This window comes from Apteryx rowi, unplaced genomic scaffold (genome assembly GCF_003343035.1).
Source record: "Apteryx rowi isolate R43461 unplaced genomic scaffold, aptRow1 scaffold_11, whole genome shotgun sequence".
NCBI classification, from domain to species: Eukaryota; Metazoa; Chordata; class Aves; order Apterygiformes; family Apterygidae; genus Apteryx; species Apteryx rowi.
In genome coordinates, this window is record NW_020447308.1 from 4294195 (window position 1) to 4362362 (window position 68168).

Below are 68168 nucleotides of genomic sequence, written 5' to 3' on the forward strand. Positions count from 1 at the left end.
GGACCCCTGGTCTTTGATGATCCAGGCTTCTAAGAGGAATTAAAAAAAATAGAAAATGTCTCTGAAAAGGCAACAAGAATGATTCAAGGTCAGGAAAATCTGCCTCACAAAGACGGACCCAAAGAAATTCAACATTGTTCACTGAAGGCATGACTGGGTCAGAAGGTATCTATCCCCTCATAGAAAGAATCCTGATAGTACCAGAGCTGTAGTTCAGCATTAAACAGAAGAGAAAAATCCATCACTGAAGACTAAAACAAAATGAATTCAGAAAAGAAAATCAGGTGCACTTGTAAACGTGATGAAACTTTAGAACAGCTTGCCCAAGAACGTGGCAGATTTCCCACTGCCCTACATCTGAAAATCAAAACTGTCAAATCAAAATTATCTTTCTAAAAAATGAGTTGTTTCAACCAAAACCAATGATTTTTGATACAGGAACCATGCATGAAACTGTCTGGCTTAAATTATGTAAAATATCATGACAGATGAGCATAATGAAATTTCTAGTCTTAAAATCCATACATTTCCTTTTTCTGAGAGCGATTCAAATAAAGTATTTAGTCGGCACATACACCTCCGGATCACTGCTAACACTACTGATGTCTAACATCTTACTTGTAGCCAGATTTAAGTAACTATAGCTCATAAGAACGATAGGTACAAATTTCATTTCAGCAGTTCTGCCATCTCTCTCTCTCTCTCTCTCTCCTCTCTCTCTCTCACACACACACACACACACACACACACACACTTACCTTCTTGTTTCTTAAGCAGAAATGCCACTGTGTCAAGCCACATGCACCAGAGCGTAGATCCAGAGAGAAATAAAATCAAAGGTTTTGAAAACCTAAGTCCAGAAGTTGGAATGGTCATTCTTTTGCCAACTTTTCCAACATTCTGAAACCATCCTATCCTATCTCCAGAATTTTCACTGTGAGACAAAGATGATGTTTGTGTTGAGTTTTTTTATAATTTACTCTGTTAACACACTAAAGATGTAAGATCTATTCCTGCTTCAGCTTCAGACTTTCCTAGGGTTCATGTGATCTCACTAAGAAGTGTTTCAGAATGCCAGGAGCAATTTGCAGGTCCAAGCATCTAAAGGAATCAGATACCTTAAAGCAATAATACAAAATAAAACCAACCAAAACAAAATCAGTATTCAGACTAATTGTCTAAGTCAAAATTCCTGAAAGAACAGGGAGTGTGTCATCCTGCAGGCTGTAGCACAAGAGTTTAGTACTTCTAAACAGGACTTCAGCACTCCTGGCTCTGGTTCTTTACTGCATAAAGATAATGAGCATGTCTGTCTTCCCTTATTCTACTGTTTCTACTTGATGCATTTCATTTACCAGAACGGGCAGATGAACTGAATGCAGAACATTCCTAATTGTCACAGGCTTTGATTAGAAGGATGACATGACCATCAATTATCTCTTGCTACGGAAAAGGAATGGAGAGCTCCAGATCTGGAGGTCTCTTTGATTAGGAAGTATCCAGCCATCTGCCAATACTATCTCATTGACTGCACCTTTGCGTACTTCTGTGATATGCCCAGTTGCCATGATGACCATTTATGATGGAAATGTTACTTGGAAAATAAAAAGCTGAACAGAATTAAGGGAAAAAAATTCTTACACAGAGGAAAGAAGCAACTTTTCTCTGAGAACAGCCAATAAAATGGCTGTTAAAGTGGCCAGTGGATTCCTAGATACTAGAGACATAAACAGAAATTCCATTGGGGGATATTGAAAAATCGTTGTTTTTTCCTCTGACTCAAAGCGTCCCTAGATACAGCATTAATTTAATTAAATTAGATGTTTGCCCATTCCACACCTAGTACCTTATCCATCTTATTTATTCTAATACAAATTCAAATGGAGTATGCTGGGTCATTCTTTGATAAAGTTTTCTTGAAAGATTCAAATAAGACAAAAATTACTATTAATCCCCACTTGCTGAAACAATTCTGATTTCCTTTACCTTGACAATTATAATACAGCCTGCTACGTGCAAACTAGTTATCAGAGCGGGCTAACACAACTCTAGAATCAACGATCATGAAGAGAGATGTAATCTTCATTTTCTATCATGCTTAGGACCAACTGGCCTTTCAACTCTTAGTATATATTATATTTTAAAAAAATAAAGCTGTATGTATTTAATCATACACAGAGTCAGAATGTAGGCCTCTAGGCAAGAGGACACTGTTTCTAGCAGTCTTTATATTATCCACTTTAGGCTTGATGGATCAGCCAATAATCAGATAACCAATAACCTTCATAATCAGTTATCTCCATCACCCAGAGATAACTGATTATGAAGTTAGCCCTAAATGTTTTCTCCTTGAGACAAGAGAACCATAGCAACATGATTAAGGCTGGCACATAATTCAGTGTTTTACTTTTCTTGGCAAAAACTTGTAAGTTCCAATTATAGCTTTTTTTCATTCTCCCCCCCCCCTTTTTTTTTTTTGGAAGAGATGCCTAGAAAGGTCTGATTTTGGTGTGCCTTAAGCATATGGTTTACTGTGCAGCTGAACATAGGAGGAGTTACTTGGGTACATGATTAAAAGTTATGTCGATTCACAGCCTATGGTCCTTAAACAGAACCAGGGCGACAGGACTACATGCGAGGAATTAGGCAACCCAGGGGTGAAAAATATTCATCCTTACAATACATAGCCTGCCTATAGAACAGCCTCCCTGGGAATGCTGGATTCGTTTCCAGAAACAAATAGCTACCTCTCGTTGTTTCAAGACAACCACTTAAGAATTACAGGCTGCTGAATCTATTCAAGTGCATCAAGACCCAACTGCCATGCACCGCTGGGCTCACCTCTTTGCACAGCCTTCTCCTCCAATGGACTAAATATCTGACCCTTAAGAGTTCACCTTAACCGTTAATACAATATTCATTGGTGGCACTAAGGAATATATTTGACGCTGTTACAGAAACTGGCTGTTCTGCGCTACAGAATTAAGTACTGCTTTACATTGATTTATTTGCTAAAAAATAAAGCACTAGAAATTCCTCACTAAAAAAAAATAATAATAATACAGAATCATCCTGTGGTGAAAGAAGAAAATTTCTTTACCAAGCCATAACTTGATTCATCTGGTGAAATATGTTATACTTTAAAGTTTATCAAATGCAAAACATTAGGAAGGAGCCTATATGAAATAAAACATGCAATCTGTAATCCACACAAAGTTCCGTGCTTTAAATTACACACAAAGCATGATCACAATGTCTGAACTTAAAGGCAGTTTATGGTCCATAGCTTACTCACCTTTCCTCTCTGTACCAAACTTTTTGTGCATTAACGTAGACTACAGAGTTTGTATGCCCTCCTGTCCACTACAGGGTTTAAGGCAGATTTTTCTGCTAGAAAAGCTCAAATGAAAGCAATTCAAGATCAATTGTTCTCTTTGAAAGGAAGGTTACAGCTGTCATTCTGATACCAACTTGTGTTGCAGTATCTCTCTTCCATAATGCAGAATGTGGTTTCCATAGAAATATCTTCTTACATCAGTATCTACAAGCCTTCCAATTATTCCCTTTTGGACATCTCATGCAATCCATTAAAATCTTTTCAGAGCAGGGAAATAACTAGGCTCAATTACTATTTAATTACTTGGTGAGAAGAAAAAGAAAAGGACAATTAACAAACAAGAGCTTTATTTAAAACAGCACACAAGATGGAGAACATGTGCCTTGCAAAAAAAATTATATCTTACCTGAAGAAATCTCTCTGGTGTTACAAATTAAGAACAGTCAATTATATTTTTTTAAGACCGCACAGTGATTTTGCTCTTTTTTGAGAGTGGAGTTATGGCATAATTCTGAGTTGTTTGCTGGCCTTATCTCCAACTAAGTCTCCAGGGCCTGCTCTTTTTCTGAACCCTTTGCATTGCTGAGTATCGTCTGCACCTTGTTCCAAGTCCTCTTGTTCAGGATCCTGTGGGTTTAGAATCATTGCTGCTACTGCTGTGTCATCTTTATTTTCTATGGCATCTCCTGCCACTTTCCCAACACCAGAAATGTATTCAGCGCCCTGAAATTAAAACTGAGACACAGGGGACATCAAATTATACACAAACAACATAACCAGTGACTTGATCCTAATATAAAATGCCTTTGTCAACCAAGGCGACCATAAACATGCAAGGCAAGAAACTTAGCCGCATTGTTTGTATAGAACAGTTTTATTCCCACTGCTCTGCCTGAGTTCCCAGAAGCGTCAGCATAAAGAAAACTGGGAGTACATGGAGCCTTGATCTGACTGGGTGGGCTCTGAAGCCATGACCACAGCACTTAATGCAAGAGTGTGCACCACAGGGGCCAGTGCTGTCATAGCTCCCCCAGGAGACCCACGTCTGAAGAAAACAAACTGATTTAATTGTTGTGCAGCAACCCAAATGTGCTGGGGAAACAACCCCTACAGCTCTTTGTTTTGCTTCCACTTCTCTCTCCTTTTTCTTTATTACTTGAAAAAGTTTCATTATTGTGATTTGTTTCTTTGGGTGTACGTTCCCCTGACTAGGTTTAGGGTGAATGGGTTCATTCAAAACTCTCAGCCTGTTTTAGTCTTCCATCACGCAAAAAACTAAGCATAGTCAGATCTGCAGCTCAGTAGTGGGAGAAAACAATTAGGACTGCAAAGAGCTTGGCTACCTCATTCTAGAAGGTGTCACACTCAAGACGCTGTGTAAGCAAAGGAAACAACACAGTTCCGTTCAGAAAGCCATTTCATATGTAATCCTTGGAGTCTGCTGTGTGCCAGCTTGGTTACAGCTCCTTTATCTCAGTAAGAATCAAACCAAAATATTTAATGAGAACTGTCCTGGGTCACTTAGCCTCCCAAACTACTACTGAGTAGCAATACAAATCAGTAGCCCAGGAGTAAAAACACACCCATGGTTGTTTGTGGCAGTCTCTCATACTTAAACCTTGCTACTTTACTAAAAAGGAAAAACACAATGATGAAAAAGCAGGCCATAAAATGATAAATTAGTCACTATACCTTATTCATCTGGTCTGCATCCGATTGTTTGGGTTTACTGCTTTGAGCATACTCCACCTGAGAGCCCTCATCATCCTCTGGAGAAGTAAGGTGAGCAGCTTTTCCCAGAAAGAAATCAAGATGAAAAAATATTAGTATACATCCATGGCAATAGTTCATTTAAAAACACCCCCAAAATACACACTTGGATGCTACCTTTGTAGATCTCCAAGCCCTCTTGTTAACCAAACCAGGGTGCATGGATGACATTGCCACAGAAGACAATGGCACCTGTTTGATCATGCAACAGCTATGTTTTCTAGCAGCTTCCTGAATGGCACTTAAATATTTTAAAGCTTCATCCTTTAAAGTGTTCCCAAAACAACCAACTAACCTTACCATGTAGTGGTATATTTTGTAGATGCAATCTGAATATTTATCTTTCAACTTCCACATAAAAGCATTTCCCATCCATAAACTGTTCAAAAAATGCTTTTGATCGTATTTGCCTTTTCCCAGCTTCCACCATCCTCACAGATGAAAATATCACATGGAATAAATTTAAGAGAGTTTGTAAGCCTTCTTTTCTGATGACTGTTTCAGAAGAATCTTAATGATTAATAATGAGGTACATTGTCTACAACTTGCAATGAACAACTAAGTAGCACTAAGTGGATCTGATTTTGATTACTATTTGAAGAGAAAGAGAGGAAGAAAGACCAGACAATACTGAACTGTAGAGACCTTACTAGCAGAGCCAAGATGGTGCTACTGCCCTATTGCAAGAGAGTATTTAAATCTAAGAAACCTATTTCTTACCCCCTGAGGTGAACAGCTACACTAGAAATAAAAAGTCTCTGGCTCTTTCTTAGCTTGAAAGTTCTGCTAAATAGACAGCCTGCTCATCTCCAACACCCCCAAAAAACATATCCCTTAACTCCCTTTCAGAAAATGCAGATACTCTGACCAATTCACATAAAGGATTATAAGCAATCATTTGAAATTGATTTTAATTCTTGCTCAGTCTGCTTATTTTCCACATTAGCTTCACATTTATATGCTTTATGTATATTACTAAACTACTTTATAACAGCTTAATTCAATGCCAGCAACTAGGGCCCAAACATATAATCACATTAAATGATTTCTGTTCATCCAATCTGCCCCAGGAGATACTTGTCACTATGTTTCTGTTACTGGGACTATTTGCTGTAAATAAATCTATTTTTCAAACAACAGGAATTAATTCAGACTGAATAATTGCAGCTATGTGTGATGACACACTGAAGAGCCTTCTTTTTATAGATATATGTATACATAGAGAGAGAGAGAGATGTAGATAGATGTCTGTGTATCTGTGCACATCCAAAGTTAAGTGTCTGTTGCAATATACAGAGTGCTGCAGTTTATCTGTACTGCCACTAGATGCAGCCACATAACCTTTCAAAATTTAAAATTTTGACCTCAGGGTTGTAGAAACCTCTTTGGAGTAGGTATGTTTGTAAAATTCTTACAACAGTATTAATAGAACTAAATCCTGAGTCCTGGAAACAATGTAGTGTATGTAGAATTTTCAGTATTTTTTCATTAACCTTGTTCCAAAACATAGCATTGCACATGTGGATGGGGATCTAAGAGCAGAACGAGACTTGCTTATGTGCACGGTTGTTGCCATAGATCCAGACTGGAGCTGACAATGCCGAATTACACTGTGTTTTGTTCTCCACATAACACAGAAAGGAAGAATGAAGCTTTATGTTCCCAAGTGCTCCCACAAAGATCCAAATGACTGTGCGCATATGGAACAGGTAAGGGTACAACTCCAGCAGGTTCCATTCTATCCCACAGCATTTTCCTCACTGTGCACCTACATCACAATTTTGGAAACACAAGCTTCTCTCTACATATACAGTGAGCAGCAAGATGGATCCTCCTGGATAGCAAATGATAAAGGACTCCCACCCTCAAAAATGCTTCTGCTTTTTCTAGTATTATCAGATAGCATGAAGCCATGGAAAATTCTCCTGTTATTCCCTCACCAACTATCAGGGGGAACCATGCAGGCACAACATTATCTTTAGGACCAAACAAAACCAGGGAAACTCTCCCCTACATTTAACAGGTGTTACTTGTTCTGTGCTCTTCTTTAATATTTCCCTGGGTGCATAATATACATAGTACTGGGATAATACAAGCACAAGAAGCACACAAGTAGATTCCATATGTAATACAGATATAATACCTGTATTCCACACCCACACTTTTTAAACACTGTTTTTACAGTGAGTTGATTTTCCTCTGAAGATAGATGAAATAAAGCCTACTCAGCACATTCTGTGTCTGGGAAAGTGATCCCCAATGAGCTGCGCACCAGAGTGGAGAATATCAGTTAGAAGGCAGATTTTTTATTATAAATTTTAGTGGCAGGTTCACGTGCTTCTGCTCTGTTCCATTATGGAGATCACACTGAGGTTCACAGTTTATATATGAGACACCCCAATTTCTAGTTTATATAGGAGGTTTCCTGCTTTTGTAAACAGAAATATCTCAATTACCTGAAGAAATGCCCAAGGCAGTTCCCAGGCCTCACTTGTATTTTTTAATGACAGTCACTTAGATGGGATCATATTTACCTGGGTTTTGGGTTGGTTTTTTTTTTTTTTTTTGGGGGGGGGGGGTTGTCTGCTTGCTTGTTTATATATAAGATTACAATGCTAAAAAAGAAACATGAGAAAAGAAAGTATACTCTCCTCCATGATCTGCCTTCTGTTTGCTGATCTGATCACAGTTCTCCGCAATTGCCATTAATAAACTGAACTGAACAAGATGGATTAAAGGAAAGAGCAACACCAGTTTTTATTGGTTTAAAGCACGAGGAACATAAATATAATAGCTTCAGAGGAACCCAGCCTGGGGCAAGATTCTGGCTTAACTCTCCTGTGGGGTTCTGCAGACAAGATGAAATGCAATGTCTCAGCTGAAGGTCCCCAAGCCAGTACAAAGCAGGATAGATGTGGGAAGGCCTGGGAGCAATTTGCTCTGCAGCACTCCTTGCTGCACTTCCAGAAAGAGACAATGTGTGCCCTTCTTTTGGAATCCAATGCTGATCACAGCTTGTGTGCAGGCAGCAGAGGGGCCTGTCTGGATCCCAAGGCCAGCTGAACAGACTACATCAACAAGATCCCCATATGAACTGTCAGAAGGGTTTCCTACTCTGTTGCTGCCTGCTGTGAAGGAGGCAAAAATGCTCCCAGCAAGAAGGATTTACCCTGTAGGACAGTACTTTGAATCTTCTAAAAGCCATAATGAAAATGTTTGTGTTTCCATCCAAGAATGGTACTGGCAGCAAATTGAAGGTAATTAAACACATTGCCCATTGACCATACAAATTTCTCCTTTGTAATAATCTGAGAGAAACAAACCCTCTCTATAACCCAGATATTGTGTTGTGCAACAGGAATTTTTGGGGCTAACTTCTACCCCGCTGTAAGCACACTGCAATGGGACTTACAGTCACTTTATGCCAAGACTTTGCTTTGTTCAGTATCTCTCAGATGCTCTGCCTCTCAATTTCATTACCTCATAATTTCGAAGAATGGTCCTGTTACTGGAAAAGGACCAGTGAACTGAACTGCACACTCAGCAGTTTCTCCATGCGCAAAAAACAAAGAAACCATCATTCTATCATTCTTCCTAAGCTTTGATTTTAATTCTTATCTTTATATAACTAGCATGGCCAAGTTCACGCTGTTCATTTTAACTCACTTTCTGAAAGGGCTGACTCCATCTGAATTTTTAACCAGATATTCACTCGTTGGCTCCAGTCTCCTGGTGCTTCCACCTCCCACAGTCGCTTCTGCTCCTCAGGATAAGTCTGCAAGAATTTCTGGCAAACTGAACAGGAGAAACCAAGGGGCAAAAGCATGAATGAGTGAAAAGTACACTGGAAGAGGAAGTATGTCTAGCTTGGAAATTCTCTCAGAGAATGAACTACTTTCATTAATGCCTTTCGAAACCTTCTCTCTTCTGATCTTCCTTTTCTCTTTTAGCTGGGATTTTACGGAAAGTGTAGGTGGAATGGCCCAGATGGGCATGAGTAAATTCTGTCCATCTGCTTTGGTCTAGATTACTTTCTTGTGAGTGCAGAAATACAGGACTTGAAATGACTTACTGTGCCACCAAGCCATCACTTCTGCAGCCACTGCATTACAGAACTTCCTCCAGACCCTTATCAGGTTCCAGATTAACAGCAGTGTGGGTTTTTTGCCCTCACTACTCTGAAATGAAAGCTGTTTCAGTATCTCCCAGTTTTAATGATTAAGAATGTTACTCTAATTTCTAATTTATAAACAAAAAATTTGTATCAGATTGTTCTTGGGCCAATACTACTCTCCAGTTTACTACTTCTCCTATCTTGTATTCTGTTGCTGGGGGTAATTTGCTTCTTTGGGTGCGGAAAACATGAAATAGGAAGACCTGACAGAGGAACAGCAGGGGTACCTATGTCAAAGGTACAACTTCCATTAGAAATCATATTCCCACAGACTCCTGACACAGTCTGTGTGCTTTGAACATTAGTATAATTTGGATAAACTATCAAATTTTGAGTTGCTTATCTTATCAAACTGAAAACTGTCTTATTTAGAGGCCTTCTAGGATGTCTGAAGAGTCAAAAGAAGGCATATGTTGCAAGACCAAACTGCTCAAAAAATTTAATGGGGATTTTGAACTTTCCTCAACCACCATTCTATCAACTCAAGAACTGAGACAACAATCTGTAATCAGCAAAATTTTCTTCATACATTCCTCTCTCCATTGTAGTCCATCATAGTGCAGAATGAATTTAGATAGGTCATTTATCTTTGACATTCAGTTAAATTTAACAATGGATTGTCAAAATGAAAACTCCAATTCTGGTAGGTAAACATTTGCCTTATAGTAATGAGCAGATCATTGTCATTAATTTTACCAAGGATATAATCTAAATTAATCATTTCAGTAAAAACTACTGAAAGTAACATATATACCAAAACAGAGCTATTTGGTAAGTGGATTTTTTAATCCCTTTTAGGCATTGATAGTACATTAAGTAAAATGCTAGGGAAAGCTGCTCACATTCACTGCAGAGATTTAGAGTAAAAAGTTGCATTCCTCTGTCCAAGAATGATATTGTAGTTCCAATGAAAGATAAAAAAAAGGCAGTGACTTCAATATAGTCAAAATTTAACTTACAGTGCTGGTATTTTTATAAAAGTAGCACTCAGAAATCCTGATTAGCATAAGACACAAGTCAAATTTATTCACTATTAGCTTGGAACTTAACTGAGATGAAAAGCATAGTCTTGCAACATATCACTAGTGTTAACATAAACAACACAGCATTCTGATCCACAGTCTCTAAACCATGTGATGCCTGCGACAGGAGAAATTGGTTTTGTTGGGTGGAGAAAAAGAACGGTGTCAACACTATTCTTTTCTGAATTTAGAGGTAGCAATACCTTAGGAACTCCTGGGATACATTTGCATACATTCAATGGCACATATGGACCAAGAGAGAGAAAGAATAGGCACAGTTAAAACTTTGTTGATACTTTCTAGGAAATGACTGCAAAGTCATAATAGTTGATAGAAACACCCCCCAAAATGACTGCAAAATCTCTATAGCACATATGGAACAGCATATTTGTTTAGAAAAATGTTTTTTCCTAAAGGATACAGTTTTATAAATAGTATTATCAGGGATATTTTCTGAAAATTTTACTACCAAAGCCAGAACTCCAACCAGAACACAGAGAAAGATATATAACTATTTAACAATTTTTTAAAAGTGGCAAATATTCAAAGATAGTCAATGATTTGGTAAAGAAACAAGTACTGACAAGACTGGATGAATGAGCAGAGCTCAGGTACAGTGCTTGTTAAATACAATTTCCTACAAATGCAGTATCTACAAGCACATTATTTGCATAGTGTAGGCTTGACAACATCTTATAATTCTTCTCCCTCTGGTGTCAAAAAAAAAAATTGTTAAATCACTGTCTACTACAACGACACTGTTCTATTTCTTATAGACAGTGAGATAAGAATGCAAAATACCAAACAGGCAGTATGAGTTTTATGTTTCTCCTTGTCTTGCATAAATATTGGCCTACCTTCCAAATTCCAGGAAATTCCAAATATCCCAAGAAAAGTAACCAATTGCATGCTAACAACATTATCCTTCAGTTTAGATGAGTGCACAGAACTCTTACAGAGTTAAGAAAATCCTACCAAGACTATATTGAAATTCATACATTATACATGACCCTTACCTGATGTTTCCACATCAAATGATTTACCTTGATACATGGCAGCAGAAATAGGGCAGCTGATCCCTAAGGCATCCTCAGCCACAAAAGACTGACAGAAATCATGTAGCATTTTCATCCCTAGGCCACCTCTTCTGTACTTTCTCTGGACAAATATAGTATCCAAAACTGGCAGCAAATAACACTGACTGGTAGTACCATCACAAAGGCTCCCTGAAAGCAGACAGTAAAAAACACATGAATTTGAAAATGAAATTGCTACTACTGCACTAAGAAAACCCTGTACAGCTCATGTGATTCTAGTCACAAATACTGCTCTGATACCTCTCTACAGGCTACAAGGCTGCCTCCAATTGAAGTGCATTTGCACGGATAGTAGTGATGCCAAATAAAAAGTAAAATACTTTCCAGAAGGAAGATTTGTGCCATCAAGCTGAGCAAACATGCTTAACATGTAATTGACAGGTCTCATCACAGTAGTTTCCAGACTCTGATTGTTCACACTCAGGCTATCTAGGTACACAGGCTACATATGAAGGGAGTTAGCTGAAAAGAATTGGGCTACAGCCAAAGAGGGATAAATATTCTGAAAAGTAATCTCAATATATTCCTTTAGCTTTCGCCTATTTGGGCAAATCACCCCACCTAAACTCTTTTTATGAAATGTACAGAACCACACAACACAGCATGAGCTAAACATTCAGAAGGTGCATACTGCCTGATGCAAGTGGACAACAGCAAAGGCTTCCAGAGAAAACTCCAACTTTGATCAAGCAAGCAATTTAATACTGACTGTAGGGAAAGAAGAGAGGGTCTCTCAGCCTCTGCATACCTTGCTGCTGTGCCTCCCCACATGGTACAAAAATATTGTGAAGCATGACTCTTGACTGGCTCTGCCATTTACACTTTCATACCTACCTACACAATTACTGGTCAGAAAGTTATACAACACTTGCATCGCATATTCAAGTAGTATTTGATCCCCAAATTCACTCTATTCCATAAACAACTGTACAAAAGAATATTTCTCTCTTTCAGTTGCTGTTATCTGTCAACACATGCCCAGGAGCCATCTTCAAACCTTCACTGGTAAGAGATCCACATAAAAAGTAAGTGTTGAGGTTACTCCCCCTAAAACTGGAAGCAGATCCCTGGCTGCACACCCTCTCAGCGACTCTGTGCCAGAGGCAGGGAAGTCTGTCACCTGCCTCCTTCAAAACACACAGCAGAGGCTGGGCAGCCCCTAAGTGCACAATGCATAGCAGGGAAGCGGCAATTTTCTGAAGAGGAGGAGTTACGATGGGGAAGGCACTCAGTGGAATCCTACTGACAGCTAAACTCAGTACAACGGCCTAAGCTCAAACTTATGCTGCAGCACCCAAAAGTCACACCTCTGGAGGAAGATTGGTATAGACAGTAATTGAGGGCATTGCTATAAAACCATAAGCTATTGAGTGGTTTAAGAAACAACTGCTCCTTTGTAAGTCAATTCATTTCTGCTAAAATGTGGTAACTTATCATGTATGTATGTGCTTCAAGTCCATTGCCTGAATTACTATCAATGTTAAATCATGGCTTTTATTCAAGGACAGTCCTTGCTAATAAACACATTAAGTCAGTCACTTGAAATCATGGGGACATGACGTAAGAGTCTACATGCTCTTTTAAGGACAAAATATAGACTCAAGTATAAGACTCCAAACTATTAGACTAAACCATTTCTCAGTTAAAACTGTCAAAAAAAATAGTTCCAGCATCAAAGGATTTATTTTGCGATCATGCATCGTAAACTCAAGCTGGAGTCAAGAGAAAGTTAATTAAGAACAGACATTCAGGGTCCAAACTTCCACTGTTCACCCTAAACAATTTAGGGCCCGACTGCAGGAGGTGTATGAGCAACTCTGTACAACTTCCTTAAAGTGCAAAACGCCACAAAAAACAGAACCCCAAACTATTTGAAAACAAAAGCATTCAACCCCGAAATGAATGATCGGTACTAGTGTGCCATCTATCTACATATAGGGAAAAAGTCACCATAGAAACCTCTTGCTGAACTTTTTTTTTAAATATATTTAAAAGATATCTATGAAGATTCTATGCTTGTTATATCCAGGTATATGACAGTTTGAATGGAAACAGATATTCATGCCTTCATAACAGGAAAGGAGGAAAATAAGACATTTTCTTATTTGGTTGGTTAAGTCCCATCAAGACCTCCTTGGGTTTCTTTCTTATACCACTTACTAGTGTACCACCCGGTCTAGTTTTCAGTGTCTCAAGTCAGGAAACTTTCATCACTTCACTAAGACCTATTTCAAAGTTTCACAAATCTCTTTATTGAACGGCTTTTCCTAAATTTCAGTGCAAGACTTTTATTTTATTATGACCTATTTTCTTTTTATCACATCCACATAGCTATCTTAAATGGAGGTCTATTTCTGTTCTTTGAGATGGTACCTAGTACCTCTTGCTGATAGCTGCAGGGTCTGACTGAACACTCTCTTTCCTGGCATACAAATTCAGCAAAACACACATGAATACATTTAAGTCTAGAAACTAATTTGTCAAGGCTGTAGCTCTCCACTTAGCAAGAATCCATGTCACATATCCCCAGCCATATGACAGAGGACGTAGCTATATAACCATTCCACTCACATCTAGGCTTGGTCCAGACCTGCTTAATCAAAGTACATGCTCAACTTCAAACACATTCAAGCACATGGTTGGAAAAGGATGGTTTGTGGTGATGTTTATAACCTTTCAATATTTGTAACACATGATGGGTAGTTATTCTTTTTTCATTAGCCAAGAAATTGAGTATATCCCCAGCCCCATTGTTAGCCACCAGCCCAGCAGAAATGTTAGATTCCAGCAGTGTTGCACCATACATTCTAAGATCGGGACAAACTTTTCCTCATGAAGTCAAGCTTTAAGAATTCCTGCATGTGTCCTTATAAGTTTATTACTATCTCATATAGTCTGTCTCCTATAAATCCTTATAAGACTGTTGTGTAGCAATCCCAGGAGCTAAGTGATTTATGTCTGTTCTCCTAATTTTGTGTTGAGAAGAAGACAAAGACTTGCAAAGTCTAAAGGCATTGTAAATAAAGAAACCATGAAGCCATTCTTCACCTTGTCCATGGGAAACATATTAGAAAAGTCATAGCCAAGAGCCATTTGAAATAAAATAAACAAATGAATAAGCCTTTGGAACAAAGGACATTTTGCCTCTAGGTCCCGTGCAATAGCAAAGAGGTTATCATATCTGGTGGCCCAGAGCTGACCGCTAGGCTCTTGTGCATTCTGTTTAGAGGTTTGTTTCACTGCTGAAACACACGAACAGTCTAAGTTTTGGGGCGAGGGAGGAGACAGCAAAAATCAGGGCATTGGCTATGGAGATGGAAGTATTTATGCAGTCTGCCCTTTGAAAGCCTTTGATCTGTTTGGTTAGGTCACGAGTGCCAAATGACCAACTTATGAGCCAGCAAAATGGTAAACAGATATTACAAGGGCAGGAAAGCAGACAGCCATTAGCATTCCCAAACAGCCACAAACCAGAAAAAAACCAACCCTGTCCCCACATCCAAAGGCCCCAAACAAAACACGGTCATGCATACTGATGGCTTCCCTGCTGAACGAGCTGGCTTGGCACACACAGGTTTGGACAGGCCTTCTGCAGGCTAAGTGCTTGTGTAAAGGGTGGGGAATACTTCTGCTGAATAGAACCCAAGGTCAACCCATTGTGTGAGTTTGTATGTGAGAAGGGGAACAAAGGTTCTGGCTTCAATAAAATCAAATGAATTCATGTCTTGACTGGTATGTAGTCATTTAATTTTTATTACAGCCAGAACCTTCAATCTGCTTCAGAAATGCATATTAAAAATATTATTGCTGGAAAACAGACGGAGAAAAAAGCAATTATCCAACAAGATTTTAGCTAACTGTCAGTCAGGTTAGTTTCAATTCTGATTTCATTTTTTTCTAGAAAAAATGTACGTAACCAGTTGAAAATAAAAGTATATAGTCTCTTTTGGATCTATTGCTAGAGAAAACCATTTAAACCACCACATTAGTAAAAGAAGTCTGCAAAAGCTTGTAAAGAAGAATGGTGGGAAATGGTTTTCAACTTGGGCAACCACTTCCAAAGACCATCTTAAATAAAATATACTATCATTTCTGAAGCACTCCAGTGTTACCTATGTAAATGTTAACTATTCCATTTCAATAAACAGCCCACAAGGTTGCGTCACATTTTGTTAAAAGAAAAATACAGTGAGGGAAAGAATTTGTCTCTTCCCTCCCAAAATCAGATCTGGCTCAAGGCGTCTCACAGGGCAACAGGGCTGGACTTGTGCTGGTCTTGTCCACAGAAAAGGGCAAAACCGTGAGCAAACAGAAGAGCACTGCAAAATTAGGCTTGTAGCTTGTGGTGCCATTGGGACTGAGGGATGGGAAGGGAGAATGGACAGCATATGTCCCTCCCCAAGCAGCATCCCCAGATACATCTACTTTCCACTGCAGCAGCAGCCACCTCCATCAGCTATGCTTTTACAAAGGTCTGGGGTAGCCGAAAAGCAGAGAGGGGGTCAGGGCTGTTTTGCTGCCTACTTTACTTCAGCTTAGATTTTTTTGTGATCAGGTGTTCCCAAAGTGTGATTTGTGCAACATCTGCAAAGAATGAATGAGAAGCCAAAAATGCATTTACTCCTGGTTCAACTCCATGTTTTAAAGCCTTCTCAGAGGCCCGGTACACATTAAGGCTGGTTTAACTCACGCCACAGAAAATACTGTCTTTCTCCACTCTTTTACTGTGTTTGACAGAAAGAACACAGGAAGCTTCGGAAGGGACCAACTTTGGCGTTCTGACTCGTTTGCTCTTTGTACCACAAAAGATCTTGGCCCATGACTTGGTAGCTCTTACGTGTAACAGAAACAATAATTTGTAAGAGTAGAAGAGCTGAGGTCTTTTATCTGTATATCAAAAGGGTTTTTTATTCTGTTTTATTTTAAAAGGACAAAGACACTCCTGGCTTATAGCATCCTTACTGATTTATCTTAATGATGAATCTTCTACAATCTCCCAACTACTGCACATTAATGTGAAGGCAGTAGAAATCCATCTTCAATGATTACTAATCCTCATTATATAGAAAAAAAAAATTTATGGAATTATAAGGTCTCACTGCACAAAAAATCTTGTCAATAACTGTAGTCATTAATCCACTACACAAAACACATTCTTTTTGAGGTTTTCACACAAGTTTAAAGCATGTCAAGAGAAAAAAACAAATGAAAGGAATATTTAAAAGAAATATAAAACAGATCTAGAAACCAAAGCATCTATTGAAAAGTCTTAGTTTTGTCTTCCACAAAATATTTGAGGTGCTGCAGGTTGCTGGCTGCAAAGAAAGGTGCAGAGGTTAAAGCAAACATGTCTCAGAGGACAAGAAACTCTGTCATTTTCCATTTCACCTTTAAGTAGCTACATTCAGTGAGGTCTGAACTCCTCAGCTGCCTAATATGGAAGCTGCTGACATCGATAAAATTGGAGACATTTATCTTGGCACGTGACAAAGTATCTTATCAGCCTCATTAGTGGCTTAGTATGTCTCATCAATCTTTAGTGCACCCAGTGGTAAATGCTGCATGCCTGCCATTGGACAGGACTAAGCACATACCAGAGAGGTTAGGGTGATGATCTGTGTAGTCATGAATAAATTTTGTTTTAATAAAGGTGTCTAATGCTCATGAAAGGTGATAGTCTTGAAGAATGAGTCTTCTGTTTATCTACATAACAGGTGCAGGGTAGCCAGTGTCAGTAGTTGCCAAACTGTCTCAAAAACTTGGCTTGCAGTTACCGTGTCTCTGAGCAAGGCAGGTGCTCAGCACCGCCTGTCCCTCTCTACCAAGACTACTAAAGGAGACCCAGTCAAGGACGTTTATAAGACGGACAGATGTGTGGAACCAGACCAACATTATCAAGTTCACTTTGCACAGACCACCACTTTTGCACATAACTGGCAAATAAGAAAGACTTCACAGCATTGCCAAGCTGGTTAACTAGAATCACTGAATTCCATGTGAACATTCAGTTTGCATAAGGGCAAACTAAATCTGTAGCAAAGATAGAACAAACTCTCTCCTCCTTGGTCACCTGTTTCTATGATTCACCTGGATGATTCATGTTTGAAATAGCCATGCTTCACAGATCTGTTCTGGCTTATTTGGCTCCACTGAAGCATGCTTTTTTGTCATACTGTGGATAATGGAAAATTCACAGATGAGAAATATACAGAGTTGAATACACCATAAGCATGAGTCTCAACTACCTAGTGAAGAAAATAAAACCATGGAGAATGGCCAGGTAATTGCACAGCAGAGAAATAAAGAGAATCATGATCTCATGGTGGGCACAGAAGATCATTTCTTCCTAGCACCAGAAGTCGTAACAAGAGATCCAGCATCATATAATGTCCTGTACTTAAAGCTGCCCCTCCTAAATGTTCTGACCAGGACAGTAGAAGGAAAAAAATTACATTAGGCTAGAAAAGAAAGGTTTAAAAAAAATCTAAAGAAACTTTGTGAAATATGACTTACAAGGGAAGATATTTAGCTGAGCTTGTTTTGGGCCTAATAAATCCACGCATGTTATATAATGCACAGAGAATAGGATCAGCCAGAGCATGGTCGGTATGAAATTGCAATCACAGAACCTCAGAAAGGAAATATTTTCTAAATACATACAGCAAAAAGAGGCAAAAACAATCAGTTTCAAGCTTCCCAAAAAGGCTTTGGCAAATGTCTGCACTATTTTGTGACACAAGCCAAAAACTAATAAATATAGCTGCCCAGAGAAAAAAGCACCAGCAACAAAAGACAGATGCTGACAAAGCTGGACTCAAAGAATCTGTATTTTATGTGGATCTGGTTTAAAATCAAACTGTGACTCTCAATTTACACAGAAACTGGTTCAGCTTGGCTAATACTCCACCCATAACAGACTACTGTGCAAATTTATTTTACTGAAGCATGAATCATTACAGCCCATACAAGCATTTCTCTCCAAAATCTTTGCTCAGAAATATTTATGGCCTTAAGGAAAATGTATGATGGTAATAGAAGTGTTTCCCAATTATAAAAGAGCTCATCAGCATATTCACAGATATAGACAAGATTCCTTATTAATAGGCTAAGACATGATTCATCACTGATTGTACAGTAGCACTGTACCAACACAGTGGAGTACAAGCCACACCTCAGTGTGAATAAGGAGCTTATGCATCCCAAGGTAGCAGAAAAGCAAAACATCTCTTAGTGCTGCTGCCCTTTAAGACTCTACCAGGGATGGCAACTTGAAACTGTCCTCTGGAATCGAAAGCAATCCACATCTACACAGCTCTCAACCTCTTTCTTCTCCTCCCCTTTTATGACAGATGGTTTCTGATTGTTGACTTAAGCAATACATTTACTCCAAAGATATCAACTTCTCTACGTTTAAGCTGCTAGTGTTCAAGATGACACCTATGAATCTTAAACACAGAGAGGCAACCAGCTCCTGAATAAAGGTATGTACTCAATTGCAAATCTGTAGTTATTCTAATGTTCTACACTGGACTGGCTAATAGCAATATATCTGCATTAATACAAACTCTCAATTAAAAAAAAAACACCTTTACTAAGGCTTATGCTGGCAAGCATCCCTAAAGCATCAAGTACATTTTCATTCTTTTCTATGCCAGTTAATCAATTAATGATGAAATCAATCAATCATCATCATCCTTCTAAAATGGGAGTACCACAACTAGATAAAGCATTCCAGGACTGATCCAGGACATACACCTTCCTCTGCATAACCTAGCAACTGTTCCTTACACATCCAAGGATATTACCATTTCTTGCCACCAGCCACTCCTGATACACTGTTTTTGCAATGTGAACTGTACACCTTTTTTCAGATATCATTCTTTCCAGGATACAGTCCTGCATTCTATCGGTAGGCTCTGCATTCTTTGTTCCTAGATGTATGACCTTTTACTTGGCTGCATTAAAACATATTTTATTTGAATAAACCAGTACCTCAGATCACTCAGTATAGCTGAGAATAGAACTTGGAGACATCATGTTTAAATGAAAGTAATATGGATGGCTTCCAAATTCTGGGAAGGTTTGTTCCCCAGATTCATTCTGAGAGAAATTCAATATAAAAATGTAAATAAGAGCCAGGATTATTTATGCTGAAAGACAAACAAAAGCATTACATTTCTAGCTATCAGGAGCCAATGGGAATGTGTCTCTAAAATGACCTTACCTTTCATCTTGACTGTATAAAAGGCAACAGCCTCACCATCTCTCCAGAGTATCTTGGCACACTCAGTGGCAGAGTGAGGTAGAAAGAATGCATCATTAGCTGAACTCCCTTCCAGCATTCCAAAAATAATGTAGTTCAGAACAAAGAGGACAATCCTTTCTCCAAACGTCTGGACCTTAGAGAACAAACAAAAACAGACCAAAGACAAATGAAGCAAAGAATAGTATTTTGCCTTTCATGAAAGACTTCAAAATTAAATGGGCTGGGAAGGAAGTGGTCAGGGAACGTATACACATAACTTGGGGAAAATATCTCATGAATTGGTCCAGACAGGATAATACAAATAATTTTTTCTACTGTTCCATCCTTCATCCAGAGGGCATAGAGTAATCTACTAATAATTTATAAAGCCTGCCGTATTTCCTGTTGTCACAGAGGGGAATATTAAAGCACCAGGAAAAGTCTCTTGCCTAGTCACAGTGAGTGGCAGAGTTGGAAATAGGATCAAGGCAATCTAACATGACCCAAAAGAGAAATACAGAGAGGATTCACTGTATTATCCTGACCACCTCTTCACTACTATCTCTCTTGCTACAGCATCAAAGAATCCTAGGTATGGGCCAGGACCTTACTGAGCTAGACACTACACAAAACAGAGAATAAAAACAGTCTCTGTCCCAAATAGCTTATAATCTATGCAAAACAACAGGAACAATTAGCTTTTAGACAGTGCTTCTTTTTAGATAACCAACAGGACAGGCAGATGGAAAAATACAAGGGAACAACAAGATAATACCGGTCAGCAAGACAAAAAAGTGGTGCCAACACCCTTTTCAGGAATGCAGAAAAAGAAAATGAGAGTTTTCACAAATAATGATGACGCAACTCTTAGCAATAAGCTAGAAACGGCAAGTTTTCTGGGTTTTGGTATTTTTTCATCCTCTGTAGATATAGCAGATGCTTGAAAATTGGCTGAAAGACTGTGTTTCTGCCCCAAGTTCTACCTTGCAAGAATTTGTAGCTCAAAATCCCTCCAGTTCAGTTACACACAGAAAGCCTATTTAATTCAGTGAAGAAAGGATTTTAAACTTGATGTATGACAGATATTAGGGAAAGATAATAAATGAAAAGAATCATTAAGGACCAAGGCTGGACACAGAGGGCTGGGTAGGAAATAGGACTGACTTAATAGCCTCATGGCAACAGAAAACCCATACACAGTAGGCAACTGATTTCTTAGTTGAAAACAGATTAAATTTAAGGTTACCAGAATCTCTCAAATTATTCACCCATGAAAAAATAGTTATATCCTATTAAGATTATTTATTTTGAAAAAGAATTACAGATTTAAAATCTATTAAATAACAGTTCAATAAAATAAGCACAATATAAACACTGTCCAAGACAAAATTTTTGTAAATAGCTAGATACGACATTGTTCCAAAGGGTGGTAACACCTCCCATCAGACAGTCAGTCAAGCAGCACTAATGTGAAGAAATAATTCTGTTTATCTGATTATTTCTTTACCTGGCAATGAGGGCAAAGTAAAAACACAGAATAAATCCCACAGACGAATCATAAATTGCATGCAGAAAATTGTTTAGAGAGGGTGAATGTGCATGTCACTGTGCAATGGGAGACATTTAAAGTACTTGGTGAGCCACGTACCCCAGATCCCACAGATTGTAAAACACAAGCTAAGGGTGTCCAGAGAGAATTACATACGATTGTTCTAGCTCCAGGGTAAAGGCAAACGTTTAAAATAGCATCCTTACCGAAATTAGCCCATCTCTAGAAGGATCAGCTGTCTTTACTACATCTTCAACAGGCCACCAAGACTGGTTCAAATAAACTGCCAAAACTACAAGAAGAAAAAGATAGGGGAACACATCAGCTGCAGATAAATACTTATCTGGCTCTACACCCTTCCACAAGCAAGCTCACACCCACTTCCCCCTCCAGCTGACTTCAGTTTGATTTGCTGAGACAGCAGAACAATGGCAATGTTTCCATTTCATCTCCGTGTCCCTTGATATCCAACTTTAAATACTGAATGGAGCATCAAGTGAAAGCAATTTTTCTTATGAATTGATGTGACTTTGGTATGACAACCTCTGTGCCATATGAATAAAGCACTTCCTGCATGATATCTGTATAGTTCCACAGGATGACTGAGTGGCATTTGGGACAGAGAACACTCTCTGGAAGTTAAAAATTAACTGACGGTTACATTTTTGAAGTTTCTTTGAGACCTTCAGCTGTACACATGCATGCATACATACCCACATTTGCGCCCATGCAAGTCAAGCCTCAAAGTTTTCATATCCACTTCATCAAACACCTTTTTGACTGCCTATATGATGGAATTTCTATATATCTGTACCTTTAGAGTGCAGATCCTAAAATTTCTGCATGGACAGATATTCAGTACAGTTCAAATACATGGACAGATGTTTCCATCCACAGAGGGCAGACATATGCACAGATATGTAAGGTAAACTTTGCCTTGAAGCAAAAGTTTATTACAAGCCTATACATTATTTAGGTATAAATATACTTGCACTTGTGTAAGCACTATGCAGAACTTGCACTCCACTTCTTCCCACCCTTCCTGAATTCTTCACATATGCAGAAGCAAGTATTTAAAAACCAACTCCCTTAAGTTTGTCTACAGAATTCATTCCTGCCATTAGATTTACAGGAGAAAGATCAAAGTAGCAACAGTAAGACTGAAATTGCTCGCAAGCACTGAACAGAAAGAAAAGTTTTAGCACGGGGGCAGTTCAAAGGGTATTAGTTTTTAAAGATTTAGATTAGTTTTTAAAATAAAGACAGATATTAAGTCTTTTATGATCACTGACACATCAAGCAGCAAACATTTCAGCAAAAAGACCTTTTATTATCTGTACAGTGGTGACATCCACCTACAGAACCTACATGGCCACAATTTCAGGAGTGCTCAAGAACACTGATATATTTACTACCTTTAAATAGGGCAGCTCGCTTTCCCTTTTTTAGACAAAGAGATCAAATATAATATAGGAAGTATGCTGCAAAGAACAGGATGGAGTTCAAACATCTCAAGTCCTAACAGAGTACACTGTCTACTGGTTCTCTAAGCTATCCAACTACAGACAAACATGAGAAAGTTAAAAGCCATCTACCAGCTAGAGACAAATTTACGCACAAGCARGTGAAACAGCTTTAATAGGATTCATCATTTACCTGTTTTAGCCTCAGGTTATACAAATGTTTCTAATGTGCACAGGTTAGCTTCCCTTTTTGCTTCAACCTTTACCAGTTCCCACTGGCTTTCAGGCTGGAGATTCTGCTTAGCTAACTTATATTTTTAATAAATTATTAAAGCATGTGCCAAAAAGTGTTACATTTTGTGTACTGGATTAACAGTGAAGAAAGTATTGCACGCAAGGGCAGATGCCTGTTTATAGCCCCAGATCCAATTCATTAAATATTATGCACTTGCATGGGAGTTTCATACTCTTTTTGTGATGGATTCAATCTGTTCCCTCAATCCCTTCGCTCTGCTTTCAAGTGCAAGCAGCCACTGCTCCATTACACATCCATGAAACATGCAGCTACAAAGGGAGCTGAGTCAGACAAAGGGGACATAACGGGCCAAATGGTGACTTCAATGGGAGTTGCACAGAGATTTGGCACATMGTCCAGGCACATACGATGCACATAGTAAAGGTCAGAGAAGTTTGAAAAAGCTTTGATGAAAAGAGRAGGATGCATAGCCATGTTCTAAGGAGCTACTTTTATAGCGCAGTTACTGTGCTATTCGATAATTTAAATGTGTGTGGGGGAGAACACTAGTTGACATAGCAACTGTCACATCACATTACTTGAGCAACCTTATCTATACAGATGCCTTCCTTGAAGAAAAAACATTTCTCCAGATTTCACACAAACATATGTACTTTGCTTTTTGTTATCGTTTCTCAAGTCAACATCTGGTTCACAGTTAAACCCATTCATGCTTCCCCACATTCTCATTTTCATTTTATAATCAACTCTGAGGAATACTATTTCAAACGCAAACATGTTTTGTGAGAGCACATGTTCCTTCACTCTCCTTTCCCAGCCTTATTATTCTTTCCAAGACATAAGGTTATGTTCACCTGATCAAAAAGATAAAGTTATTGACTTTCACTAAGTTATACACATCACCTGAACCCTGTTAATCATGATGTACATGCCCCCAGGCCATCGCAATTGCAAGACTAGGTGAAATGGCTAAGACCAACACATTTCAGTCCACAGTTACTGGAGTATATACACGCTCAGTCATGTGGCTCGCCCTGGAAGCACTAGCTTGCTAAACCTCAGTACTTGGATCACTTGCATCAGGCAAACGTATTCAGAGTGCTGCAAGATGCCGAGAGCTTGTGAAGCATATGATTCTATACCACCATGGGCATTCGGAAAAAAAGTACTGAACAACACTGAACTGTATGAGGCTCTAAACACACTGCAATTGTGATTATGAAATGCTTCCCTTTGCTGGGCAAATGTATTCCTTCCCAACCCAGGTCTGGATTATATTTTTACTTCCTATGCCATGCTGGCCAAACACGCCTATACCGGAGTGAAGCTACTCGAATGAAATGTGTGCATCAGGACTCTGCAGTTGGGAGTAAAGCAGAAAAATTAGAGCGATGTCCAGCTTGGTATTTTTTCCTCCTCAGTCTTCATCTAAATTGCTGAAACCCATCCCTCAGTCACAATCTAAATCAAAGGTAGTACTATACATAAAAGGTGTAAAAGATGTAATTTGAGCTTGTCTACTAAATACCAGATCTACCAGTTCTTCTGACATTATTTTCTCCTTAATTTTGGAAGTATTTCAGATTGATGCCACACGTCAGATTATAGGTCACTTTTGCCACATTTCCACCTTGGAAGGAGAATAGTAAATTACCCCAACAAGAAATTCCATGCAGCCATGCCCAGGTCACCTCTGATAACTGAGCAAGCTCAGAGATACTACATTAAACTGCATTTTGCGATGCCTACATACCCTGAGTAGCTGTGTGTCCCAGTTCCCTATATTTAAAATCGAATAAGAGCACTTTTCTCTCTCTTAAGAGTCTTATGGAAATAAATACACTAAAGCTTAGGAGGCACGCAGATGCTGCAGTAATGGCAGCCATTCAAGTATCTAAGATAGATATCTTTCCTGCAACCAATTACATTTTCTTCAACAATTCAAGTTTTACTCAATGATTTGTTGCAAATGTCTTGTGATAAATGTTCCATAGCATCTAGCAGTTATTGTAAATTATTATATACAGCATACAGAAAATGCCACAATAGGGTATGTTTATTTAGTGTTATAAAGATGTTAATCACCCATGCTATGCTCTGTAAGCCCTTACAACACAATTTACATTCTCATAAAAATATCTGTACAGATACAGTAACAGAACACTCAGCCCATCACAAATAAATTAAAAATGTTCCCAACCAAGACCAAGTCCTATGGAAAAGCTGCCACATTCATTTGCTCTTTGCAACACGCAGGTCATTTCAGACCACAAGCTAAGCATCGCTTCTGGACAATCCATCTGATCAAGATGATCAGATATAAATCTCAGGGTTGCAATCAATGCCTCTTTAACCTATGTCCAAGAATGAAACCTTAGAGCTCTTCACAGGCAAACTTGTATCTAGACTGTTCGGATTTATTCAAATTTTCAAAATTCAAACTCTTCCAGAGTCTAAAGTATCAGAATTTCAAACATAAATAGTTAGATTGACATCATCTGCTTTGGGAACTGTGGGAAAATAAGCATATTACTGTGGTTATTATATTTAAGCATTATATATATTGGTTTATCTATATATGTAATAATTATCTATTATAGCTACAAAAACAAAGGAAACAGAAGAAACCCCGTGTCAGTTGGATATAGCCTCAAAGCAACCTGCAAGATGTGGCAGGACCAATCAAGATGGGTTCCACTGCTTCTCTCTGCTCCACTACCCACAACAGGACCTGAGACCACACATCTAAATACGTCCTACCCAACTCTTACTAGTTGCATCTTCTACTCTACCTCCAGTCACTTCTCAGCAAAGCATCTCTCCCCCAGTGTATTCTGAGGTCCACTTACTTAGGTAGCTCACAGATTAGGGAGGATGGAGGAGAAAAGATGCAGAATGGAGAAGCATCAGTTTTTCCAAAGCAAGACAACGTCAAGATATAAACCAGTGTAACATCCTGGACTTCTAAAAGGTCTGAGTGAATTGCAAGAGGAAACATCAGTGGCCATGTCTGCATTAGCAAGACTAACAAAAGTGAATTTGCAGAGCAAAACAGCTGGTGCAGAGAACCTGATATTCACAAGTTCTAGCCTAGTGATGAAAACTGAAAGCCCATTAGCGGTTGGGGCACATCAGTGTGCTTCTGGAGTAGATCTTCTAGTTTCATTTCAGCCAAAAGCAATTCAGTTCACATACACTGAGACTGCTCCATAATATGAACCAAAGCACAGTATATCGGGACAATCAGGAAATTTGCTTCTAAGAGCACTCCCGATGTGAACTGAAACTCAAACACAGACACATCCAGAGAGCACAAGAGAAAGAGGCAAAGAGGTCAGCTACTGCAAAATTATTAGTCTCTTCCCAGATGGATGAAACCACAGCTCACAAGAAAACAGTAAAGTTTAAGTGAGTAAAAAGAATCCTACAAACCATTCAGTATTTTAAGTCTTTGCCCATGTGCTTAATTAATGGTGAGTGAATTAATAAATAGTGCTTTCCCTGAAGAAATTTGTTTTCAAACTATTTAATCTGTTCACTGGTCAGAATGAAAGGTCAGACAGGTAAGCAAATCCAGATGGACTTGCCACATGACACAGCCTGCTGCCCTAAGAGTCAATTCCAAATCTGTTAAACTGTGGGAAAAATATTTGGATAAAATATGTAAAATATATATACCTCTACATACATACTCACACACACAAACCCCAGCAGACTTCACAGAACTAATGAAAAATTATTAAAATTCATCTAGTTTAAAAAAAAAAAAAAGTCTGATGCACATAGGAATCATATCTTCCACATCTACTAATGTTGGCCCCAAGCTTATAGCATGTAAAATCCAGAAACAGAGGACTTCCAGGAAAAAACCTTAAATCATACTTTCAAAAGGCAATACTAAAAGCCAGATGATGCAGGCCTTACTTAAATACTTAGGCTTGTTGATCTCTGTGGGACTCTTTCTGTGATGACGGGCCAGTGAAGCAAACTAAAGGTTTGCAAGGGGTTTACAGCAGTAATTCAGTTTGTTGCTTAAAATATAAGAAGCAGCTTATTTTGCTAGGTTTAAGCTTTGAATGTAGATAACTCTCATAAGTCCACAATGGAGACTAAATCATGTGTGACTTGTTCCTTTTGGTAAATCTTTTTCCTTTGTGTATATGTATCTCTAATATATGTTGTTCCTACTACTATCAGACTATAAAACTGAAGATTTGTGCTAAATGCATTGCTTTCACCTGCATATTTTCAATGATTCTTTATATTCACACTGTAGTTATTACATATCACCATTCCTCTTGAGCAAACTAAACTAACTTAATGCTGTTTTTAACTACATTCCTTTGAATATAAGTCAGTAAGTATGCACAACTGCAATCACAGTGCAATTATGGCCTCTGGTGTACATGCTTCTTTCCTTTATCACACCAGTGCCTCTTCATAAAAATGTTAATGTGATATATAAATTGTCAGGAAAGTACTTCTATTTCAATAGTTTTAAAGGGACCGGAAACTGTAGTCTAAAGACTACACTTGTATCTTGGAAAGTTCTCCCACCTTCAACTATGTGAATCACAGCCCATTAGTGAGCTGTCAATTGAAAGCGTATGTGAAAGGAGCTGGAAAACTCCGCAGAGTTCACCTTCAACCACAGATGATTTTAATCTGGTTTTTGTTCTTATGAAGAAATTTCCTGGTTGCAGGGTTTGGACTGAATAACAAATGAATACTTAGTTACACTAACAGTGCCTGTTTGAGGGGTGTAAGATCATAACCTGCCACTCTAAGAACTGAACCTAGAGTTCTAAACTTGTTAGCCTTGTCTTTGTTGCATTATTAAAAATACTGGCTGTAAACTTCTTCTGAGCATAATTTATAGCTTATCTTTTCATTAAAAAAGTCAGCTGTGGTTCTGGTGACAGAGCTCATTAGTGTGCTGCCACATTTGGGGGCTTAGAGTTTAACAGATTATAGAGTCAAGGCTTCATGTGTTCTGGAAGATTATCTAAGTGATATGTAGCACAATGGGTCAATGCATAGTTCATGTCTTCATTGTAGTTGCTCCAAAAACTATATAGCCTGTTGCTTCAAAACAGCCAAAACTCTTCATTTCATGGGTCACACCTGTGTTTTTGGTACTATGCAACCCGGAGTCAAGTTTACTGTTACTGACAGCGGTATCAAGGTTTGTTATTTATTTCACATTTGCAGCTTTTCACATACCAAATATAGTCTCATACACCTGCCTAAGAGTAAGTAGGAAGAAACTAGGCTGTGTCTCGAGACACTGCGACCCTGACAGTAGGAAGAGGAAACTTAGATACAATTATTACCTCAAATCTTAAGAACCTGTTGATACTTCAAGCAGTGACTCATGAAAAAGAAACATCAGGAATTTCATACTGATTTCTACTGCCTATAACTCGACTGCAGTGTATTCGTGTCAGGATGACACATGGCTGTAATTGGAAAACACCAGCATTACAAGCAAAGCAAAGCTGGTAAATTTTAAAGCAAATTTTGGGAGAACTGCCAAATAAAATGGGTTTAACTCAATTCCTGAGCATGTACTCTGTCCAAATTTACCACTTGCAGGCCAGTGCCAGAAATAGGAGGCAATTAAACCTTGAACTGAAGAAGACACCACACAGGAAAAATAATGAGTAAGAATCAGTAAAACCTGATACCATTTCACATGTATGTATTTGCTCTTGTTTACAAATTTCAAAGCTCCATCCATTAAATTTCACATTATCCTGAAGCAGAAAAATATTATCCCATCGAACGAATTCAGAGACAATAAGGGAAATCCCTTACACCCAAAGTCATTCTTTCACCAGTAGCAGAGCTACGCAAAGAATTTGAAAACCCCGATTGTCACCCCTCCCTTCTAAATCAGTAAGCCACTCATACAAATCCCTGAAAGGTGTACTGAATCTGCTTCATATTCAAAACAGAACCAAAAATACTCACGTATGTAAACCAGCAGACCAACTTTAAAGTAAAAGAAAGTACAGCTACCCCGATTTCAAAATATTTTGACCAAGTCTAACCTGTCTCTTTATCCTGTGGATCAGTTAACAGCAACATTTTGCAAGTAGGGTTATTTCGGTAGAGAGGGACAAAACACACACAGGAATCTTCAAGTTTAACCTAAAAAAACAAAAAAGCCCTGTAGCTGTTTGTAGTGCAAAGCTGGCAAGAGTACTTAATGTATTCGATGCACTTACGGTAAGTTTTACTAACATGCACGGAATAAGCTTAGCACAACACCCTCTCAGCCTTGAACTTCAAGGCACTAAGTGATATATACATAATATTCTAACATTATCAGTGAGTGATGTTATTTTAAAAGGAATCAGCTAGTAAAGTTAGCAAAGACTTTAATACTGACTTATGATTAGTACATAACCCGCCTTTGAACACTGTTACAGAGCACGATCCATCACATGCAGACAAATGGTGTTATGAAAGACCAGACACATTTGTATCAAATAAAAACAAATACAACTTGCACTTCTTACAGCATTATCCAGCTGAGGATTTGTGGTGTTTTGCAAACAATGAATTAAGCCTCAGGGTATAGGGAGTATCAAAGCATTAGGGCAGTGGCTGGGCAGTTTATCTGTGAGACACAGGGAGGGTAGATAATTGGCACAAGGTGGTAGAGTTGCAAAAAAAGCTAAAACCAGAATGCAGCTCTCAGCCTCTCAGTCTTAGACTACACTTATAAATGATATGATACATAAACACAAAATTACTGTGCTCAAACAGCTCTATATGCATAGAGATGACGATTTCCATATGAATTTTGAAAATGCTCTCATGTAGGTTTAGGTACAGGCAAAGATCGTGCATAATTTAGCACAGTATGTACTGTACTTTCGAAAATCTGGTCCATTGTGTATGTGTGGGTGTGCCTCTCTCTCTAATTGCACCCATTTGTCAGTTTGCTATGAAACTCAAATCAGTCATGTGATACATTTAATATTTCTTGGTGCATGGAAAGAGTAGTATGAATATGGATTATCAAGATAACAACTTTAAGTAGAAATCAGTGTTCACTAGATCGTCAGTGTCAGAATCCTGGGGTCATCTGTGCAAAAACTGGGCTCCTGGAAAGAAACCGAAAATTGCCTGAAATCTGTATGCATGAGCTTCCTGAAATCTCAGTATGTTCTGGGTCCTTCTTTTCTTGCTACAAATATAACAGCATCGATGTCATAGTGGCACCTGGGAGCGACGCTATAATAAAAAGGCCAGTACTATTTCCACTCCTACTGCTATGACTGTTATTTTGTTTTGTAAGTGAATGTGCACTTTCATGGGTGTTAATAACATTAGTATGAGCCAAGTATAGCTTTCTCTGTATGAACTCTGCCAATGCACTTCCATCCTGACTTGCAATAATCCTTGCTATTCGGATATTGAATGCTTGAGCAAAGACTGTGACATACCAAAAAGAAGTTCTGTGACCTGAGTAAGTGGCCTGACAGTTACCTAATACCTGTTAGCTAATTATGCACAGCTGCTGGCTGAAACCTGCTTTAATTCAGCTGTATGGAGGAAAAAAAGGCTGGCAACTACAGCTGATTATTCAAATACCAAAATCCTCATCCTTCAGGCTGTAGGTTTGTAATAGGGATTGTTAGCTCAGATGTCCACTGGGAATGGGGTCTTAACCTTATTATATTTACTTTATTTTTAATTACAAAATATCAACATTCATGGAAGTATTCCTTATTGTTTATATGGAAAAAAAGATACAGCAAGAGCATTACCATTACTTATGCCCTTGACTAGCTGTCTGACTGCAGATTACATTAGACCTGAATTAAATGAATGCAAAGAGAAATCTGTTGCTATGAGACTCAAATCAGTCATGTGACATACTTAAAGTCTGATGACAAGCCACAAAATCAAGACAGTTGTGAATCAAAAGCCAGAAATCCACCTTTAACTGATCTCACTGTCTAGCTATTGCAGGAATACATACAGCACTGCCTGGGATTTTATGCTGCCCTCCTTTCTAAGTGAACAGTAAATGAGCTTCTAAAAGCGCAACCAGGCATGAAAAGCTGAACTAAGGACAGAGAAACCTTAAACTGGGGGATCTTTGCATTTTCAGGTTTGTTGGTATTTAACCCTACACAGTCCACTAGAGGGCATTAAAAGAGTATTTAAAACTAGTCATAATCACTTCTCAAACACAAAGCTGCCCCACCTGAAAGAGCATCTTTCTGGAAACTACTGCAGATTATTTTCCTAAACTGTAGAAGAGCCACTGTATTCCAGATAAACATTTATTTCAACTAACCCACTCTCGTTTTGATAGTACAAGAACAGCTGGTCCAGCACATCTTTCATAATCTAGAAAATTCCCAGAATATAAGGTTTCATATGTTGACTAACATAAGAATTTTTAATAGACCTATTCAGTCATCTCCAACCCATTCCTTAAGTGGCTCAGGACTGGACGCTAAAGCATTGGCACCTACAGCACTTATACCATCTATCAATCACTTCTAATCAGAACTGTTCTAAGAGAATCCACATTCAAAGTTATCAAGATAACAGTTAGAAGGAATGGAAACAGAAAACAGGCTGTATCACAATACCTGTGTATGTACAGAATACAGAGCTGGGACCTGGTATAAACCTCTACCAGATCCACTTTTGGTTCAGTCCTATAAGGAGGCAGGTCAAGATGCAAAGTTCAGCTAATACTTCAAACCCTCATCCACTCTCTGGAGGGTTTTGGACTTAGAGTTTCTCTCTAATTTGCAGCATGCAAATTACTCAAAATAAAGCAGAATCTGCTGATTTTAAGACATTTCTAACCTGGTCACAAACAGACTATAAACACAACCAACAAAGTAGCTTTTGCAAGCATCTAATTTTCAGTAAGAAAAACATTAGCCTATTACCTTTTGTCCTCCAGGGATGGAAAAAATGTCAGGAGTAGATGATGATTTCTTCAAGAGTTTCTCATAGTATGTTTCAGCATCTGCTTGCAGAAACTTTGGATCTCCTGCTAACGTATCTACCAAATAAACACGATCTGTAGTTAAAATAGAAAACAAGAGTTTTTTTAAGTGAACTAATAAACATGGATTTTAAAACTCCAGTTTCCCCAACAGCTTACTGGAGTAACTGGGCCTTTTGTCTAATCCTAGTCTAAAATAGCAAGACTGATAAAAACCTATATATTTGTCATCTACCTCTTGATATGCATTTTGGCAGAGTAGAACTGTGACAGCATCAAATCACATTTGTCTCTTTCAAATTCAACAAGCACATTCTTAAATTTCTCTAGATACAAGTAGCTTACTTTAAAGCAGGAAGATCAAAAAACTTCTTCAAAACACAGCTTGATTTTTAGTACTATCTAAAAATATAACAGGAAAAGAATTCCAAGGCTTCCACTGCTTCTTGGAAGACTGCCCCTTTATGGGTCAGTCCATGATCTGTTCTATATCCTTAGCTACCCCTTTCTCATTGTTGAGTCATTTCAATTAGCTACTTTCACAAATATGAAATAATGTCAAAAAATACTAAAATATTTACCCACCGAAGAGTTCCCAAAATAACAGCCATAGTCTTTTATGAAACATAATTTTTAATTCATGTGACTCACTGCTATAGGATATTAAATGAAAGGTATTTGTTACTTGTATGCAAACAAAATTTGCATATATTTGATACCTGTTACCTAAGCACAAATTCCATAGTAACACAATGTTTGTGAGGAACCAAGCAATCTCTTTCTGGTATAAGAAACCAGACTGGTGGTACATCACCAGCTCAGACAAAGAATATCGTCAGCAATGGGTCATAGTATTCTGCCAGTCTCTTACTACAGGAGGGAAATAATTTAAATTTAAAGGGCTTTCAATCAATAAGCTACACCTGTAACTCYTGTAAGCCCCAAATGAGGACAAATTCTTCTGCCACACTGTTATATTTTGAGACTTAGTTCTGAATTCTCCAGTTTTAATCATGGTTTGTTCTCACATGGCAGCTCCCATGACCCAAGGACAGTGTGAAATAACTGCACTGATAGGAAGTGCAAAGTAACGAGCTGAGAGGACGAACAGTCTTATGAGGGTCACTGTAAGAACAGTCTGTATTAAGATTCAGAAACTATGGTACTACAGATCATAAAATTATAATATTGAAAAAGATACCTTTCAATAGGAGAATCAGATTTGCAGTACCAGGTCAGCCTAAGCATCCATCCAGTGGCCCCAACAGTAATCAATATCTGATTCCTTAGCAAAATGGTAAGAAACTACAGCTGATAATTCACCACCAACCAGCACTGCGTAAAATGGTTTACACACTATTTTCCTGCCCTTTCTGGGCAATCAGCTTACATCCTAAAGCTTGATAGCAAAGCCATGTAGTCAGAATGCTGAACAGAAGCTACTGTGTAAATGGTTTTTCTAACATGCTTGTATGTGACAAAATGGGAGAGAAAGAAGCATTGCAACACCGGCAAGTTGAGTCACATTTTAAAATCCCAGCCAGTACTTAGCAGTGGCAGTTTTCTTCTGCAGCGGGCTTCCCCAGCGTACTGTGTAACACCAAGCAAAAATGCCATATAAGGGAAAGAAGAGATTAACGATTATTATTAAAAGCTTTGGTAATTTATTTTTTTAATGAAGGCATATCCAGCATGGCTGCTTTCAATTTTTTCAGATGAGCAGCATGTAAGACTTAAGCTTAGCACAAAGAAAAATATTGGTCATGCTAATAAATTCTGTTTATGAGATGCCACTTACAAGACTATGTCCTGCCATTGTTAAGCCACAGCAACTTATTAAGCACAATCACAGCTTCTTCTCATTGAAGGTAATAACTAGTACCTTCAAAGTTACACTAGCTTTCTGGTACATATATTTGTTTTCTAAGGTAACAGTGACCCATTTGAAAGGATGAAATAATGTCACAAGTTAAATAACGAGGCACTAGGTAAAACTTCAGATCAACATCCCACTAATATAGCTTTCCAGGTGAGTCTTTTTTTCCTCTAAAATATGTTTGCATACTTCCATTTAACTTGTCTTCCCTGTACAATACTCTGAAAATGCCTACGTGAGTTAGGAGCCCATGTTCCAATAAAGGGGAAATCCACAGTTTTTTCATGAAAAAAAAACAAATCTCTCTGTACTTCTGTATGTAAGGGAGAAAGAGAGAGAGAGAGAGGCTCCTTTAGGACAACACAGAGCAGAAGTCTGACTTTAGGTGCCCTGCAGTGCCCCCAAGAACTTAGCTGTGCTAAGGCTGGCCTTTGTGAACATCCCCCCAAAACCTGCACACACATGCACATGCCACTAATCCTCTTCAGCTGCAGTGGGCAGGAGAGAGATCACAGAGCGAGTTTGAATTTTTTATCTTAACTAATGTGTTTCCCAGTTTTCCCCAGTATAAAGGGAAGAAATATTTACCATGCTGCATATGTCTCTTCCATGTTTTTTTTTCACAACTGGAAACAAAAACAACCGGACAAAGTTTTACCATTACTATTGTTATTAAGCATTTGACTCACAGCAATAATTATTGCTGGCTAACATGATGTTATAAACATTCCACGATCAATTGCAAAAAAATTTGTTGACTTTGCTTTAAAAGGAAAGCAGCACTGTTTTCCTATGAGGGCTTCAGTCTGGGGCCCCTATCAGCATCTTGGGATACCAAAATTGCAAAGTTCCAAGGACAGCCTTTTAACATAATTTGAATTACAGCATTTCATTCGAATTTGATCTTATGTAGCGGCAACAAAAGAGCATACCGTAGCGGCCAATCGGCTAGACACAGAGCGAGCACTTCTTTCAAACAGGCAATGTGCACAAAGGGTTACCAGCCAGGGGAGGGAGGGAGCAAGGCAGGGAGAGAAGGGGGGCAGGAGGGGTGAGTCATAAAAAGGGGGCCTCTTGCTGCAGCCACAGAGGAGGGACCATAAACCATAAGGAGAGTAAATTTAGAACGGGAGGCCTACTGCATTAGAGGGATTCCAGACATTCGCGCTGAAGTGGCTGCCATCTTACATAGCCAAAGCTGGTAAACAAGGTCAAGACATCACACAGGCTGATTCTACAGCAGCACTGACAATAAAGGGCTCACAGGTAGGTATCAGACTTAGTCTTTYCCAGGGCAGCTCAATTCATGCTAAAGGAGGAGCAAGTATATGCAGTTCCATAAAAAAAACTTATCTAGAAATAAATAAATGAATTAAAACAGATATCTGTATAGCCATGTTTCTGCTTCAAGCACACAGAACGGATTTTAAAGCAAAAACTAACGTGGTAATTCTGTCTGTGGTCTTTTTTGTTCCCACAGAGTAGTCTGGGCCAGATTCTCAAACTAGCATGTGTAAGTGCATCTCCTCTCACTCCAGTGACATGCCATCAATTTGTACTAAGAATCTGATCTTTAAAGTGAAAAGTAGCAGCTATAAACAGCTATACAAGCAGGCAGGCAGTGCCCATACAACTTAGTCATTCTTATGGTATTTCAGCACTTACAGGTACCTCAGCCTAAAACATCATTTAACTCTGCCAAATCAGCCTAAACCAAGCTCCCTGTTTCAGTCCTGATACTTAAGTACACAGTTCAGCTTTTTAGTAAACCTATTGCTATTTTAGCCCTAATTTTCTCCAGAGTAGACAGYTGCATTTTATGGTGGTTTCATGAAGTGGACAAAGATCCTTCTTGTGGAACTAAATGACACACAAAGTTCCTCCACTTAGGATCCAAGGAAGATTAAAATGTAGGAATCCAGATAGATCAGATTAGCATGCTTGTGTTCCACATAAGGTAAATAATTAACAAATGCAATCACAAAATAGAAGCCAATTTTCCATCTTGAACTAGAATTCAATTTTTGTAAACTAGAGACAGACCCCCATCATTACAGATTCAGCAAGAATTTCATTCTAACAGTTGAAGTAAGCAGGAAATATTTTCCATGGGCAAAAGAATTTATTCTCAGTACAACAGAAAACACATGGTGCACACACTCATATGTGAAATTCCACAAGTGAAACTACAGACTGCTGTAATGCGCAAAGATAAATGAAATGCTTCAATCCAACCAGATATTTTAAAGATCCTTTGTGACAGCAGATCTTTCACATCCTTCTGAAGCAAAAACCTGTATCTTAACAGAAACAATTTAAACAGAATATAGATAATTAAACACTTATCTCATGAATACTCATGTCACTGCGTGACAAATCAGTTACAACTTAAGATAATCAATTCTGTCTCTTTGTAAAGATGTTTTAAATATTCATTTAAGTTTCAAATTAGTATGTACAGCCAATATGCTTAGTCCCCTTTGATCATGAACCTAGTGCACAACCTATTAAACAAGATGTATCTACTTTATTTTTAAGAACTTTCTATTTCTGCATTCATATGTAGCTTATCAATGCTGTTTCCTTAAGCCAACAAGTTGGTCATGTAGCTATTTCAGACTAGACACATTGTTGAGTTGATTTAGATTCATTAAGGTATTCCTGGTACTCCCAAGAAAGAGTTAGTTGTTGGAAAGAGCATTTCAGAAACTTGTGAGAGCATTTAGGATGCAGCCAGATTGTAAAGCAAAAAACCATCAACCTCACTGCAGATGAAGAATGAGAAACGCGTTATATCTTAAGTGAATTAATCATTTATCTTACGACTACTTTCTCTTGTTTTACAAACAAAGAGAATGATACTACATGCCTCTATTAAGAAATGTATGTTTACATAAGAGCCATCAGTCACCACATGATTTGTATCTGGACTGTGCATCTTTGTGCTTATATGAGAACACACACCACTATTGCATTCATTTACATGCAACAGAATGAAAAATACTTGTGTGATTTCGACTGGCTCAGAAACAAGACATAATAAAAAGAACCTAACATTTCTAACTTTCAAATGTCATTTTCAGTCAATTTTGCCGTTTCTAATGCTTGTGATGGCAGTGCTGGTTTAATTTATTTATTGGCTTTAATTTCATGCTAATATATTTCACAATTTAAAAAAAACTTCAGCAGATTTTAAGTGTTTCTGACAGTATCAGGAGTTTTTCTGTCCAAGAAGTACTTTTGACTTTTTTTTAATCAAAAACACTTTGCAATATGAAACAAACATATGTGCACCAACACAAAAAGACTATGTATCCTGTTAATATTTAGGAGGGAATGCTCTTGTAATTAAATCAGGCAACCGAAACCAGAACTCCTAAGATTTATTCATACCACAGGTGGGTTTTTTTGTGGCCCCCAACAAATCACTTTATCTTCTGTCTGGTTTCTTATCAGTTAAGTGTGCGCCTTATCTACCACATCAAAAGGGTGTGACTACGTTTTGCTGATCAGTGCCTGTGAAGTCACACCATATAAAAGGCAAAGAAGTCACATAACATAAATTGCTCTCTGTTCCCCTGCGGACTGTCACTGCCATACTATGGCAGCAAAACCATGAGACAGTGCCTACGATAAAAAGGTAACATTTTATGCCTTTCTAAATTGGGTGCATATAACAAAAGGGCTTTCCATTCAAAGGAGTGGGAGCTCTGCGTCAAACAGCAGTGCTTAACACCAAGTCTTCTCCCTTCCTTTAAATGAGCTTGAACAGCTCTATGCATGTGGTTATCATTAGACAACCATATTTGTTTAACCTTTCAAAGGAAGGAAGAGGTCTTTGGCACATTCCCGGGAGTACATGCAGAACCTGACTCTCATATCCTGAACTTAATTGAGCAAATACATGTCAAAAAAACAAGTTCTAGTGTAAGYGAAACTTCAGTAACATCATAACAATGTGTGGTGGCAATGGAGCTAGTGGGCAAATGCTGTGGTGTGATATCTGTCCAACATGGCAAGGCAGTCCTTAACCACATGCTGTACATCATTAATGAAAACAATGTTCTTCCCCACTTTTCACCATTACTAACAGAATCATTCTGGAAATATACAGGACGAAAAAACACAATGGCATTAATGGGCTTCTAGGTTTTGATCCAGAAATGCCATTTGTGTATTATTTATTATTCTATCAGAATTCAAATGCTGCGAAGTGCTTCAGAAGACAAAATGCAAGTTTCTGACAGCAAGTAGGTTTCCGTTATAGAATCAATAAGTGAAGGCAGAAGTGTAGAGACAATAAATAATCCTAATCCCATTCCCAATTAAGAAACCAAACATCTTAAGTACATGAGTTCAACTGCAGCTATACATGTACTACTGCAAATTCTATCACTCAAACAAATGGAGGGTAAATCAAAGGTTAGGCATCCCAAATGCAGGAAGCTATCATATTAGCCATCCCATTCACATTAACACAAATTTAACACTGCCTTAGGAAGAAGAAAAAAATAAAGCCGTAAGTATACACATATACTTAGCAGAATGTAGATGAGCACTGGCACAGACTAGGTAGGCCTAATTCTGAAAAATGTCAATCAGCTTCAATTTTCAGTCAATTCAACAGGCTTTGAAGGCCCTCAGGACCTCTTATGACTTGGGTCTATAAGTCACGTGTGGTATTTATTTTCCAAAAATCAAAAAAGTAATCAGGGGCTTGTGAAATGGAAACAAGTACATGATGAAATTAAATAACTGATTTATTTATTTAGCTCTTTTTGTAAATTCATCTAGATGAACCCACATTATTTTAGATGCTTTCAATCTGGGAAAGGGGGTGCACATTGAAGGGATCACATAATGGCATTAATCAGCCCTAACCTGCACTACTCCCATACCAAAGGATTTAGTTAGCAGCTTCCAACTCTACGTATTTGTCCTCAGATGGATCTTTAGCAGCTTTACATTTATAAAAATAAAGCCACAATCAACTCAACACAGATAAACTAAACTACATCTGTGTAAACAGGCTACCCCCTGTCATATCATTGACAGAATGCAACATCTGGACTGGCACATTTTGCACAAAGTTCTAACCTACTGTAATTGAAAAAAGCTGAGATATTATGGTCCAGAGACAGACTTCACAAATAAAATCTGTAGCATACTCTTAAACTAGGGAAGTGCTACCAGTTGTAACTATTACATATCAGGAATTAATACTCCTGCACATTTAACTCTCTTTTTCACAGAGTTTAGATGCAAAAAAGAGGGGGAAGAGATTACAGAATAACTCAGAGAAGATGTAGTCCTCAAGAGAAGTGATATCTGGGATTGTAATGAACATGGACTTTAAGGTTCCAGTTCACATCAGGTCTTCCTCAAGGCAATTTCATTGATTCAGTGGGATTGCTGCTTATACCTCTGAACCTGTGACCATCAGAACTGGGTTCTTAATATGTTCTCTCTTCCATACAAACAAGAAATGGGTGGAAATGTTCCTGAAAGAGGAATTCAATCAATTACTCTACTGAAGACAGTGGAGGTAATCTTGGTGAGGATTCAGCATAGGCAAGAAAAACTCTTAACTTTGTCACCTTAACTATTTGTCTACCCCCACCCCAAAAAAATAAAACATACAGGCAAAAATGAATTTTTCCAGTACAACTGTGCCCAGATCAAGGGCTTCTCCCAGCACAGCTATGTCAGTGCTACATCTCACTTCATCACACCCATAACTAAAATAGCGATGCCAGCAAAAGGCAGGTCAGGCCTGACCTGAAATTTGAGCTTGGCTCTCAAAATCTAAGCAAAGAAGAAATGGAAGGGCCAGAATGACAATGAAATGTATCACTGAATTTTTTTTTTATTCAAAAAGGCTAATTTGAATGGAATATGAGAAAAAGAATTCACTGAACAACAGCAATGCTTTTAGGAATCACAGGTTCAAATGTAGATAGGGTTAATTCAACCCTTTGCAAAGACAGCTAGAAGGGAGGACAGATTAGCTAAAAGTCATTCCATAAGTTAAGGGAAAAGAGGAAAGCAATGCCACCCATAGTGATAAAGAAGAATTAGGGAAAAGACAGGAAAGGACAACTGAGTTTGGAAAATGGTCTAACATGAAGATGATTTCATCCCAAGTGGGAAAGACAGAAAGACTGCCAGTGAGGACAGTTTTAGAAAATATCCATATTTTAAGACCAGGAGGCTTTTAAAATTATTCCTGAAACACCCTCACCAGCTTGGACCAGGACTAGCATTTAAGTATTACATTAAATAAATTACTCTACTACTACCATCATTCAAAATCAGTGTGGGGAACCTAAGGCCCCAGGTGCTGCATGCAGCCCATATCTTCATTTCATACAAACTACAGCAATACATGTGGCCCAGCAAAGGTACCTGAAAGCCCTAGTTTTCACTCAAAAAGGACAAGAGCCCCCAAAGGAAGAGACAACTGGCTAGATTTTCAAGGATATCAGTCTCAAATGTCCCATAATTTCAGTTGAAAATGCTTTGTATCTCTGACGAATCTAATGCTCCCATCCTGTAGGGTGCGTAAGTCTGCCTAAGAAAGCTCAGCAGCCTTCACCCAAAGTACTTGCAAGGAGCAGTTTGTAAAGCCAAACTGATCTCAAAGTAAGGCAATTAATTTGAGCAAATAAGGAAAGAAAACAAAATCTTTTCCACAGTAATTTCCACATTGCTAGATTTATTATATGACTGCAAATTAATACATCACCTGCACTAGCTATCACAAGACTCTTAGCCTGTCTTGAACTTCTTTCTTTAATAAACAGCTGCATGTAGTGGAGGAAATATGTAAACATCTCTGCTGTCTCTCCATGTTATTGTGTCAGCTATTCTGCATGTCTTTGAAGGTGCTCCAAAATCAGCATAGCTCTGCATTTCCCTTTTTTTTTTTTCCTTTCCTTTTGGGAGGAGGAAGAAGCAGAGAAGGACAGGCTGGCAGGAGAGGGCTAATTCTGTGTTTGCTGTGCTCTTGACAGTAAAGCCGAGATCGTTTAAATTCAGTTTACATAGACTCTTCTGTAAGGACAAAGGAAACCACTGCTGGTGGTTAAATATGCAAAAGGTTTTGATTGTAATGGCTTGACAATCAGCCAAAGATATGACTGGGGGGAGGAACACAGCAAGACAGCTATGACCAGAATGGAAGAAACAAGGAAAAACACATGGCTTGACTTCAGAGCAGAAAATTTGACTTAGGCTTTGCATAAATGACAGCATACCTCCAAGCTGGCTTGATCCACAGTCTGCCTGGAATGAGAACATGCAGTCTAAAAGTAGAGCCTATTAAAAGGCATAATGTTTCTAAACGGCATCTGTTACGTACTAATAAGCATTACTTAAAGGACACAGGCCTTAAATTGCTACCAAACGTGCACTTATCTGAAACTGCTGCAAGGCAATCATTACAAAAATGTCACATGACACCATGGGAATCTGAATAATATAAAATGTTTTTATTTAGTTTGGCTTGGAATCATTTTGCAGGAAAAATATGGAGGCAGTTTCTGAGATTCTGAAACTGTGGAACGTCACAGGAATGAAAGACTAGCAAGAATTACATCAGCGGAGCCATTTGCCATCTGTTGTCAGTAATACTTTATAAAGACCAGTCACCAGACAGCAGTTTCAAAGGTTACAAACACAACATTTTTAAACATCCACAGACCTCTCAGTAACTGAGCAGGACACAGTTTACTTTGGATGTGTGTGACCTGAGGGTCTGCCAATCATTTTACAAGGACAACATACAACAACTGTGAACTGCCACTAGAAGCGCTTGGGACTCTCTTGTTTTGCCACCATTATACAGTGTGGAAAATACATACTAGCCTGTTCTACATAGGCTCTTCTACCATACTCATACCCATAATGTCTGCACACCTCCCACTTGAAAATTGAAGCAATAAGCTAGCCTTTCTTTTGGGTTATTTGTTCTCTCATGCTCTCCCCCAAGGGAAGGAGTGTGTTCCTGCAATGCTTCATCATGGAAAGGGACTCAGGTTTGTTTACTGGGTTTTGGAGTGGCTCTTCTTCATTGAGGGAAGTACCATAAAAGAGTTAGGATTTTGTTTCCTGCTTTCTTTCCTTCTAAAATAAATATGTAGTTACGCTCTAAAGAAAGCAAGGTTACAGTAATGTGCCTTGCATATGGTATGGAAAGTGAGGTTATTATAGTCCTTAGTTCTCAGAGGTGTGCATTCCTCACTGGGCAAAATTCTACCTGTCACATAAATAAGAGTTTAGTTATAATGAAGGAGTATAGCTCTTTATCAGCCTCATCCTGGAGCTTTGAAGAGCCTTTTCTAGATGTTGGGGCCACATCATGATATACAGCACATCTATGCTACCACAATGTTGAGTTCCTACCTACTGTGCTGCAGATCTCGTGCTTCTAAACTTAGCTGATCAACATGGCTTTCATAAGGGAGGGGGGGAGGGCACGGAACAGAGGTTTCCTAGAGAGGCAGATGGAAATTTAAGGCTCCATTACTGCAATTGTTAAACTAGACATACAGGTTTGTCATCTGGTAACTAATTATTTCTCAGGCTCCAGAGTCTCATAAGTGCTGTAAATCATTGAAATGTTCTTCCTAGCCTTGCTGCTAGATGGTGAACACATGCAAATCTGACTCTGAAAATGCACTGAAATCAAAAAGAACTTGTGACAAGGCTGGATTTAAAACAAGAACCCCAAGTTCTAGGTCGGTGGCTGCCTGCTTCTCAACAATAGTTTGCCTGGGACCTACACAGGAGCTTAGAAACCCTGCAAGTGTAAGCAATCTTCTTTTGTTAAAGACAGTTACAGGAGTAGACATCAAGGACATGTAGAGTTGCAGCATCTCAAATACAGAAGGACATAAACTGAAAAGCACCATTTGCACCAGAAGAGCTAAGGGCTGGCTCCAGTATGCTTTTGAAGTTAGCTGTATATTCAACCTATTGCCAATTGCTAGATAATTATTTTAAACACAGGGATAACCAATTAAATAACTAAGCCAAAATTCAGATGATACCTAGAAACAATGATATCTGTTCCCAAAGAGGAAGAGAATGGGAGAAGAACTATTCTAAACACTCAATTTCAGGGCAATGAAAAAAGTCAGGAAAAAAAAATGTATACAGTACCTGAAATGCCGGCAATACAATGTTTGCCTAGACACAAAAAGATCAAGTCTCATTTATCTAGAGATATTTTATTTAAAAACATCAGCAGAATTGAGAGTCTTCCAAAAAAACCCCAATAGCATTATTACAAATGTTTGACTATCCTAAGTGCCTGATAGGAGGGGAAAAATAGAGCAATCTGACTACAGTGCATTTAGCCATGAGCAGCTAGAGGAACTAATGAACAACATCATTATTTTACTGAAGGGGATGAAGTAGGTGCTTTAGATAAATGGCAGCAACTTAAAATGCGTTTCAGAAGATAAATTCACTTTCTCTCCATTTACCTGCTAGCGTGACAAATTAAGAAAGAAGAGTACAAAAACAGAGCAGGAGGGAAAGCAGTGTAAGAGCTAACTGAGGTGATGCAACGGGCCCTTATCCAAACAAGTGCGTGAACAGAGATTCTTGGAAGTGCTCCTAGTCAAATATAAGCCAGGAACACTACGCACGCCTGACTCCCTTGGAAATCCACTACTGAGTGTGTGCATGAGACCCACCTATCCTAAAATCAGATCCCTTACCAAGCACCAAGAGTTAGGATGGTGGTTGTTTGACTACTAACATAACATCTATCTTTCTATCCCTTTCAAAGCTCTAAAAGTCCACCACGTGTTGAATGGTTGAGTTCTCCCTGTTGGCCTCTGCTTGGCAGAGCAGCTCTTTGCCTACCACCAGCAACACCAGTAAATTAACTTTTGCTGAAAGCAAACAAGGAGCAAGTTTTTTTCCTAAAATACATCTTCAGAGAGCATATATTTCTCATTTTACAGGCATCTCGTGATCACCATGGAACATATTTACCTTCCAAAGAAAGGGTAAATACTCTGCAGTAAAGGAAGCCTTTTATACCTCCTCTCTACATCAAAATAATCCAAGTAATTATTCTTTGCTGGTCAAGAGGCAATGTATTTATTGCTCCCTTTTTCCCTGTTAAACCACGTTTTAGCTCAGCCTGGGCAAACACATTTTTTAAGATGAAGCCTGATATTTAGACTTAATGATGTAAAGGTATTTTTACACCAGAATTCCCTCTGTTCCTTACGAGCTCTCAAATACTTATCCATAAAAAAAAAAAAAAAATCATCTATGCAAACACAACTCTAAATCCACCCTGGAAACAGGTGTTCAGAGATGAGCCCCTTTACCAGCATCAGCTGCTGAACCAAAGCTAACAGAAATCAAGGGCCAGTTCCTCTCTACCTCAGAATAAGTCTAGACTACACTAAAATCGGGAAGAATTACCTGTGCACTTAAGAAAGGGGAAAAGATCTACAGCAACCTGCTGCCGTCGAGCCTGCTTTGAGCAGGGGGGTCGGGCTGGCCCATCTCCAGAGGTGCCTCCCCCGGGAGGAGCCATTCTGTGACAAACAGCACCCGGGGCACAGGGCAATCAACAGCCAGGCCCCGACCACAGGCGACCGAGCAAAGCTTCCCGGGAAAGGCCCGCTGTGCTCTGCGGCGTGTTTCGGGAGCTTCTTGAGAGCGGGCGCTGCGCGGAGCCCGCCATTACAGGGCGGCGGGGGGACGCGCGGCGGCGCCCACCCCGCTCCGCTCCGCTCCTCACAGGAGCCGCGCGCCGGCGCCCCCGGGCAGCCGCGGCGGGCTGCGTGTCAGCGAGGCGCCGCATCCAGCCTCCGCGGGCGGGAAGCCGGCCCGGCCTAAGGGGCCACCATGTGCCAGGAACGACGAGCAGGACGGAGGGAGGCGAAGCGGGCGGGGCGGCCGCCGCGCGTGAGGGGAGCGACGGGGACAGCGGCTGGCGGCTCCCGCCGCCGCGGCTCGGGGCGGGTTGGGGGAAGGAGGCAAGGCTGCGAGCGCTCTCCCTCCCCTCTTACCAGCGGCGGCTCTTCCTCCTTCTCCTCCTCCTCCCTCGGCCTCCATCACTTCCTCTGGGCGGGCTCGGGACCGCGCTCCGCTCCGCCCCGGGCCGGGGGTTGGGCGATGGCGCAGCCGTTGGGGCGCAGCCGTTGGGGCGCAGCCGTTGGGGCGCAGCCCGGGCCCGCGCGCTGAGGGAGGCGGCGCACGGGGCTGCTCCGCGCCGAGCCGGGGTTTTTGCTGACAGAAAAAGCGGCCGTCGAAAAGCCGGGCGGGTCGTCGCGGGGCGGCTGGGGAAGCAAAAGGGCGGGGGAGGTCGTGACAAACAGCCGAGCAGTGGTCCTTGAGCGCCCACAGCCCCTCTGCTCCAAAATGGGGGCTGTCGCCTTCAGCAAATAATTTGGTGTTAACTCGAAACAGAAGTTTTAGACTCACTTGTGTGCTCATTGAAAAGGGCCAGAATGACAAACATCATACAGCTAATGCCAGTTTCTTTTCTTATTTTCCACAAGGGAAAATAAGTACAAAAATGACATGTTTACAGCACTCTTCAGCCACGCACTGTAACGATTGCTGTCAGCACGAACGAGGGCTTTGGAAAACCTAGGCAAGGAGCCTGCTGTTTGTTATTTTAAACCATAAAGTGGAGGTACAGAGATTAAAAGAATACACAGTTGTCAAAAGTAGAAAATAGAACCCAGGCGTTCCGATCCCTGGGATCCATCCTCTTACTCTACTAAGATTGTACAATTACTTAATTATTTCTAAAATAGGAGGCACAATTATCAAAGTAAAGGGTGGTGAGAACGTGGAAAGAGCAGCCTGTCTGCATAGAAGAAAAAAATGCCAATACACCTCTAAACCTGAAAGCACCAGTGTTCTCAGTCAACTGGAGACAACATTTCGAGAAAGTGACTTAGGGACTTTGCATTATTGGGGTTCGCTCTATTCTCTGTCAGAAAACACAGTGACCGAAAACTCTTGTAAGGTTGATCTGCCTCTCAAGTAGTTTAGAAAACTTAGTAAAGCAGATTTGTATTTTCTTTCCTCTTCTGAACAGAGCAATCCTAACCCATACGCTCGCACTCTTAAGCAGGTACCACGCAAACGCTCTTTACAGCACATTAGTGGTTTTTTGGCCCATTCTTGCAATCACTTGAAACACTGTACCTGCCACCAGTTCCCAAGCATCACGTGTGTAACTCAGTCCAGAGGTTTGGCTGTCCGTGAGCCAAGGCCTAAACTGATATAGCATAGCTGCGTGACGGTTGAATTTTATTGAGGAAATTGTTCAGGTATAAGAAACTACATGAGCTGAAGCCATGAAAGACAAGAAAAGTGGCACTGTTACAATGGCAGTAGTTAGCTTCAAGAGAAAAGATACTTAAAAGGCCTAAGGAAAAAAGCAGAAAATCAAAAAACTCAGCAATGCTGAGGATCAGACCCTTTTAAGGCGTGCCAGAGATGAACCTTTCCCCGCTGGACTGAAAACTTTCTGGCCAGCCAAGACTCAACATTTTTCTTATCAGGAGTGATATGCATTTACTGCGTAGCTTAGGAGTCTGTTAGTCCTAGCTATCTATTTTGCATACTAGCTGATAAATAATTACTTATTCAAGTTGTTTGCATCCTGTTTGCAGAGTCTCTTTATGCATAGTAAATGATGCCTGAACAAAAGCGACCCATTTGGTGGTGGGTTACATCCCTTTCTGCTGAAGTAAGTACTTTCTCCTTTTATTAAACTATAATATACAATTTGAAATTTAAAAAAAGTGTCCTCACACACTGATTACAGTTATATTAATACTGCTAGAACTCCAGAACTGAAATGGCAAAAGCCACCCAATTTGCCTACATTAATGTTATATATAATTTGTATTTTCCATTATTGCTAAGCACTGGCTCTACATCAACAGCATCAACTGTAGAATAACTAATATAAACAAGGCAACACAATGGAACACATAACACGATCTATCCAAAAAAACTTAAATGAAATTGCAGTTATGTTTTTCCATTTACCATTTCTGTGGGTTTTGTTATAAAGAGGCCATAGGGTACAGCAAGCTTTACACTGAAATGTTTGTTGCTTCTGGTTTTGTGACATTGCATTCCATCTACCTAAAGACCATCTTCAGTCTTTCCTGAGGATCATTTATTTTTATTAGAATGAAAAAGAAAGATAGAGTGTTAGATCCTGAAACTTTTATTTAAAGTCCCGTAATTGTTTAATGTTAAATAGCATAAAAGCTTGATTTTTCCCTCATCTCATTAAATGTTGGACAGTTTAGATAAAAACTGGAATATGTGAAACACTTCCACTTAACATTTTAACAAGTTGGTCAGTGCCTGCCAATAACAAGAAATAAAAATCTACATGCAAGTAATAATAAAAGAGAGAAAAATTAAAGAGCTGTTTCTAAATGAAGGGCCATATTCCAGTTCTTGTTACTTTCAAAACTAAAAAAGCATTCAAGCAGTGTTCTGGTAGTTCTGCAATGTGGTCAGAATGCATTTGCAAAAGGTGTTTTTCTCTTACGCAACAGTTCAATAATTTTTTTTTCTTGCATAGCAGGCAACTGTACAGTAAAATGTTCAAGGCAATAACCAAGGCTTTCGTAATTGAATATTTTTTGTTTCTTCTTTACCTAAAGATGAATGCCATGCCAATCATATTTGTGTATGGCAAGAAGAGAAACAGACAGCGTTTAGCTGAGTCAGCCTTGTCTGTGTTTTGCCTTCAAGTATCCAGGGCTTGGTTTCTTAATTATGGATGGGGAGCTGAATTTGCACAGACCTCAAATATTCAGTGACTTTTGGATCTCATTATGGACATACATACACATATGTAAGTGCTAATATAAAAGCCACAGTCATACTTTCTTGAAAGTTTCAAGAGTTGTTTCAACTTCAGCTGAAGCAATGTCAGGGGAGGGGAAAAGGTTTCATTTCTGAACAAATTCTTGGAAAACTTCCTAAACAGAAGACTTTTTTTGAAGCCACCATATCTTTTTTTTCCCACTTGTTGTAGAAGTTTAACACAAATAATGTACATGTAGCTACAATACATGCATTATGCCTCCAAACATACTAGCATACATATAATGCTCATGAAGAGAAGCAATCAATGAAGTCAATGCAAAAATGAATGTCAGTGCACTACAGATTCCTGGTTTGTCCAAACCACTAGCATTCCTCCCACGTTTGCACAAGTATGTAACGTCACAGGTCTCAAAATCTTTGCTATCAAATCAGCAACCTTGCATTCATGGTAAGGAACTAACTTACCTGTCGAAGACAATACTTAACTGATGAGTCATTAGATAGTGGTTTGGGGTATTCCCCCTCCCCCAAAAAAAGAATTCTATTAACTCCTTACTGATTAGTGAAAATACATACTGATGATCTTCCTTGGTCTGTGTTCTGCTCTCTATTGCCAGTTATGAAAACTCTGAAAACCAGCACTGCAGTCTGAACAGATGAAATCTATTGTTCAGAGTGCATGGATCTAACATACATATATCTATGCAAGAATATCTAATAAAATACCTAGTATTTCACAGTGTTCAAGCAATACCCTTCATGTATATCTATAAAGTAGCTATATTGTCCTAGACAGAAGAGTTTCACAGTTTCTTGTGGAGAAAATTAATAAAGCAAGTATAGGCCTTACTTCTTGCTTTATTCCTCATGGATGCTTTGTTCACCCTGTGGAAGACGAGACTTTGATTTTTTTAATTCATAACATTTATCAAGGTTTTTTAAAAAATGCATAAATCTGAAAAAACTCTGAGAAGACTGCTATGTGATCATGCTGTTCAGTATCACAGGAAAGGTTTTACTAACTGATCACATAGGAAGAATTGATTGGTAAAAATCTTAATTGACGTAGGAGAATGAAAATTATAGAATTTTATATGAAACTCACTGATGTCAGTGGCAAGTTTTGCCTCGTGTAAAGCTGCAAACAGTTCTGTGTTTACTGTATTAGTTACTCCTTCAGCCTCAGTAGCTCGTAAAATTTAAAGTTTTGCAGGCTGTATTAGGGGAAAAATGGATGGTGGAGTTGGTGCCCTTTTTGTTTAAAAGACTCCACTAATTCCTCTTTTTCTCAGCACAGAAGCATTCAGATGACAGAAACACAGCTTATAAGCTCCAAACTCTTTCAGCCACCACCCAATCCAAGAGATTTCTTCAGAGGCTTTTTCTTAAGGTCTCATAATTACCAGCTCCCCTGAGACTATATAGTGGCTTTCTATTCTTAGTTTATTTCTCCTCTCTCTCAAACACTTCCTACTCAAAACAAGACCCAGCGAAACCCTCTGCCCACATAGTTATAATTCCCGAGAGGACTTTCATATGCTTTTGTTTTGGGCAGTGACAATGTGCATATGTTTTGATTTCAGGCCCCCTATTGGTTCTTGCGTTTCAGTTTAATGAAGACAGACCAGCTATTAAACTCACCAGTTTCAGCAAGTTACAACCCAGCTTCTAGAGTTCTTTTGACCTTGCAAGTTTGAGCGAGATTTTGTAACAGCGATATGTATTTGTGGATATTACCAAGTAAATGTTTTGCTTTAGCAAATTATATCATTTTCTTATTTATGTTTATTTTTAAAAGTGTAAGGTGTTCAAACCCTTTAATAAAAGGCATAACATAAAACTCAATATTATTGGAGTTAGATAACTGCTGTGAGGAGGAATGGCAAAGTTGTCCCAGTGTTTGAGCCAGTAAGAAAAGTCTAAGCACAGTGGAAATTGACAGATACRTTGTTGTAGTTAAGTAATTCCTCTTGATTAAAGTAAATTACAACTGTGCTAAAAATAAACCATAATATCCATAGAAATATAATAAAATTGATCCGATTAATTTTCTGTTTGCTTGTACAAACAGGTTCCTGAGGCAAAATGTTGCTGAATGTTTTTCAAAAAGTTTCTTTAAGCCTTTCCTGTTCTTCTTAAATGCTATTGCATGTGTGAAGAATGAAAAAAAGTTTTGGGCAGTCCCAGTCAGTCAGTCAGACTTCTATTCTTAATGCAGAGACGTAACAATTTTCACTTTGAAAGAGCTGCATGAATCACAGATCATCCCTGTCATGTGAATCCAGACACATTTCTGTTTTATGAAAACTTTTTCTTCGTCCAATAGACACTTGAATGCTTCAGAACAGTTTGAAGAAAAAAGGGTGCCCCAAATGAGAAAGTTTGCTACAGATACATGAACTATGATACTGTTATTTGGAACTGAAAGACGAACTGAATTCACATTCTGAAGCATGGATTTCATGGATTCAAATTCCAACACTGTGGTTGTAACTGGTAAGATTTTTATTTTTTATTTTCTTCTTCTTTTAGCTAGACATGGTATGCACACATGCTTGATCTTTGTCATAAACAGTTCCCTGGAGTGAAAAACAGTAGCAAATGGTCACACTAACAGTTCCAAATGAAAAATAACTTGCTGGTGTGCCTTCCTAAGAAAACCAGATGCATGTCAGAGGAAACAGACTGCACTCTGCCCTCTTTATTGCCATCCAGTTTGGTTTGTTGTTCATTCTCTCCTTGTTTTAATCTTTGTTGACATTCTGTCCGATCCAAACCACGTAGCTCAAGGCAGTGCAGGCTAGTATTAGATAAAGCTTACCCAAAAAGAGCTCTGAAGCAAGAAAACCATGTTGCATCACAATGTCACATAGTCAGTGTCCAGAATTAGAGCAACACATGGCAAATTTCAGAGTCTCAGTTTCATGGCAAGGTAAGGGAAATTTAAACAGGAGATGCTGCCTCATCACTGCTAAACTAGACGATTAAATTTAAATATATCAAAAGAACATGCCTGAACATGCAGCCCAAGGGACCAAATTTGGAGTTTTTCTTGCTGGCTGTAACTAATGCTGAATCACAGCGGCAGAACCACCAGCTAGAGACTTCTGAGCTTTAAAAGGTTAAAGCTCTTAAAGAATGCTGCTACTCGCTGTTCCTCTTGTTGCCACTGGCTCATCTAAAGGCAATCATTACACATATCTTGACATGTGAGTTGCTGGATAATTTTCCACTGTAGGTCATCCGAGGACATAGGAATGAGGTTGAAGCTACATCAAAAAGATTTGCATCTTGCTGTTTTCAATTAACTCCCTCCCCCCCCCCTTTTTTTGATAGCTCTGAGATGGGCAGAACAAGTTTGGCCCTCTCCAAACATAACTGCAGTTGAACTAAATGGGAAAGCAGGAGAGAGCAAGAGATAACCTCTTAAAAGGCTGACAATCTGGTTCTCTCTCTTTTACAGTATTTATCATACATACTCTTGATGGGCACACTTCTTAGCACCTTGCTAGTTTTTTCCTCCCCTTATACAGCTATTTAGGTACAGAAATCTACTTGTTCAAATAGTTTTAGACTAGTGTGTCCCATTGGACACACAGGTGCATCTTTAAGCTGTTACAGAAATTATCACAGCATGCCTCTGTTGCATTTTCACCTGCTCATAATATAAACCTGCTGGCAGTGAGCCCAGTTTATTATATAATGCCTAATAATATTCAGCTAGTTAGCCCTCCAAGTTGTTGCAAGTATTTCAGTGTTTTCACAGAACAGCTTTATCCTAAGCAGTGGCTTGCTATGGCCACCACTAAAATGCATGTATTTCATTGTGGAAAAAAAAAGTTACAAATGAAATCAAATTTTTTTTCTTTTGAACATTTTCATTAAATATACAAGCCTTTATCTTCATGAGCTTTAACAATGAGAAACCTGTCTATGATACACTGACTGTGACCTGGGAGTAGTTTTAACACCAGTTCATTCAGTAGTGGTATTTCTATAGCTGATGATCCTATCCCAAAATCATTATTTATATGTCCTAATGGCTCCAATAAATTTACCAGTTTCAGTTCAGCTTCTCTTGTAAGGGAGCTTTCACATGTATAAAGACTGTAGGAGCAGTTCTTATACAAAAACATATGAAAAAAGGACAAGCCATTCCCTTAAGTGTTATAAAGGCCAAATACTATCAAAAAGAGTCAACTAAAAATATCAAGATAAAGAACAAATGTGTGAGTGCATACATGCCAGGCACCTAATTTACAATTGCACTGCAAGCATAGGTTAAAAGCACTTTTCTTTGTCTTCAGGTTTTGGTCCCTTTAGACAATACCTGGTTAATTCTAGCTGGGAAGCGGTGAAGGTAAGCATCAAAAAGGGAAGGAGCTGTTTTATTTTGTGGAGATCCAAATACAGACTGTTTCCAGGCTTTCCATTCCCTTCAAGAGAGTTACTTTCTCATGTCTCATTAAATAGAACTGTGGCTCTTGGAATAGACTCCCAAATGGGGAAGGAAGAGGATAATTAAGAAATGAAATATATTGTTTTATTTGTAAGAATGTTTAGTGATTTAAGCACTTTTCAAACTATTATTCTTGATTTAAAAAAAAAAGGGGGGGGACTTCTTTTCCCCAGGGTGCCATGTCTGCAAATAATGCATATGCCCCAGATTATGTCTGTCTTCCATAAACTTATCATCCTATATTACAATTCATTTCATCATGTCTATGTACAGTGATTTCTTTCTTGTACAGGCATAGCCTATGGAGTTTTTATTGCCCACTTCTGGAACACATAACTGAAAGCATGTCAGGTCTAAGTATACCTTCATATCTCAGTTTTACCTTTCACTTTCAAGTGGCAGCAAAGTCTACAGTTAAAATCAAAAACAAGGTCATTCAGATAGTTCTTCTCCCTCCATATACCTTGACTCTTTCAACAGCAACCGTGTGTGTGTGTGTGTATACACACACACACACACACACATACACCACGTATGGGATGGAGTCTTGAAAATTCCCACTTATTTCCTGAATACATATATTAGAAGAAATTTACGTGGGTGATACAAAGACATGATTTGGATACCTGGCTTTCAGCATAAGCTTTTCTGTTACAATTCTTTGTTTATTTTCAAATTAATATTTGTGTGAACCCACATTTCCTGGCCCACACCAAAAATTTCCACAAGGGGTTCAGTAAATTATAGATTATTATTCAGGAATGGGATTGCTTGTTTTTTAAAAATTAACTAAATTAATAGTTATGTAACTTCTCTCTTTTTAAATATATATCTTGCAAAAAAAATACTTTACCAATGTATGTAAGAACGTCTGTTATGATGAAATAATTTACCAGTTTGATACTTTAATACTATAGCTCAATCTAAAGTGTGAAAGGTCATAGCGCATATGTTTAAACAGTAGGAACAGCTACAGAGATTTGTTGAGCATGTGTACAAGTCACGTACAGGTTCCATTCAATAAAATTTCTGAGACTTTCTAGCCCAGACAATGGCCATTCCTTGGTTCAGTTACTCTTATAAGGTATTTAAGAGTACAGTTAACTTGAGAGCATCTTTCATACAAGTTCTTACCAATTCCGAGGTACAAAACAAAATATGAAAGAAGCTGGAGAACACTCAAGGTAGCAAAACTGGATTGAAAGACTGATCCAATATCTGCAAGAAACAGCAGAGAATATTGGTGAAAATGGAAAGCAAGAATTTGAAAAGAACCTGACGGGACTATGGTCTATTAGGGAAGCTGATACAAACCTATAAATATTTGAAATCATCCGGACACTGGAATGAAAAAGGCAGCTTTAAGAAGCTATTAGTTAATGATAGAGAGGTGATCACCCTACAGGACTTAACTGTACTACAAATTTTGGTGATAACTACTGAAGATCTGACTTGAAAATAAAGTACAGTCAAGCCAAGACTATTGAAAAACAAGGAGTTGGTAAATTTTTCCAAAGACCAAAGCTATAGCTACTCCACCAACCCATAGATTTTTTATGCTAGCATCATTGGGTGGGGGATGGTGAGTGCAACTTGGGGCTTGGAAGAATAAATCTATTACCCACTCAAAGTCACGAGGGATGTTATCCCTGTAGGCTAACAAGAAACAAAAGTACTTCTGTTATACCTTTCCACACCCCAGTCATCCCAGGAGACCCATAAATTATCTCAACTCCAACTTGACATGTGCCCTAAACCACAAATATTTGTCAGTTGACAATGTTCTTTCTCATTATCTCCTGATTTCTGTTGGTTCTAATTTTGAATGCAATACCATCTTCTTCTGGTTGAAAATAAAGCATGTTCTTTATCTACAAGCAAAACAGCCTGAAGCTAAAAGGCACTGATGAGTTTTTTGTAACAATGTCATGTGCTTGCTATGCCAAGAAGTTACGTAACAATGGCTACAGCATTCCATAATGAAACAGATGTTAGTCCTTGTGTTTGGAGGAGAACAAATCCATTTCCCTCTGATGTGACACCCTGGGCATGGAATTAATTTGTATTCATACTGGTGATGCTGCTTTGGTTTCTTATTCCCTGTCAAAGGTGGTTAATCCAGACAATTCAGGGAAATCTGCTGCAAATCAGAAAGTACTTTGAATTTTGATAGGCCTGTCTGTGCTAAATAGCAATCTAATGCTATTGTTCCATTGGCCTTGTTCACATGAGTAGCCCTGTGGTCTTCAGGAGGCTTATACGCATATATAAGAGATAGCAAAAATTTCGTACTTACATCTGGAAATAATCCTGACTTGGCTTGGTGTTCCTGCATGGATCACTAAAGAGACATGAAGCCCTCCTGCTGAGTCTCTCTTCTGAGAGCCATGCAAGAGTACACTCAAACTCTTCATCAAGAAAGTACTGAACAGCCAGATCAGTGCTGCTGAACATGTTTACTAAGGCTTAAAATTTATGTAGCATTATCCAGAACATCACTAACTACTATCTCAAAATGAACTGGGCTTTCATCAAAACCCTGGTCAATACCAGGGCAGTCACAGTGGTGTTCTAACACTGGTACTTAACATATTAAGAATGCACATCCCAGAAGAGTCCTCCCACCAAAAGTATCCCAAACCCTGTAAAAGTCTGCATTAGAAGTCCCAGGGTCCTAATCCTCAAAGCACAGTCTCACCCTTCATGCTTTTGACCCAAGAGCAATGGTTTTCCTTGTGCGGGCAATACCCCTCTTAGACAGATCTGCTTCCTTAAGGTCCCTGTTGCCAGTTTCTCCCCACCAGGCTGGCAGCTCTTGCACTCTGCTTTCTGATGGGGTCAGCAGTTTTCCTGAACTTCCTTTCTTGCTGCGGGAAGGATCAGAGTTTGATCCAGTGAGCACAGCACAGCCCATTTCATTCCTGTCATCCCTTCCATGCTTTTCATTGGGCACTCAGAAAAATAGCTGTATGATACTGTTTCTCTTACAACTTAACTAATTACTACTCTGCTTTTGGTGGATAAACCAATTTCCACTTCCTAACATCCCAAGGAATCAGGTGATAAACACTAACAAGATTCTCCAAATTCTTGACTATTCCTCCTTGTTTAGAAAAAGTTCTTGTCCTGGATTTTTGAATTTCTTATTGATACTACATAGCAACACACTGTCCTGCATTGCCTGTGAAAATAAAATATTCAGAGCATGTGAAGAGCATCTGTTGTGTTTGCATGAATCCAAGTTCTCATCACAGCACAAGATGATTCACGCACAAGGCATCCATCAGCGTCACATCCATAGATTTCTCATTCTTGAGCAAGTACCCCACTTGAGAGTTTAGGGAAAAGGATAATCAAAAGGAACTGAAAGCACAGGTGAACCTGTCAATTCAGGGTCATTGAGAAAAGCTTCAGAATTTTTATAGACACACTCACATGGCCCAGCATGATTGTCTAGCACTAGAAAGACAGCTTCTCTGCTAGAAACCTGTCTCACTAAGTTTTTCATGGTTATCATAACTCCATTCACCCGAAATACCCTCCTAAAATATGCACAAAAACTTCACTAGCATCACCTTTTAACTCCTGAAATGCAGAGCGTTCTCTCTCTAAAGGAAAACAACACAGAATATTTACTCTGCATTTGCTGACAGATCACATTGAGGCACTGTGATGTGTTAGCACTTCAGCACCTCATGGGACCCTCAGAATCCCAGATCCTTTGAATTATTTATTTTATATTACAGATTGATGATCCCATCTAAGAACCCGTGATCTGATCCTGTTTCTGTGTCTCCTCCAGAAACTCCTGTGTCTGGCACTTGGTAGCTAAATATCTTATCAGGGCAATCTACCATCAAGGTCAAAGTCCCCAGTTAGTAGGACATAAATGTAAGTCGAGTGGCAACATTCATAGTAATTAAACTGTAGGTGCAAAGAACAGGTCACATTTCCARCTGCTTCTGGGAACTACATTTGCTATCAGGAGATGAGGATCAGATCTCTGTGTGCAATTTTTCATCCTGCCACTGATCATGTGGCCTTTGGAAATTTGTCATTTAATCTCTCCCTCTCTCCGCTTTAGTTTCATCATCTGTGAAACCCAGAGGACATTGCTATTTAGTTCCTCCCTTTCTGTTCTGAAACTTTCTTACCTTTTTAAAATGTATCTGCAGAATTTAAAATAAACTTTGCTTGCAACATACTTGCAGGGTCTGGGTCAACTGATATTTTTATTCTTCTTCCTGCACCAACACAAGCCTTTCTGAAAGAAGTTCAAAAAATAACACATGCAAAAAAACCCAACTTCCTGTCAACCAAATCTTACAAACTCAGTGAAGGTTTCTGGAGTTTTCTAAAAGTTCAAGATGCTTGTAATACTTTGTGTAACATATAACCACAGCACCTGAGCTCAACTGTTCTATCCAGATCACTCTTCTTTGGAGAGAATTACATAAGAACATGGGCCAGAACTCTGATGAACCAGAACTATGACTTTTGAACCAGTTTTCCCATTAAAAAAATCCTCCAAAACCTTTGTCCTCCTTTAAAATCTCCTTTGTCATTTCAACTACAAAAGACAGACACTTGTTTACTGAATAAACTCACCAGTGTCAGCTCTTAATTTCCAGATGCGGTCTTCTTTATCCATCTTCAGTCTCTTATCTTAGATGCTAAAATCGTTCTGGTTAACGCTGAGACTTACTTGAGACAAGTAGCAACATATTTGTTTGTTCCACATTTGCCCATTGTCTGATCTAATGGGGTACGTGTCCATGGTTAGGGTTCTTAGACACCAAAGTAATATACTTTATTGACAACATGCTGGAATTACTTAGGATGTACTTAGGATGTTTTTATCTTCCTTTGACACAAATTCTCAGCACTTTTCTATTGACCAGCTTCTGTTTTTGTCCTGCACAAAGAGTGTCCCTGGATGTTTCTCCTTTGACAAACAGCAATAACAAAAATGGACTTGGCTATGCCAATTCAGAGAGCACAAGAGGAGAACAGCCTGACAACTCTAACTGCCCTTACTTTGGATCCCACATTCTGCAACAAAGTTGCAGCTAGTCAAGCCCTCTAAGCTTTACAGTTAAGAAGGAAGAATCTCATTAAATGTTAAAATTAAAGATGTTTTAGAAAATAAAACGCTAATTGTGAACCAGCTGGGGTTTTCTTTTTGGAAGCTAAGACAGAATACAGCATTCTTAAGCGAGATGATGCAATGGCCTCTCAAAGACTGTCAGTGCCCAGAGGAAAAAAGACTGGCAGTGTTCTCTAAATGTGTTTACTTCCCTGCAGGCATTGTTTCCTTGCTTGTGTCAAATAGTTTATTGAGCACAGCTAATCAATGTTTCCGCTGACAAGAAAATTGGAACAGTTTATATAGGAAGCCAGTGTTGAAGGGCAAATTTCCCAGTTAACACAGCATAGAACTGTGGGCCCCATCCACACGAGTATCCCTAGTGAGAAATGAAAGCTTGGGAAGACAATGGCATTAAAAAAAAAAGTTACAGGTTTCTTGGTCCAATCCGATACCCCTGCTGCAGACTTCTTGCTCTCTCTCCCCCTGGGAAGCTTCATCTGTGTACTCCTTTGGTAGTGGTCTATTTACCTGTATGCAGTAAGGATTTTCACACACCATCTAACTTTTCTGGGACAAACCTTTCTGCCTCAGATGCATTCCTTCTGCATCCTGCCAGCAGCATACTTTCTGCTTAGAACCCTAGTTCATTAGCCCTACTCCAGTGACAAAATATTTTCAAGTCATTTCTGCGTCTGTCCTTGACAATTCTCCAGAACATCTGCCAACCACCCGGTCAGGGTCTTGCTTTAAAGGATGCCTTTGTTTCTCTCACCTCAATCCTGGGCACAGTTTTTGTTTCCTTTGGGAAAAGGCCACTTGTGGAACTTCAACTCTATATACATGACAGGGAAATCTCATCCCAAAAGGTGATATTTCCTTGTTTTATTGGAGAAACATATTCTAGACCAGAAAGAAATTAAATCCATTCTAAATGTGACCTTCCTCATGTTGACAGGGTCATCTCCAGCAGAGGCAGCCTGGACCAGTTCAAGCCAGAATATTGCGTGCTACTTGAGTGGACAACTAATGTGAATTCTCCCTCATTTGTGTCTCTTCAGAAGCACAGCTTTAACTCCTAGATCTTTCAGAGGAACAGCTCTTACCTATATCAAAGCTTATTATGTGTTTTCAGTGTGAACCTTTACTAAGAGATCCTCTTTTTTCCATGGTTCCCCATGGACCAGTCTCTAAGCAACAAGAATTACATAAACCAATTCCACCCATTGGAGACTGAGCATCTCTTTGGAAAATACAATGGCTTACGTGGAAGTGACATTAGAAAAGTATCTAGCACATTTTAGTTTCTTTCAGTTGAAAAAAGGAGACCTACCACAAGACAACTGGATTTCATTGCAGACCAATGTTTGGGAACTATGGGGTTAGGCAGCATGACATCACTCTTTCATATGTTTTCACAGTTGGATCAAAGTCTGGTTTCTTTATCACAGTCTGAGAAATCCAATGCTCTTACAAGTCCATGCTGGTTTTTTATATAGGAGCTGTCCAAGCAAGGCCTTGGTAAAAACATAGATCTCCGTATTATGCAGCTGCCAGTGGTCTACCAAAAAGCAAAGGAGCAAGTCTTCAAGATATGGACAACTCTTCGGCCACTGGTGAGTAATTACACAGTTAGACAAATTTTCCTCTTCATTTCTGAATAATATTGGGAGGATCTTTAAAAAGATCTCCAAAAGAGTATGCACAAGATGTACATCAACACAACTCTGTAAAGTGACTATTAAAACTGTTATAAAGGTTTCAAGTTGAAATCAGAGCACACAATAATTAGCATGCTGTTTTAACCTTGTGCCATTTTAATAGCATAATTGCATGCAGAACAAAGAAAAAAAGATCAGCCATAAATTGTGAAAAAGATACTGTAGCTCTGAAGTCCTGAGCTAACTAGACACAACAAAAACAAACTAAAGCACTATTTTGTTCTCATTTATAATCTGTTATCAAAGTTCTCTTTAGGTATGAGCTACAGCAAGACTCCCTACCTTGAAGCTAGTATTTCACATAATGCTTGGCACTATTGCATTACATGTTTTTAAAAACAGGTCTCATTTTTAATTTCCTGTTATTCACTCCGGTGGGAAAAAAAGCTTACTGTTCATGTTGGGCTGGCTTCATCCGCCAAAGCAATCATCCTTGAGCAGTGTGGGAAGAACAAAGGCTACCAAGAGATGGATGCTTGTGGTTTTCACCCAGAAGGTGGCTGTTGTGTGCTAGATGGTCCGGAAAAGATTGAATCTACAATTAATATGAAGACTCTCTGGAAAAACATTTCAGTGGAAGGGATTGATATAATCTTTTCCAGAGATGCAGGAAGGTAAACATTCCATAGCAGGGGTCTCACAGTAAAACCAGAAGTAATTCAATCAGCTTATTTCACCTAGAAGGATTTTTACAATGACTTTTCCTCCAACTGAAATCACTTTAAAGCTTAATCTTCAGAGGGGCACAAGCATGAAATTGGGACAAATTTAAATTTTATGTAAAGAAGCCTTCTTTGAAAAACTGCAGCCTGTAGATATTTTTCCATAGATGTGTGAATTCCAGAAGAAACAAGTTTCAACATAGCACACCCTGTGATTAGCAACTCCAGTAGACCTGCACTATTAGAGAGTCTGAAAAGAATACTGACTAGTAGCAGATTTTAATCTATTCTATTTTTCCCAACTGGGAGGGATACAAAACATAAATACCTACATGGAAGAACAGAGCAATTACAGGCACCTTTAGAAAGATGTCTGTGATCTCATTAGGTGTTTTTGGTGGTACTGAAGCATTTTTCTTTTAAGCTAGTCTTCATTTAAAAAGAAAGCAAAGAAAACAGAAAAAGACCTTTTTAAAAAATATATCAGCTAATCTTAACCTTTATTTTCAGGATTTGGGTCTCCAAATTAAAAATGGTGACATAGAATGACCTCCACAAAACCTTTAAGTAATCCACTATAATGGCATGGATGTAGTTCCAGTGAACTGCACTAATTTTCTCCTCTGACTTAGCTTATAGAAGCCTAAAAAAGATTGCATATACTGTCATTTTTATTTATTTTTTTAGTTCCTTATGGGTAGGTGTCTGAAAAACCAAACCTTCAGACAAAGAATATTTGATTCTCAAACTTATTTCTGCATTTCCTTTATTCACTAAGCAAATAAGTTTCTAATAATTTCCTTAACCAGGTCTGGTTTGGCTACTTAAAGTATATTTAAATTTAATCGGTTTTACTGTTCCTTAATGCAGGTTTCTGGTTTTTTGTTGTGTACTGCAGGTACATCTGTGATTACACCTATTACACTTCTCTGTATTATGGCAATGGAAGAGCAGCTTTCATCCATGTACCTCCATTATCCAAATCGGTGACAGCAGTCTTTCTAGGAAAAGCATTACAGATAATTATCTTAGAAATGTTAAAACAGTGTGGGGAAGAAAGAGAATAAGAAAGATAATTTAGAGAAGTAACTAATATTTCTTAGAATACAATTCCTTAACTCTTAAATAAAGCATCTCTGAAGATTTCAAACCCTTACTGAGATAAAAGGATTTTATATTCCATGTTATTTTCAGTGAAATCTTCTTACATAAAGCAAACAACTGTTTACATCTCTCTCTGGTGTAAAAAGCTTGAGAATAAAATAAATGATAGACAGTTTGTACTACTAACAATGATAAAATATGGTGGCTTCAGATTTAAGCAAGCATGTGAAACTGGACTTAAATTATGTTGTACATTTTCTAAAATCTTTAAAAAGCGAAAAAATATCCAGGTACAAAAAATATTTTGGAAGACAGACAGATAATACTACAGCCTTGTTAAATCAAGATGCATGCTTACAGCTGTAAGGACTTTCAGCACTGGATGGATATAACAGAAATTCTCTCCATCCCCAGTCACAGTCCAGTGAGATAGTTCAGCTATACAAAATGCCCACAAAAAAACTAAATGGGGGGTGGGGGGAAAACAAAACACATGCAGGGATCCTGTTACGTGAAGTTTTAAAATAATCTCTGAGTGGCATGCTGTAAATACTGGTTTCCACATCAGAAGAGTGTGAACCTGTGGTGACTTAGAAGTAAAACAAAACAAAACCAATCCCCAAACCCCCACAACCCTGGAATATGACAGGAACTCCGATGCCATTAGTAATCTGGGTTTCAACTTCCTGAAAACAACACTTACCCCAAATTCTCAATGTCTGTCCCAAAGGAAAACGCCGCAGTCCTTCCACAACGCGCAGCATAGGGAAGACAGCCTTTTAGTAGAATGGGTCATGCTGTTCAGGGATTTACAGATGAAAATCAAAAAGCTTAACTTGTCCCAAGAAAGGCAGTTATTGAAGTACTGTGCTGTGGAATGCGTTATGGCACATTATCCTACTTACAAAATAGGAATCAAATGAGATCCCAAGTTGTAAAACTTGGGATTGGACAGTGACAGATCACTTCTATGCTTCTCCCCTGCCAAGTCAGGCTCCTCCATGTCTCGAGTACAGCTAAATACAAAAGTGCACTACTATGCTATTAAGGTGGGTAAGAGGAAGGTGTCTGCATATCCTCTTCAGCAGACAGGGAACTTCAACACATGTTCTCCTTGATAATTTTGCTAGCAGCAAGACAGATGAAGAGATAAAATTAGCAGGTATTTTTCAAAAACAGTCGTTGGAACAGAATGGCAGCAGCTTAATGTGGACATCTGCTATTTCTCCAAGGGAAACAAAAGCCCGTTCCTCAAGCATCACATCAGTAGAAAGGACAACGGACAAACCTAACTGCATGGACACCTGATCAAACTTCAGGCCACCACTGTGCCTTATCTTAGTGAACGCTTTGATGACAAGGGTCAGAGGAATTGGAAACACCAAGATAATGCTAGTTTTCTTGCCACTGGCTTTTCCAGCAACTTTTGTAGAAAACTGATAACCACATGCTGGATGACTGAATGCCTCATCTATGGATTGCTGTAAGTGTATATGAAAGGGTTTATTTTAAATAGATAAATAAAAACGCTTACCTTATTCAAAGGAAATACCTACTGCAAAACCGGACTCAAAAGCCCCATCGAAAAAGGAGCCACAAGCTCAGTGCCATCGGATGAAAACAAAGACCTGATTTCAACAGAATATAATGGCAGTACTGACCTCTACACTAATATTTATTCAGTTACTCAATTAAATATGGCCAAAAGGGTGGGGGGGGACTAAAAGATTTACTCTGGGTTTTCTAACTTGTACTTGCTTTGCATAAGGAGCAACAAAGTCAGAAGCAGACAAATGCATACAGAATTCTTTTATTTAACTTAAATCATGTAGTACTGAAACTACTAGAAAAAAGCAGAGTAAGAGAAACTAAAGGAGCCTTAGCTTCAGCCATTCAAAATAGACAAAGTTTCTTTTTTTTCATAATGTAAAGAATCCCGAGTATATCGCAATAACAGGAATAAATTCTTACAACAGAATATACAAAAACATTTTGAAATTGTTTTTATCTACTGATTCATTTTAATATAAACACAGGAATTTCTTTAGGAATAATTTATACACAGCAAGTCTTTTTATGTAATAAATTGGCCATGTTATTGTTTCATTTTCTTTTAAAAAATTTAAACAAGAAAACTTGGAAAATGTCGTATTTGCAACTGCATCCATTCCTTAGCACTTTCTAGTTTTGTTTTTGTCCCAGAGGTAGACAAACTCTGGCCAATCCTTTCATCTCAAACCTCACTGGTTTAGAAAACAGAAGAGCTGGTTTTTAAACAGCATCTAAACCCTCATAACCCTTCCAAAATGCCGTTGGTCAAATTTAGGGGGAGAAAGGGGATATTCAGTATTCTTAAATAAAAATAAATAGGGATCCTACCTTGTTCATTTCAACAAAGCTTTAAACGGTGTTCAATATCTGTAGAGGCTGCATACAACCTTTTAAAGCACTAAGAAATCTGTAAAGAGTTCTTCAGCAATAATTACAGAAACCGCCTTCCCTCTTTTTGTTATGCACTCGCATCCTCCAAACCGCCTGGCAACAATAAAACAGGTACTGAATAACACAAGTGACACTGCGTAGCAGCAAAGCCCGTTCCGTTTCCACAACCAGTGAGGTTCTTGTAATCCGTTAAGTTACTGCACTATACAGTAAAGTGAAATGACCAGTTAAGATGATCCCACCCCAACCAGAGGGCTCTGGAAGACCAGGATACTGAAGATACAGAACATTTCCCCAACTTCTTTATTCATTCACTATATACTGGGACACAAAGCTTGGGCGGGTAGGGGGAGAGGGACGAGCCGTGAATTGGACGAGTTAGCGATCCTTTTTGGCATATTGTAAAGCTAGCTAGTAAACTGGTACCATCAAAAAAAAAACTGATCACATACAGACACACCCACACACAGACACGGAAAAGTGCCCTTAAATTATATTTTAGGCATTTATAAACTACAAACATTTTATAAAATTATTCTATGTACTTACAAAATGCAATGAAACATTTAATTAGTTCTTGTAAACCAGATCTTCGTCAACTGACTACCCGTAATCTACTGGACTTAAAGCCCTATTGAAAATGCTAATGGATTACTAATCAACATAACGCATACAAAAAAAGATGAACACACGCATGTACACACACACAAACTAGTGATAGTCTTAAGGTACTTGCAAAACAGACCAACTGTAAGTTGAGACTCTGATTCATATAGACCAATGATAACAACCGTTAAACTCCTGGCAATGAATTTACCACTCCAGCTGGAAAGTCAAGAGGTTTATTTACAAGTACCAACGATCAGAATTGTGATACCTGAGCTCTGGTGCTGTCCCATATACCAAGCTCAGGAAACTACCTCAAACTTCTGCCAAGCCCTGTGTCTTTGTAAATACCTATTTCCACATCCTTTGTTTTCACATATCTTCATACAAACATTTCTCAATTCTGATTTACCTGGCTGTGCTTATCATTTCAGAGACTGTTTCTCATCTCTAAACAACCAGTTTTCGGAAGTGAGGCATCCTTTGAAGCCCTCCTGCCTATTTACAGTTCTGTATCTTCAGCACCCCTGGCCACTAGTGTTTTTTCTACACGTCATTCTTTAATTCTTGTCTGCACAACTACGTATGGGTTAAGTTGCAATATCTGGCTTTTATCACTGGTTAGTAAGGAGTGGATCCCTTGCACCTTCCCCCACTGTCGTTTAGCCCAGTGATTAAATACACTGTTGACAAACAAAATAAGAATAACAGGAAACAAGTGTCACTTGTACTAATGGAATGAAAAGGTTTATATATATATATATCTATATTATATATATATACACATATATAGATATATATATATATGTATATATAGATATATATGTATGGAGTTATACCAACAATAGGAGTGTTGTTCATTTAGACTCGGATTGTACTGAACACCCCTCAGCAGTTCCCAGAGGACCTGACAGCAGCTCCATCTGGTGACCAGTCATCCTGGGCAAACTGGGCTTTTTGTCTGTTTGTTTTTAAAGACCAACAGGAGCATCAGTGCGAACATATCTGGAATCATACATCACTTAGAACCAGCTTTAAAGAGCAGAGGCACCACACTGAGAAAGACTTGGTGAACATAGGCTGGCCTCAGACTTTTCATCGTGCCTGGCTTCGTGTCTACTTTATCGCTCCCCCAAAAGAGTATCTGGTTTAGTACCAAGCATCTGACACTTCTGTATTTACATAAGAGCCACCTTCCTTTGCAACCAAACCACCTTCTGTGCCACTGAAAAGCTTTAAAATGCGAGTCAGGTGAGAACAACGGCCCAACTATTAAAACCAAAGCTTCCTGCTCCCCTTAGTGATGCCAGTTTGTTATGCTATTGCATTAAAACATCTTGGTACCATTTGTCAAAATGCTGGTTTTCAGGGCTGGGTGGGCTTTTGTTTTCAATTTATAAACAAATTGGATTACTTTAACTTTATTCAAACATAGCTAACGTTCTAAATAAATTTTCCATACCAGACAAGCCAGTGGTCTCAGGGAAGAACAACATTACAAACCATATTATGACTGTATCAAGCCAACATTAGTTCTCAGTTGTTCACATGCATAAACATCTTGATTTACTGTCAAAAGGAAGTCTGCATGAAAAACCCATGTGAATAAAGCTATTCAAAATGCACAAAAACACAACAACAAAAAAAGCTATGGAAACGAACAGAACAAAAAGGAATTAAGCTTGAACTGCAAACACAGAACGCAATGGTATCATGAAGGTGGTTTGGTCCAGGAGAGCTGACTGTCATCACACATGCATACTTTTAGTCACATAACTGCTCTTCCACTGAAGTGCTTTTTGAAATGCTTATCCTGATGGGCGCTACGTTGTTAGTGTTTCTTCCTAATGTGTTTTTAAACCACCTACATACAATTATAAAAACCAAAAACTTGGACAGTTTTAACAAAACCCTCCTAGCCAGCTGAAAGATCTGAGGATCTCCAGTTGTGGTAATCAATATGTGCAAGAGAGGGGAATAGTCACTACACCCAAAGGTCACTGGAAGCTAATAAAAATGGAAAAACAAAAATAACCTAGTAAAAACTTTAAATTTTGTTGATTTTCCAGAGTTAGAGAGAAATGCTCTCTCCAAAAACACGCTGTAGTACTTAACCACAGCACTGTATAGTCAAGAGGCCGCATACAACACAAAGTAGCCAAGCACCACATTATTCAGCTACCGAAACCAACACCTGCACGAACAGCTGCCAGAACTGGAAAAAGAGAAACATTATATATCACGTCAATGGCGAGCTCGTGTTAGTACTGTGTGCTTGTAAACCAGTTACACACTGTCAGAGGGTAGTTAAAATTTGATGGCTGGTCCATCAGAATCCACAGTTATGAAGCATATAAACAGGGTAAAAAAGGGAACTGCATTTTTACTGGCACATCAGAAAAGAATCAATTCAATGTTAGTTCTGAAAAAAATCAGTGCTCTCAAACAGAAGCAGCAAGGATCTAAAATTGTAAACTCAGTGTAGTATTCTCATCAGGCAGCCTGTGACAGTTTTTTCACCGTTTGATTTGGTCAAGAAAGCAATACTCTTGCTGTATGATCCAATTCTTTTTTAGGTGTTGGTTCAGTCAAGTGTCCTTTTGGTGCTTGTGGCATCTGAGAAAAACTGGCAGGAAGGACTTAGCCCGCTCTACCAGATAAATAGAAAGATCGTTTACTTCATTCTAACAATTCTGGACCTTCAAATATTGTAAACAACTGATTTCTGTAACAAATTTGATCAAATACTCATAGTTCAAAGTTCTTGTATCAGGTCAGCTATGTCTCCACTCAGCTAGACATGCAGCATTTTGTTGCCAAACTGAGGGCTGCTATGACAGCACATTAAAAAGCCTTCGTGATTCCTTAAGGAATGGTCACCTTAAGCCAAACAACTCTTAGATTTCTTTCCACAATAAAGATAGAAAAACTGCAACGAAAAAATTGGGCAAACCCTTGGAATTGAGGCAAAGATTCTGAAGTGACCCTTTGCGATAAGCAGTGACTGTTCCCCTCCAGAACCTAGAGCATGTGGTTTATGGAGTGAGAGGTTACCAGTATCAACGGCATTTATTGGCTGCTGAGAAATGTGAGATGTATTTTTTTTATATACACACATATAAAAAAATAAGAGTGAGGTAGATAAATGTTTGAAAAAAATCAAAAACTGTCCCCCTGTCATACTCAAAAACCCTTATCTCAGTATTTAAATTTATTATGGGGCATCTCTACAGTGATTTAAACTGATATCACAAAAATAAATAAAAAATCCTACATAGAATACCTTCTTAATTAACTTTTTTGTCTTTTTCATTTTTAAAAGGGAAAAATAACTATGGGACAGAGGCAAGAGAAGATAATGGGACCTAAACTACACAAGCAAAAAGCACTACAAACTTCTTTAATCTCCAGTCAAAACTAGCAATCAGTATATTGTAATTCTTTGTTCTTACTCGAAAGATTTAAACATTCCCATCCCAGAACCACCTCTTCACTGCCATCATTTGGTTGGATCAGTGCTAAACGAAGGCTTAGATGCTGTAACTAACTTAAGATGAGCAACTGGTATGACTCCTTGGTTGTAGACTTTATGACGGCCCCCTCCTTCCCCTTCCACCAGGGCTTCTGCAACTGAACAAACAAGCTCACTCGTTTGCTTTTGTTCTGAGGTTTGGTCTATGATTTAAGCAACAAGCTTGTACTTGTACAGGTTTCCATAGCTGCCAACACTTAACCGTTTGCTAGCCAAGCCGGCGGCCCCAGCTACGTGCTGCCCACCCCGCCCCACGGGAACGGCACGGCCCCTTCGGCAAGGGCTGCGAAGAGGGGGCAGCCGGGGCTGCGCTCCGCRGAGCGGGGCTGTGCTGGAGCCCGGGGTCTCACGGCCATGCCGGGAATGCCCGACACCGCCAGCTGCACTTGGGATAGCTCTTGTTCACAGGATGGAAGGGTTAAAATAGTCATTTTAAAAATTAGCGACCCAAAAGCCTGGTGCCTGCCATTGTACCCAGCAAATTAAAAAAAAACTATATATAAATGTGTGTGTGTGTGTGTGTGTGTGTGTGTGTGTTTGTGTGGGGAGTGTGTGTGGGGGGGGGGGTGGGGGGGTGGGTGTGTGCCACAACCAAAACAAGCAGGGAGGGAAGGAGGGGTAGAACCCTTGCACAACAATGAATATAAACACTGAACAAGAATGTACTAAATATTTAACCTCTTTTTTCTGACCTGAGTTTGTATCATGCCTTGCACTGTAACAGACTCGTACGCTGCCTGGGCAGGGGTTAGTGGGAAGGAAGGAAGGAAGGAAGGAAGGAAGGAAGGAAGGAAGGAAGGAAGGAAAACGGGGGTTTCAAAACACCACGCCGCAGCCCTGCCCCAGGGTTTCTGCGCAGGGCGTCCCTTCTTTCTCCACGTCCCCCTCGAAAGCCCTGTAACCCACACAGCCAAGATGTTGTAAAACAACTAATGAAAA

General features: G+C 38.9%; 2 protein-coding genes across 2 annotated transcripts; one reads left to right on the plus strand and one right to left on the minus strand.

Annotated features, from left to right (window-relative positions):
* Positions 1–3695: 3695 nt before the first annotated feature.
* FAM169B (family with sequence similarity 169 member B) lies at positions 3696–44860 on the minus strand. Its single transcript, XM_026073273.1, has 9 exons — positions 44815–44860; positions 31841–31974; positions 28967–29066; positions 21401–21486; positions 19625–19799; positions 11347–11529; positions 8774–8902; positions 5030–5127; positions 3696–4060 (listed from the first exon to the last, which is right to left on the minus strand). The coding sequence occupies exons 1-9, from the start codon at positions 44858–44860 to the stop codon at positions 3836–3838; spliced, it is 1176 nt and encodes a 391-aa protein (XP_025929058.1). The 3' UTR covers positions 3696–3835.
* Positions 44861–46450: 1590 nt separating this feature from the next.
* On the plus strand, positions 46451–60652 carry PGPEP1L (pyroglutamyl-peptidase I like). Its single transcript, XM_026074372.1, has 6 exons — positions 46451–46511; positions 49944–50113; positions 51925–51977; positions 58662–58778; positions 59271–59497; positions 60444–60652. The coding sequence occupies exons 2-6, from the start codon at positions 50071–50073 to the stop codon at positions 60610–60612; spliced, it is 609 nt and encodes a 202-aa protein (XP_025930157.1). The 5' UTR covers positions 46451–46511; positions 49944–50070; the 3' UTR covers positions 60613–60652.
* The last annotated feature ends 7516 nt before the right edge of the window (positions 60653–68168 follow it).

Excerpts from the sequence above, each read along its gene's own strand:
- FAM169B (XM_026073273.1), bottom strand. The coding sequence starts at position 44,860 with ATGGAGGCCGAGGGAGGAGGAGGAGAAGGAGGAAGAGCCGCCGCTG. Across the intron at positions 19,800-21,400 it reads CTAGAGATGGGCTAATTTCG|GTCCAGACGTTTGGAGAAAG; the intron begins GTAAGGATGCTA and ends TTGTTCTCTAAG. Across the intron at positions 4,061-5,029 it reads ATGCAGACCAGATGAATAAG|GGCGCTGAATACATTTCTGG; the intron begins GTATAGTGACTA and ends TTTTAATTTCAG.
- PGPEP1L (XM_026074372.1), top strand. The coding sequence starts at position 50,071 with ATGGATTTCATGGATTCAAATTCCAACACTGTGGTTGTAACTG. Across the intron at positions 51,978-58,661 it reads CTAGCTGGGAAGCGGTGAAG|GAGCTGTCCAAGCAAGGCCT; the intron begins GTAAGCATCAAA and ends TTTTTTATATAG. Across the intron at positions 58,779-59,270 it reads GGACAACTCTTCGGCCACTG|CTTACTGTTCATGTTGGGCT; the intron begins GTGAGTAATTAC and ends TGGGAAAAAAAG.